Source organism: Parasteatoda tepidariorum, chromosome 6 (assembly GCF_982258835.1).
Source record: "Parasteatoda tepidariorum strain Cologne lab strain chromosome 6, Ptep-v5.0, whole genome shotgun sequence".
Lineage (NCBI taxonomy): Eukaryota > Metazoa > Arthropoda > Arachnida > Araneae > Theridiidae > Parasteatoda > Parasteatoda tepidariorum.
The window spans coordinates 49,531,552-49,603,640 of record NC_141760.1 but is presented as its reverse complement, the minus strand read 5'-3'; the positions used below and the strand labels follow the sequence as shown (position 1 = coordinate 49,603,640).

General features: G+C 28.1%; 2 protein-coding genes across 5 annotated transcripts; one reads left to right on the top strand and one right to left on the bottom strand.

The window, feature by feature from the left end:
- Positions 1-12,496: 12,496 nt before the first annotated feature.
- On the bottom strand, positions 12,497-56,740 carry nwk (FCH and double SH3 domains nervous wreck). 2 transcript variants are annotated; one of them, XM_087165828.1, is made up of 23 exons: positions 56,421-56,740; positions 52,119-52,216; positions 48,772-48,817; positions 47,067-47,152; positions 46,202-46,346; positions 43,868-44,004; positions 43,640-43,703; positions 42,196-42,324; positions 37,075-37,197; positions 36,128-36,223; positions 34,544-34,690; positions 34,134-34,226; positions 32,505-32,556; positions 30,749-30,876; positions 29,269-29,556; positions 27,477-27,560; positions 26,288-26,465; positions 23,617-23,697; positions 22,642-22,862; positions 21,479-21,608; positions 19,495-19,611; positions 18,236-18,300; positions 12,497-14,825 (listed from the first exon to the last, which is right to left on the bottom strand). In XM_087165828.1, exons 1-23 carry the CDS (start codon positions 56,439-56,441, stop codon positions 14,412-14,414), a joined length of 2,943 nt encoding a protein of 980 aa, XP_087021954.1. In that variant the 5' UTR covers positions 56,442-56,740; the 3' UTR covers positions 12,497-14,411. The 2 variants fall into 2 exon arrangements, with proteins under 2 accessions (XP_087021954.1, XP_087021955.1); XM_087165829.1 differs by lacking the exon at positions 19,495-19,611 and having other exon boundaries at positions 56,421-56,729.
- Positions 56,741-57,737: 997 nt separating this feature from the next.
- LOC107447682 (uncharacterized) lies at positions 57,738-71,026 on the top strand. Of its 3 annotated transcripts, XM_016062652.4 has the most exons (5): positions 57,754-57,895; positions 66,582-66,753; positions 67,518-67,910; positions 69,834-69,894; positions 70,703-70,844. In XM_016062652.4, exons 1-4 carry the CDS (start codon positions 57,893-57,895, stop codon positions 69,851-69,853), a joined length of 588 nt encoding a protein of 195 aa, XP_015918138.3. In that variant the 5' UTR covers positions 57,754-57,892; the 3' UTR covers positions 69,854-69,894; positions 70,703-70,844. The 3 variants fall into 3 exon arrangements, with proteins under 3 accessions (XP_015918141.3, XP_015918138.3, XP_087021953.1); XM_016062655.4 differs by lacking the exon at positions 69,834-69,894 and having other exon boundaries at positions 57,738-57,895; positions 70,703-71,026; XM_087165827.1 differs by having other exon boundaries at positions 57,778-57,895; positions 69,834-71,026.
- The last annotated feature ends 1,063 nt before the right edge of the window (positions 71,027-72,089 follow it).

Here is a 72,089-nt window from a genome sequence, read left to right as displayed (position 1 = left end):
AAATTTATATTATCTGATCAAAGAATGTAACTAATTTACAAATTCAGGAAAAGACAAAGTAAGTAATTAGCATTTAAAATAATAAATCAAAATAGAAAAGCGCTTAAAGCGGCTAAATCCAAATTTGTTTTGTTTTAATTTAATAAAGTCCGAAAAACAATTCTAGCAGAAAACAAAAATTATACAAATTTTAAGATATGTGTATTAGCAGGCCTGCTAATACTTTCTGTTGTCAGTGGTGAAACCAAAAACTGACAAGTGCCCCGTGGCCCCATAATGGAAAATCAAATAAGAAAAAGAAATTAGAAAAATTGAAATGTAAAAGCAAAGATAAATAAATGACAAATAATTAGCTGTTCTGTTAATTTCAAATTTTTATCGCAACAGTCAAATGGACACCGTGCAAATGGTTAACATAAAATGCCGAACATTAATATAATTAGTGAATTGAAACAAATCAAAATATCTGACCAGTTGAAACATTCTAGGCACAACTTTATAAGTTTCTTCCTATGACTAACTAATGATAAATAATTAATAATTAATAAACAGTAATGAATAGAAAATAATCAATAATGAATAAATACAATTGTATCTTTCAAATCTTTCATAAATAATAAAAGCTAGTATACAGAAAAAAAATAATAGATTGGTGCAAATTGAAAAATAAAACAGTATTTGCTGCTGATTAAATTGTAAAAAAATTTTGTAAGAGCCAAATTGTAAATTATTGTGATAGTTCACGTTAGCAAAATAAGATATAAAATGGGTGAAGGTAAAATGTAACATGAAATAACTTCTTTCTTAATTATTTTATTACTGTTACCGAATTATTATCTACTCGTTTAATTTATACTAGTTCAAATGAGGATACTACGAAAAATACTCATCAATAACGCTAATACTATTTCAATTGCTAAAAAATGCTAGTTTTTCCTTATTTATTTCATTTAGAATTCAATATTCGTATAAAAATTTTCCCTTCCAAAAAAATAATAATAAATAAATAATTAACTTTTATAGTTAATAAAGTTTTACCAATCACATTGAATCCTTACATTAAAGAAATTTTGGTGCATAGATTGACACAGTTATTTACTTTCTCATTGCTATAGTCCTATTCATTCACTTATTCATTTTATGTTTGTTTATTTACTGACAGCATATTTTCATGCTGTCATATAATAAATTAATGACTTCATTGCGAAAACAATTCGTTTAAAAAAATAGACACATTTTTAGTAATATATTCACATTAATTCCTTAAAACAATTGTTAATTTGTAAATTTTCTATAATTTTTTTCTGCACGGTAACTGCAGTTCTGTACTTAAAAATGCATTTAGTTAACCTCAGCATCAAAAATGGTGGCAACAATACACCAAAATGTTTTACGATGTACTGATAAATAATTTAGGCTTTAATATACAAGCTTAAATTACTTTTATATTTCATTCTTTTTTTCACAACTATTACTTGTAATACAGCAATGAATGCATTATAATAATTAATAAAAAAAATTAAAAAGTTAAAACCTAATTTAAAATTTAATTTTTAAACGATATTGGAATTCACAATAATTTTTTTAATAACAATTTAAAGACCCAGCAGTAGGAAATACTATTTCTTTAATTAAAACTAAGCATCCTATAAGATACATTATTACCTTATTTTGATATCCTAACATGACCCGAACAACAGCAAAAAAAGTAATTCACCAACAAATAAAAAAAAAGGAGGGAAAATAATTCGCAGTTTGATTACCCTAATTAATTGCGACAATATATTTTTCTTGAATGATTACTTTTAGATCACCTCCGGAAATTAGTTTCATTTTGAAGATATTTCTTGTTAATGAAATTAATTACTTTTGTTTAGCAAAGAAAGATGTCTCCCATGAAATTATTTGCAGAACGAAAAAAAAAAACTTATTAATTAATTTAATACCAAACTTTTCTTTAGCTATTTTAGTCTTTGTGAAAACGCCAATTTTTTATACCTCTTTTTAACATCAAAATACTAATTAATTTGAAGACAAAGTTATCTTAATAAACTCCACTTCTTTGTAATCATTAATAATCTACTTATTCTTCCATTATTTAAAAAGATAGGTACGCGTTATATTAACTAGTACTACTTTTCTGTTACTTACATAGAATACTAATGAATATATGAAAGCCTTATTGGAAAACAAAGACGAGATATTAAAATTTTATTTCTAGTAAGTTTCGAATCAAACTATTAATTTAGCAACTTTTATAAACAAATGCATATTAATTAAATTAAGGTGGTTTACTAGTATAGAGGTCCAATTTAAGCCTAATTTTTGTTCAATGAAATGAAAGGATAAGTTTAAACAATGATTTCTTGGTTTAATTTCATCATCTTTCAGATACAATTAAAAGTTTTACTTGCCATAAATTATTAAAAATTTACGTGTAAAAATGATGGGGAAGATGGCTATCAACCGTGCATTGATGGACGGTTGAACTCGATCTTCTTAGAGTATCCTCTGAAACGGGAGAGACCAAAAATTAACGATTATGTATGAGTGTAGCTATGGTTAGAACCAAAAAGAGAAAAGAAAGTACAAAATAAGCGTACTTAAAAAAATCGAAATTTGGGAAAATTTTCGATTTTTGTTGGTTTCAAGCATAGCCACGTCAACTCTCTACAAATTTCTAAAACATCAAAATCAATAGAATAATTTTTCTGCAACCCAAACGCTCTCAATACCTACATCTGATATCTCTATATGTGAGATATAATCTATCTCTATAAGCTAATAGTGATAAACTACGAAAATTAAAAGCAGATAAATAATATCTGTTAAGTTTCGAACCAATCCATTTGTTGTGGTTCTTTTTTTTTCATGTGCAAGTACCTACTTAATCAGCAGGCCGATAGAATAGTATGTTTTTGATTGCAATTGAGAATTTATGATTGCAACATTTATGTGCAAGTAGATATTCAATCAGCAGGCAGATAGAATAGTGTGTTTTTGATTGCAATTGAGAATTTATGATTGCAACATTTATGTGCAAGTACCTATTCTATCAGCAGGCAGATTGAATAGTATGTTTTTGATTGCAATTGAGAATTTATGATTGCAACATTTATGTGCAAGTAGATATTCAATCAACAGGAAGGTAGAATAATATGTTTTTGATTGCAATCGAGTATTTCATGCTTACTATTTAAAAAATAGAGTTTCAAACTAAAATAAATTCTACACGATTTATTAGTGAATTCAAATAATATTACCAAATGGAATTATGCCTAGAATTAAATTGTTTTGATCTATACAGTGAAAATACAACTTTAGATATAGCCAATTCACAGTAAGAAAACAATTGAAGACCAAATCAAGATACGATCCCATTAGGTAAAATTTGGGTTGCATGAAAACGCGCGTTGAAAATTTCATAGGGGGTGGAAAAGCTTCGTTCCAATAATGGTTCTTTAAAAGCTCAATTACACACACACATCGAAGTAATCTCTACATAGATCAATCGTTCTTCCGGTAGATTGATCAAAAACCAATAAACCTACTAACAATAAATCTAAACTACAAATTTAAGTAGTCCAAGACTAATTGAAATATCTGGTATTTTACAATATGCCAGGCTAATTCCAGAAGCCCGCTGTATTTTCTGACAGTAAATATTTTTAGACGCATTGCAATTTCGCCTTTATGCTTTTAGAAAATCTGCGAAGAAGTATTATTCAGACTGAATTTGCTTAGACTTATTACAATAAATGCTTAATGAGGCTATTTACAATAAGCCTTCACTACTCTGAACTCATTTCAATGTGTCTAAAATAATTCATGCCTATCTGTGCTATAAAGGATAAATGAATAAAAGATGTATGTAATACTTGAGTAGTTGTTAATGAAAATGACATATCGGTCCATGTATTATTCTAATTGTAACTTTGCCTTATTAACACCTGGTTTGGAGTAATTCACGCAAATATCAAGAAAGAGATATGAAGGATCTCAACCATTTCTCGACCTTTTTTTTCTTCATGTAAGTAAACAAAATGAAGATTGCTAATCCTTTAATTTACCATTGATTTTATGATATGTTTAAAAAACGGGTTTTAATGATTAAATACATAGTTATATATTTTTCGTATTAATTTCCACCTATTGCATAACGTCGTCACCAAATTATCCCAACTTACTTAAAATATTACTTTCATGTGGTCACCATTCAAAGTCAACAATAGATCCCGTTTCTTCCACCCAGAAATTCCAACTACTTTTAACTTGCCTATTATCATAATTCTGAATTTCCTTCTCATTTATTTCATTTGAGGACCAGATGAGTGTATTCCTATTTAACTTTTTGTGGTCATATTAAAATTATGCATACTAGATTGTTGTATGCATAAGATTATGCATGCAACTAATTTTAACTTGCCTAAAGTCATAATTCTGAATTTTCCTCTCATTTATTTCATTTGAGGACCAGATAAGTGTATTCCAATTTAACTTTTTGTGGTAATATTAAGATTATGCATACTAGACATATTGGTCAAAATTAATTTTTGTTGGAACACAATACGCGGGATAATGAAGGAAAAAAATATTCTTTATTAAGATGGAAAAACAAAACACAATTTTCTCTTTATTATTTTTAATTATCTATGCTTTCAAAGCCTATCGATTTAAGTGAACAGTAGTAATAAGATAAGTATGGTTCTTTACTTATCTTGTAATTGTTCACTTAAGTCGATAGGCTTCACTATAAGATAAGTATGGTTCTGTGCTTCTGTGATTGAGAGTAGACATACGACAACAAAGTCTAATGTTAAAAAAATAAAATTAATTTGAATAATAACAATGTTGTGGTTTGTCTGGAATAATTTTATTAATTTCAAAATTTTTATTAGGCAATAATAATTGAAAGATAATTAATTTTTCAAATAAAAATAAGACGAAAGTCGTTACAACAAACATTAAAGAAAATGTATGCACATTTTAATTTAATTTTTGAAACATATTAAATGTTTTGGAGATAAGGCAGAGAAAAGGTTGGGTAAGGTCAACATTCTCAAGACTTGCGCCTAAAACCATATCAACTTCATCCACTAAATTCTTCATTTAAGAATTAATGAACTTCTGTTCTAACCTTTGTTTTCAAATAGATGGACTTTAAAGTTAAATGTTTTCATTACGAGAATCTTGCACGTTTTTGATTATGAGAAAGGTATTTTCGACAAAGAATATCATGCCGGAAGAATTGCAAAATACGAGCACCTTTACGCTTACTACTAACTATTCTCAAGATCCGCAAATGAAATAAAATTCAGCAAACAGAACTGTAAAAGGGATTACCGGAATGAGTGCCAAAAGGACAACGTGATAAACTCCTCTTTATTCACGAATTGTAACAAACTTAAACAAAAGAAAGAAAAAAGAAGAACATTTTGACTCTTTACAGTCCGGCAACCTATGAAAGTACTTCACCTGCGCGTTCGAGAGGTCAAAAAGACAGATGAAAAAGATGAAGGCTCTTAGCAGACAAGTAACAACTCATCTCTTATTCCATCCTCGTATCAAGTGGCAGAAGTCACGAGCTCTACCGGCAGGTGGAGTAATTGGAATTCTTGCACGCAAAGCCACCCCTCCATTCTTCTAGTTTTCCTTACTTTAATTCACTGTTGACAAAAAGGATTAAAATCAGGAAGAATTATTCTCAGCACGTGTTAAAGGCTGTCAGTAACTAGTAATTCATTCCGTATCATAAAAGGAGATGAATTCCTCTTTCATCATTAATACCGAATTTATATATTAAAGCAATCATCGAACTAAATATTCGTCTGACTTATTATAAACTACTTTTGAATGTTAACATCGTTTCCTTTGAACTTCTAACACAACAATTACAGTTATATATAATAAGACATGTGTGAAATTATTATTTCTTTGACAGCAAGCTCCGAAAGAATGTAAGCAATATCAATGCATATAATGTAATTAAATGATAAAACGCTAGCATTCTGAAAAATGTCAAATGTTTTAGTGCAAAGTATGAAAAACGAGAATGATTATATATTTTACATACATATATCAATATCTAGGCATTCTATAAAAGGACTAATACCCTTTAGGTAAAGTATCTTTATTAAAAAAAGCCATGGTGAAGCTATTATTTAAAAGACGTCCATGCCTTAAAAATACAAATTTTATATTTTAAAAGAAATTGTTATTTTAAAACATTTACATGAGTATGACATTATCGGTAACACGTTTATTTCATTAAAAACCTTTTAACGAAATAAAACTCTGTTTCTCATCAAATTTGACAACATTTTATGAGTTTTACAAAATAATATTGAAAACTTAGATAATTTTCGTTTTACCTGTCGTTCTAATATGCTACAGCCTATAATAATACAATTAAAAGACAATTCCAACAGGTTACGAGTAAGATTTTACAATGAGCATACGAAAGCGGTTTCTTTTCTTCAATAAATAAAACTTCATTAATCATTTCCTTATTCCAGTGCCAAGTAATAAAAAAAATTTCGGGTTTTATCTTGGACTCTAAACTAACTTTTCGCACATTGTACGAAGAAATTGCAATTAGGAACTAAACATTCTAAAAATATGATCTACACAAATTCTTTAAGAGCAGACAATGCGCAACGAGGGAGCCTCCGAACTGTTTTGGTTTGATGTTTGCCTCATAAGTTAGGCGATCTCCGAAGCAAGGAAAAAGGACGTAATGAGCTTTGCTCTATGCATTTATGAGGAAGGGAAAACCTCTTTGCGCGATTCAGAACCGATTTTTGTTTACACTCTGAGCAAAGAACTGGGATTCAGAAAGAAAATATTTACGCTTTGGCTCTAAGCTCGATTAACAGTTAACTTTCTTACGTCAGAAAATAAAAATTTGGCTAATCATTTGTAAGAACAAAATTAGACTACGGTTCTATATTCTATTCGCAAGGAAACATATTTTAAGACTTCCAAATATTTAGGTCTGTATATCTAAATATTAGCCCTAAATATAAAGATACAGAAAGACTGAAGCACCTAAATATAAAGATACAGAAAGACTTAAAAGTTTCCTAAATATTGTAAATATGATAGTGTTAATACAGAAAAAATTTATCACACTCCTTTGTGACGCCAACCTTTGCACGGGAATAACAATTACGATACGTACCCCGTGTGCATAGCAAAATACCAAGTATTAAGGAGTAACTTTTGAACCCTATAATACACTTAAAAATATTTTTTTTTATTTTTAGAAAGCCACTATTCTGTACTTGTAACTTAAACCCCATCCCTACTGACTATATTCAGGCCATCACAGCGCTCCTTTCTGTTATTTTATCTGCGCAGTTCACGTTCGCTTCCCAACAAGGGAATACACAACCTGTTCCGTTAGCCCAACAAGGACACGTTAATAGAAAATATAAATTCTTTTTTCGCACGTCTCCACGCATTTCAGAACTAGGCAATCAAGATTTAAATACAGCTCATTATCAAAAACAAATAAAATTTAAAAAAAAAAGAAACTATCAGATGAAATTAAAGAAGCATTTAATAACACCAGAGTCGAATAAATCGGTTTACTGTACCTAGCTTTAACATTACGTATTAAGAATATCAAAACCGCAACATTAACAAGGCACGGAGAAACAAGGCTATAGAAAACAAATGCAGTTAACGGTTAAAAAAAAAATCTTACGTCACAGAAATACTCGTTTAAAAAAAATCTTAAAACAAATTAAGTCCATTACTTAAATCTTTGATTTAGTTTAAAAAGTAAACTAACTCGTTCAAAGAGATATTTAACAGATGTTTTGCATTACTAATAATTAATCTTAAAACTCATAAGTTTGGCTGAGTAAGGATACATAAAAAATATGTTTAATGGAAACAACATTTAAGATTTAGATAAAAAAAAAATTATGAATATAACTTCTTAAATCTTCATAAGCTTTAAAACTAATTTTTTTTTACTCTAGTAACTTAGAAATAATCAATACTGAAACTCCTTAAATGTGTTTTTTTCCCCCACTCTTTTTTATCAAAACTAACAAATGAGACGTGTATTAAATGAGCTGCAAAGCATGATTAGTCTCCTCATCCAATACATTGTTCCCATTTTTATCTATTTGAAAGATGATTGATTATATCACTTCAAAAAAAATCTTCTGAAAAATAATTAAGTTCTGCTTACTTGTTACACAATAAATCAGTTATCGTAACCAAATTTCTTGCTTTTCATTTATTGTTTTGTTAGTTTTTGAGCGTATTTTTTATTCATTCAACTAAATATTAATATGACGTGAACTGTAAAATTTATTTTATCTGAGTTTATAAGGCAAATATTAATTTTTACCAACCTTTGATCTCGATCTTTTTTTTAAAAAAAATTGGTCCACATCAAATTTAAAGGGGGGGAAAAAAATACAGTCGGACTTCTATTTAACGAACTTCCATTTTGCGAATTTCTCTATTCTGCGATTTTTTATAAAGGAACCAAGAACATTTTGGAAATTTCTTCGTAAAATAACTTCCAAATAGCGAAGTGAATTTTCTATTTAACGAACTTTTCTTTTTGAGATCCACTTTCCTTATTTCCCAAAATATTTCAGAACATTCCTAACGTTAAAGTTTTATAAGGGAAAGGACCTTGGAATCGATTTTCGCAGCCATTTATATTTTTGAGAAAGTAGTAAAATTCCTTTTAATTTTTATTTGCATTTCAAATGAAAACCTCAGACAAACGGATTTACCAGTAGCAATTAAACTTAAGAACGCATACGGTAATGTATGTTTAAAATTACTTTTATAATAAATGCAGCTATAATTTTATGCACAAATTTAGATTTTTTTTTAGTTGAATATGTAGCATGATAGTGTAACACTGGATAATGTTTTGCTCTATTCTTGCTTCCCATAGAGATTTCTTTTATTAGTTAAGATTTACACGATAAAGGTGTATCAATTGCTATTTTAATTATGTCTAGTGTTTACGAATTTAAAACCTGTTTTCTATTGGTTAAGTATTTCAAAACGTAATTTTCTCTTTAACGAATTTTCCATATAACGAACTTATTGGGATTTAGCGACTTCGTTAAATAGAGGCCCGACTGTATATATAGTGCAATTTTTAGAAATCATTATAGAAATTGCTTACGATCCTTGATATTTTTTTCAAACTCAAATTTGTCATCGGTTTATAGAATATGTAAATGGATTGTAACTGTATATTTTCTTTTAAAATATTTGCAGAAAAATTTACAAAAAACAATTTTTTTTTTCCAAGTTTGCAATTATTTTTAATTAATGTTGTTTTCAATTATTTGGATCAAATACTTGTATAAAAGCATCACAAACTTCAAAATAATTTTCACTTTACTACGATAAATTATTCAGTTCAATGAGAGCGTTTAACATACTTAGGACTGCTGTCCCATTTTTAGGACAGTTGAAAAGAAAAAAAAGGTGAAAAGAGTAAAAGATAAAAAAAAGGAGGAAAAAAGGAGAAAAAAAGGAAGAAAAAAAAAAAGAGTAGAAAGGTACGTACAATGACTATTCGGCAAAAGAAGATAATTATTGCAAAATTCATCCAATTTTTGAAAAACTAAATGTTGCACTGCAACAATTTGGAATATTTTTAGAAAATCTATCAGTCAGCCAAAAAATTTTGCACCATTTTGGCAGAAATGATTGGCATTTCGAAGGTCAGTAACCAAGGGCGCCGGCAGAATAATATAAAAGGGGGTTCAACCCTCTAAAAAACTACCCCCCCCCCCAAAAAAAAAAAACTTTTAATATTCTGTTATTACATTTTGTTTTGTTATTACATATACTTTCATCTGTCAATTTTTTTCAAGATACATTTCTTCATTGTTGACAAGATATTTAAAAAAAAAGTACGAATTTTTTGTACTTGCAAATTTTGTCACAAGAAACTGTATTGATGGCGCTGGCATAGCTACTGACTTCGAAACACAAATAACTACAAGCAGTAGTTTCGTATACTAGCGTGTTTGTGCACGCTTAACATTGGTATTTATTGTGTTGATGAAGTTTTACAGTTGTGAGAAGTCAATTTGTGTTATACACCTTTATTAAACTAAATAACTAATAGAAAATGTAATATTATTTATATTTTATTAAATGAAATTTAAAACTATAGCTTAGATATCTGCCAAGTTTGCGCATGCTCAGTGTGCATAAGAAAAGAATCAAAGATGATTCAGAATCCATTAACAAAATTATAAACAAATTTGGACAGCAAACAAGTCGATTACAATTCTTCTTTGATTAAACAATTTAATTGTTAAATATCAATAATTACTTAATTATTTGTTTTTAAATAAAAATATTTTAACAAAATTTGTTTTCTGTATTTCTTTGTTTAAAAAAAGCTAGGGGGCAAGTGCACCTTCTTGCACCCCGCTGCCGGTGCCCTTGTCAGTAACAATAAGTTACCTTGATGAGGCGATTTCAAGATACATTAGACAAATAGGTGTACAGCAGTAAAATTAAAAAAGACTTAGTCTTCTGAATTCTGAGCATTAGTTAATTAAGAATGTCGTCAAAAGGGATGGCAATTAAAATCTTGTAAAAGAAAGCCTATTACAATTTGCTATTGAGGACTATGTAAAGATTGTTTTTCAGTTTCCATTCATAAAAAATCTTTTTTGTAAGGTATGTCAACCTTTGTACCTTTTAGTAGTGTATTGGACGGTTGTCGTATTTATAGGAAAATTTGTTTCATTACTTGGTATTGATCATGTTTTAAAAATATTATGCTTTTCCTACAGTTTTTATGAAAGGTTTGATGGGTTAATCTGTTCTCAAGTAGTAAAAGCTTTCATCGGTGTTTAACTTTCATATGAAGCCGCACATCTCTGCAGGATATGTCAGAAAAATATGTCACTAAACTAGAAAAATGTGGGCATATACTTTTTACTCCCAGAGCTCTTCAATAATTGGTTTTGCAAGGCAATTTCAATAAGGTTTCTCATGATGGTTGTCAAATTTAAGACTGACAAAGAGTAAATACTTGGTTATTTATACTAGTTAAATGAAATGCAAGCTATGATGCTACAAACTCATTACATAAGTAAACTGATCAAGCAGTAAAATAAATTAATTCAGATAATTAAAGAAAATACCAAGAAAGATCACTAGGGCACCTCGGGTTTGTGGCACCCGTGTTTACCTGCAGAAGGTAAACCCCTTGAGGCAGTCGCAAATATTTCAATTGAATTTCGAAGTATTTCCCATTATACAACAGAATTATGCATGCTTAACTTAATTAAGGTAAAAAAAAAAATTTCATTGGGCAATTTTGGAAAATAAATATCATAAACTGTTTAATGGCATTTCCATTTTTTTCATCGAATTTAAGTAACATTTACTTAATTGTTACCTGATGTTAAAAACTAATTTTCTTCCAAATTGTGCAATGTTAGCAAATTATTGCTGCAATACAATCCGAATAGTATTTTGATCTATTTTATTGATAACTCGTACTAAGAAAATTACAGCGAATATACACTATTTAAACAAAACAAATTTTTAAAGTATTTTTTCACAGTCCTATGGTAATGCTGAAATCTTGCTTCCTTTAGCTATCATAAGTAAGAAAAGCTTTTGATTAAAATATTTTACTCAAAAAAAGATTTTTAAGTGCTCGGCACATACAGCTATACTAAAACTTTTGAACCAGGGCTGAACCTTTTGTTTCCAAACAATATTCTAACTAAAGGGTATAATGTAACAAGATTTCAACTCAAATTCTGCCCAATCAAAAACATCTTGAAACTTCTATTCGTAGAAGTTAAAATGGTAGACAAAACCAAATTCCCTTCAAGCCTTTCTGTTAGGTGAAATGTACCCACTTACTTATAATCAAGTTTTACTTTTCAAAGAGCAAGAATTCTAGACTATTTGACAAAAATTTTCAGAAAGACAAAAAAAATGAGAGAAAAAGAAAATTAATCATGAAAAGGAAAAATGATAAATATTTATCCCCATAATTTATAATCCTTTTCTATATGTTAAAAGATATTTAATACTCTTCCTTATTTGTTAAAATTTAATATAACTAAAAAAGTAGTCTGAACCTTATTGTATTTTAGTTTGTTAAAATTATTTTGTTTATTAAGAAGTCAGTACTAATTTTAAGTATTTTAATATGCATTTTTTATTAAACTTGTTAATACTAATAAACAAATAGTGATATAGATAAAAATAACAAGGCTGGCTATGTAAGTTAAACATTAAAAATCGGATAATATCAATTACATATAATCTTACAGTTGTAATCTTTATTTTAAGATGCTATGAATATTCAATGCACTAGACCTTATAAAATCAGAGATACTCTGAATAAACATATATATATTGTATAAAAAATTTGCATCTTTTTATATGCATTAGATAAGAAGTCTTTTGTAAAGGGATTAGTCTCATGTAAAAATATATGTAATGGTAAATAAGATAACTGAAATGAGATCAAATTCAGTTTTATTGCACTAAAGAATTTATATACATAAACCACAATGAACTACTTGTATACACATTATAAAATTAAAATCTACATCTGGAAGCAAATATCACAACATATTATGTCTGCCATGTTATATATATTTGCAGAAACACAAAAGATATTATTTTGTTTGCATCATTTCTTTTCCATATAGAAAGCATATTTAATTGCACCTTGCTATTTTTCTAACACACAGTTTGCAGTCGCAATAATTCTCATAACATCAAGTACCCCTATAACACAATGCTTTTGTGCAAACATTTTGGAATATACTTTCAACTATATAAGTTCTAATAATATTAACCTTGCAAGTGCAAGAAATGTTCTCGTTACCAATATTTTATTCTTGTAACTATAACATTACAATATAATTCTTAGTAATCATTAGGGAATTTGAAAAACAAATAACATTTTAGAAGAAAATTAAAAATATAAAAAAATTAAAAAAAGAGTCATTTTTGAAAAGAGGGAAAACTAGTTTTTCACTATATATATACTTTGAAAAAAATTCTGGTCCTCCTTTTCAGCAAAATATTTCAAATGGCACTAAGGCATTATACATTTTAAAATAAAATTCAATATTTATAAATACAATTAAATAGTAAAAAGTTCACACCACACATTTAAAAAAATGCAAGATCTTTTAAAAATGCTTGAAAATTTACACTAATTAGCCAATTTATAGGAGAAAGATCTGCAAAACTTTCAAGAAAGTTTTTACAACTCTCTTTAATATATTAATTATTCTCAATTCTCTAATAATTGCATATTAATTAAAATAACTATGAGATATTTCAAAGTCATGAATCAAAACAGTAAGTTGAAATTTTGATAGATTGAATTTTTTCACCAGTCCTACCATATTCACATTATCATGAATTTACTGTAATCTGAGATTAATCACAATTCGTTTATGTTTGGTTCTTTTTCATAAACAGTAAATTCTGATGGCATACAGGCTTAACAAATCTTACTAAATCTAACATATAGGCTTTTTCAGTTCACAAATTTGCAAAAATAAATACGCCTAACAGCAAAGGTTGTCTTGTCTCTAATAATTTGGCCTTTCAGAGCATGGTCACAAGTACATACTATTTTTTAATTTAAAAAAAAAAAAAACTAACAAATACTAAATTTATCCAGCAACTTATTCATATAAGAATGATTTATTAAGATATGTACTAATTAATATTAATTGCACTTAAACACAGTTTCACCCAGTATAAATGAGTTTTATAAAAATGTGAAGAAAAAAATGACGGCAATGAAACAGAGCAGCACGGAGGGGAAAAAGACTGATTTAGACTCAATAGAAATGTAAACTATTTGTATAATTATTAGTTAGTAAGAAAACTTTATATGTACACAAGTGGGGGAAAATATGGGTATTACACACAATTGCAAAACTGTAGTAGTATATATCATTAAAAAATTTTACAATTGAGGAAAAAAATTTTATATGACTCAAAAGATAAATATATTAATTTTAAAAAACTTGAGAATACAAAACAGTTTTATGAAAAGAGCAAAAGGATTGTTATTAAAAAGTGGCTTTAAATTTGGATAAAATGGTCATACTAATCAGATTTTTCAGAAACACATACATAATTAACATCTAATCTGCTTGAAAATGATACATTTTATTGAATGTATTTAATAACATCAAAGGACAATCTCAACAATATCTTAATTTAATCAAAATTTCTGAACAATATCGTAAACTTTAACAAATAATGGTAATGACAAATATTTGAAAACAAAACACCACTTTTGCTTGTACAGTAGCCATTCCTAGAACACATAAGTTTGCCACTTTCATTCCATTATACTATGAGTGTCCTTTATGATTACTGATACTAAATATTTTAAGTCAAAATTATCCAGTAGTTTCAGATGATTGGCCAGCATCGTCAAAAGCACTCTTGGCACTGTCAGAACCATTTATATCCATCTTAATCTGTTCTACATCTACACACGATTGGTCTTCTTTTTTAGCATCTTTTTGATTTTGCGCATCATTTGGCACAGGAGGATTTGAAAATACGTCATCATCCGGAAAAGTACACTCGAATTTATCGGGCACTTCTTCGGGGTTTTCTTTGGGGGTAGTTTCTTTTGCGTTTCCTTCTTCCTCTTTCTCTTTCAATTCCATATCCTCATCATCTGAAACGGGCGTGTCTCCTCCAGTGATGGCTGTAACAACTACTGTCGGACATTCGTCTGTGCCTTGTGATGGTGTTGATGTACCCTCTTCTGCTACTGCTTCTTTAGCTTCCTCTGCATTTTCCGGCTGTAAATATTTTTAAAAAAAGGTACGAATTAGTAATATGCTACCTACAAAATAATCGTGAGCTTTAACATAATGTAAGCAAAAGTCTGAGAAACCTTAATTTATTTATTTAATAACTCTGATACATTAACTAATGCTATTATATTTGAGCACAAATAATGGAATTAACATTGAAAACAATTATTTCAGGTTTATTTTAAACATAATTCTTTTAAATCTTTAAGTATATGTTTCAAAGAACTAAAAAGTAAAACTTTTGCAAGCAGCCTTCTCAAATTGTGAACTTTGGAGTGAATGTGATAATCTTTTTGTTGCTTAGAAATAAACAGATTTACATTTTTTAAACATATTTACCAATGGAGTATACTTTCAAATACTATTTAATAATATCATATGTATGATTTAGTTCATTATATGTCACTGTGGAACCAAAGTTGCTTCATATTTTCTGCACACTGTTGCTATTCTATTTAATAAACTCTTGACAAAACATGATAGTCAAGTCCATTTATACCATATTAGTATTACAAATGCAGCATTAAGTTTTTCATGGGACTCTGGTCAGCCAACGCTAGCAGATTAAGAGTGCCAAGCACTATCTAACTCTTCTTGTAGAATTATAAAGTACAGGCAAGCTGGAACTTTAATGGCTCAATTGCCGTTGTAGCTAACATATAATAAATAATTTAATAATACAACAATTAAAAATAAATGTCATTTTAAATAGAAAAAAAGTAAAATTCTTAAGAAATACAGGTCATCACTTTTTACCCCTATGGTCTTTCATTGGCAATAATAAGTCTGAGAAAGAAAATTTAAGAATCTCACAACCGATTGCATACATAAAATGCAGTATAAGAAAATACCAAAAAAACTATTACTTTACATAAGATTCATGTATCTGATGCAAATATAGAAGGAGTAACCCAAATTTATAATTAGAAAAGTGCTGTAACCGATTTGCTACAAGAACAGATTTGTACAAAAATTTGTAGGTCAGACAGAATATTCCTATTGAATAACAAGAGGGAAAGCAGATTTTCCAGGTGGGAAAGTAAACAGATTGCACCCAGAGTTAAGTGAAAACGATTATAGGGTAAAAAAAATAATAAATAGATAGACTTCGCTGCATTAAATTAAATTTGAGTAGTAAGTAAGAAAAAAATATTTTTGTAATTCAGTATGTGATCATTAATATTCATACTATCAAATTTTCAATAGCATATTTCTTTTTCTTTAAAAAACAGTTAGTATGTTTTGAAATTTATTCTGTTAGCGAATTCAATTTCCATGTATCTTCTTTTATTTTGAATATAAATGCCTGTTTCTAAAGTATTGTCAAGATGCACTGTTTACATTAAAATATAAATATTGTTAATTTTTTACATAAACAGCAAAAAACAGCAGATAAAGCAACAAAAAAAAATTCTTAGCAGAAATAACATTTTTTCCTGCCGGGCTACAAATATAATTGATTTATATCACTTTTATCTCATTAAAAATAATATAGTGATTTCTCAATGGAGATTTCTAGTAAAAGGTATAATGGACATAATTACACATGGTTTTATATTAGATATATAAATTAAACTAGAGACAGAGGAACAAGTTTGAACAAGATAATAAAAGGGAGATGAAAAAGAACAGATGTGAGAGGGCTTGGCAGGAAAAACACGGTGCAAACATTACATTAGAATAAATCTCCAAATATTGGGAAAATGAGATAGTAGAAAAATCAATAGCTATATTACTTGAATTTTTTAAAATATGATTTGATTAAAATACTAATTTGATTTCTAGGAGTAATTGCCAGAAATCAAGATCAGTAGATGATGAATAGTGTTAAATGACTTTAGCAGAAGAAAACTTAAACTTGTGGTTTGAATTACAGCTATGTAGGGTAATGGAAGATAGGTAAATGCCCTGATTTTGGACTTATCTTTTGTGTTCCTTATGTCAAAGCTTAAGGGAACGTTTATTTTGTCCAATGTATGCAAAATCACATTGACATGAAATTCAGTAAATACCCCAGCTATTAATATCAGCAATAGGGTCTTTAAGGTTGGGGAAATTTAGTTTACTCACAAGGGAGAAAAGACTTTAAACTCAAATTTATCAAATTTATTTGGAACTGATCTGGAAATCAGTCCTTGAATCACTAAGATTTAGAATACATCTTGTACTTTGCAGCAATTACAGCAGCTTTATTATCCCAGCAATAAGAATGTTTCTTTTGAAAAACAGCATTCAACATTATTATACTCTAAAAAAGGTTTCCCCAAAATTTAGCAAAAATGTGTCAAGATGGGTCCAAAACAAATATAATTTAATTTGAAAACCCAAGAACACATTATTAAGTATAGAGACATGGTCAAAATTGAAAAAGCATATACTCATTTTTGATTAATATAAGAGTAATTTCGAGTATTTGTCTGTAAAATAACATATCTTGACAAAATGACATATCATTAAACATTATTAGTTTATAACGATCAAATACTCGAAAAGAAAGTCTAATTAGAAAAAAATTTACTGCACTTCCCTTATTTCCTAACTTCAGATTGTAATCAACATTTGCCGCTATGTTTATTTACAAATAAAGATGGATTCTTAGAGTTGTTTCATTTTTTTAGAATATCACTATACTCAATAAATGGTGTTTTGAAATTCAACTATATTTGTTTCGGAGCTATTTTGCCACACTTTTGCTCCATTTCGATAAACCTTTTTTTTTTTTTTTAAAGTATAACAATATTAAGTCAGCATACTTTAAATTTTTAACAGCTTTCAAATGTAACTTTATTGTTGATAAGCTACAATACATTTCTCACACTTATCAACAGTTTATTACTTAATTTTTTTTTAAGAAAATATTTATATGCCTTGAAATGTGTTCAATGAATTGTTTCCATTCCTTAATTTAGGATTAGACAGAAGTGCTTCAAAATACACTGTCACAATGCATTGCTTAAACTAAAATGAAAGTTCAGATACTTTTCTACAGCATTATAATTATTGTAATAATAGAATTTTCTAACATTAGTGAAAAGAAATTTGAGAATGTAAGCTTAATAAATATAACTCAACTAAAAATTATGCTTATTAAACAAATATTTTATTTATATAAAGACAAAAAAAAACTACTTCTAATTTAGTTTGAAAGAAAACTAAACTGCTTATTCCCACTTAAAACAAATATAATTTACATACAGATATAAATTTTTTTGATATATATATATATATATATATATATATATATATATGATCAAATTTTTATTCCCAACAATAAAAAATAATAATTTCTGTTAGTCACAACATTTATATGAAACATCAGTAAGCCTAAATTATTCAAGCTTTGATATATATATATATTAACACAGAAACTGTGAGAATAATAAAAAGTAATATACCACAGTTTTTGCTGGAGTATCAGGACTGGAAACCAAAGGAACATATTTTCCATTTTCTTCAGAGGCTGAAATTCAAAGACAATCCTACATTTTTGGCATAATTATTTTGTACCTATTTTTAACATACAACTTATTATAACCCAAAAAAGAAACTATTTTTACTATAAATTGTTAGCTTGCATAAATTATTTTTTCGCATAGAAAAAAATGATGGAATTTAAAAGTAATTGTATAAGCTATATCTACAAGAAAAAATCCAGTAAAATGAAACAAGCATTTTTTAAGAATTAAACTGGCAAATTACAAAAGTAAATTAATTAATAAATAATTGTTTGTATAAATGAAAAACATTCAACTTTATTATTTGCATACATTAGTGAATTTATAAATCTACAAAAATACCAATTATATAATAATTATTTATTAAAAAAGTAAACGTGCATCAATTTAAATTCATGCTTTTTGTATCTAGAATAAATATTCACAAGAATTCAAACTTGGTCCAAAAGTAATTGGCCACTTACAAAGCATATTACACTACTTTCAATATTTTATATAAAAAATGTATATTTCTAATTTCAATTATTCTGCCCTTATATAGAAGAGTGTAAATTTTGCTATCACACAAACATCTAACTTTTAAAAAAAATATATATATAAAGGATAGAAAGTACTTGCCCAAATTCTGTATAAGTAATATATATTCTTTTAAATATTTTTCAACATAAATGGCCAACTATCTTCAAGTTTTTAAAACTTAAAAATATATAATGTATAACTTGCAAATTTTAGCGACTTTTTAATAAATTGACTTTAAAATAAAAAATATAAAAAATTTGCAATTAAGCAATGCAATGGACCTACAAAAGCTTGCATTTATGCTATAATTGAAATGAAAGGCTAGGGGCAATTAAAGTGATAAGCCACACTTTTTCTAAGGTGCAACCAGTACATCAAACTTTTCTTTTGCGTTGTTTCCAGAAGATACTTTACAAGTTAATTGAATTTCATCTAGATAACAGAACAAAACATCTTATAGCAAACATTAAAATCTTGGTGTTTTATATCAAACTCTCCCGAACAATTTGAAAATGTGTCTTAATATTATAATGCCATAAGCCTTTCAAATATAATCTACTAATGAAGGTGATGAAGTATTTTATTCTTGATAAAAAAGAGTTCTAAATTCTAGTTGAGAAGAGAAACCACAGGCACTATGTGAGCATGACTGAAAACTAAAATCTTTTCTGTAAGATTACCCATGGCAGTTTGTTCACTGGATTCACTGTCAGATGCTGAAAACTGATCCTGATACTGACTTTGTTGGTTTTTATTTAATTCTATATGAAAATCTCCATCCATGTTTAGCATAACAGCTAGAATCATGTAATTTAAATTACAACAAATGCATATTTGAAGGAAAAAAATTTAACTAAGTAAAATAAAAATAAGTTATTTTAAAATTAAATAAGCAGTTTAAAAGGCTATTTTTTTTTAACATAAATTGTCAACACTTGAAATGAAAAATTTTATTTCAAAAAAATTTTTAAAAAAGCTTTTAGGAAATTCAGCACAAAAATAAAATTCAGAAAAAAAGTATACAATTTTATTTGTTAATACAATTTATTTTATTAATATTTTTTCTTTATTAATTAAAGTACTGGATATAAAAAAAAAAAATTAACATTAGAAAGAAAGGAAATGAAATTTCTCCTTTCAAACATCTGAAAATTTGAATTGAAAAAGCCCAAACTGTAATAAATTACATAAAATTTCATTACTTAATGAGAGATTCCCATACATCTCTAACATATATTATTTGTTAGCTTATGAAAATCCATCAATAGTAATTACACAAAGATGAGAAGAAATTTAAATCTTTAAAATGTGATTTTTTTTAGCTACTAAAAAAATGATAAAGACAAAAAAAATCAGTATTACTTGATGTTTACCTTAACTAAAAAGAAAATAGAAGAAATAAGAAATCATATGCTTATTATTTTACATATTTAATACCATTTGTTCAAAAATTTATCAAACACACAATTTGAATGACAAAATGTAAAGATACTTATTTTACTTAGCACTTTGTTTAAATGGGGTAAATTATTTTCCTAATAAACTTAAGACATAAAAAGTATTATAAAATTGGACAGCTTTACTTACTTAGCAAAGCAAAACTATTTTTTAAAATATAAGAGCTGGGTACAACATGCCAATGTTTTTTAAAGAAACAAAATAATTTTATGCACCTAAATTTACTCAAATTTTAAATTTAACCTTGTTTTTATTGTAATTTCAAAATAGCAAAAACTAACAAACCACAATTGAAAAAGGAAATAATTATTTTTAGACATTTATTTTGGGCTAGAAATAATTGTGGCATAATGATATAAACAACATTTTCTAAAATAAAACGTTTAATAATTGCTTATTAAAATTTTAAAATATAGCAATTTTGGATTGTTAGATTTGGCATAGATAATAACACGTATAAAAAGCTAGATTAATAAATTTCATGTAATCAATTAATAACATTTATGATCATAGCTTGATAGATTCTTTCTATCACAGGCTAAACCTTAAAAAAAAAAATTAAAAAAATGAATACTGATTGGGTGATTGAAAGATATAAATTTTAACTTGAATATTTAATACTGATTCTATTTCTATTAATATTTTTTACTTTTTTTTATTACTTTGAAAATAAAATAAAAAAACTTAAATTAGAAATTTTAGGCTGTTAAATGTGGTATAAGTTGTAACATTTATAAAAACCTATTTAATACATATAAAAAAATTAATATTTATAATAAATTATGATGATTCAAATTTGATTTAAAAAAACACAAAACAATATATTGATTCAAAAATCATAGCTTAACAGTCTGTTTTAAAAGAAGATTACATAATATTTAAAAAAAAGCTTTAAATTTATTTTTAGTAATAAATAGGATAAAAACATTAGAAAATTTTTTTAAATTTATTTCTTAATATATGCATACAAACATTACTTTAAAAAAATGAATTTAATGATTCTATAAATTAAGAATTACACCACTGGATTATTGCAATCTATTACCTACAATAATTCTCAAAGAATATGCCCCGATCACAACTTTTGACATTTGCAAGTTACCAAGTTGAAAAGTGAGAAACTTAAGGTAGTATTTAGTTTTTTAAAAAATCATAAAAATTAAATATTGTTTTAAATAACACAAACTACATAAAAAAAATATTTACTTTGAGGTGCATTTCCATCTGCAGTTTCAATTTCTGGTGTAGGTTGAGTTAGAATAACCTGAGCTATTGGAATTACCAATTCTGCTTCAGGAGGAGCGAATGCAGGAGGTGGTGGAGCACTTGGAGGTGACTGAAATAAAAAAGTAAAAAATACAAATCACAAATTGATTATACTTACACAAAACATTTAAACACATTTCCATACAATCAGCAAAAAATTTTCACATTCTGCAGAACGTTAACTAAATTAAAATCTTTTTTTTCTGAACAAACTACTTTGGGTCAAGGCCGTCTGAGTAAGCTATCTTCAATGCACCCAATCAGAAGCTATGGCCAATGTCTTCAGAGCTGCTTCTACAAAATCCGTCCATCTTGTATAAGGTCTTTCTCGTTTTCTGGTTAAACTTGAAAAAAGTGATACTTTTAACAGAATTTGAATAACCACGACTAAAAATATATCCAAGTTATCAGACATTAAACTGAAATATTAAAATACAGTCTGAAATAAGCCACTTCGCTGATTAATTTCAAAAAATCACTTGTGCATGTGTTTTAATTAGTTAAAATGTGTCTTATAAACATAAGAATAACCTGCATTGTAACTTAGAAACTAGAAAAAGTCTACTATAAAAAATTGCAATAATATACAGACAAAAATATGCTGCAATTATGCATAAATTTTGAGCTTTGGAAAAGATTCAGAAAATAGAACAAATACTAAAAATCTATAATGTGCATGAATGATAGTAAATTACATTTAAAAAAACATCCACTTATAAATATCGCGTAAATTTTACAAATACCTACAAAATATATTTACGACCATAATTCAATAATACAAACTAGTTGATAAGCATCTAAATTCAAAGTGTAATTGGACTACCAATTTAAAAGAAGCTAACTGATCAAAATTTTTAGTTAACATATACAATCGACATATAAATTAGTTTTTAATTTAAAATCTGTCATTACATCAGTATTACAGTACCATCTTCTGGTGAATCTTTTCACTAAAAATATTATAGTACTTCATTAGTATTGTCTACTGTTGAAAAAAATATATAAAAATGTGTATTAATTCATAGCAATTGCAATGGTTAAACAGTCATTATGATTACAGAAATAAACATTTAATTTGAATACGCAAAATTTAATATAAATACCATAGGAGTCAAAGGTGTCAAGGGTTCTCCATTTTCTTTCAATTCTTCAACGACTAAAGAAGGAAAAAGACCTATTTCACCATCCAGCTCTCCTTCCCACCAACCATCATCCACATCTGAGACAACTTTTCGAATAATTCTAATAATTTGTCCTTCAAAGAAGCTTATTTCCTCATCACAGGTAGCTTCATAATCATAGATTGCTTGACAAACAGCTACACCTAGAATGATTCTTTAATTAAGAGTGTAATAAATAACATCAATGACTAGATCCAAAAAGCAGATGGTGAAGTCAATACATTTCTATGTATTTTTATGAGAGCGTTTTACCTTTATTTCCACAAGTAAAAATAAATTTTAAAAAACAATTAAATGTAATTAAATATTTAAAAAGTGCGAAATTTTATATTACAGCACAACAAATTTTGACAAACCTTTCTCAGAAACTACTTAATTGATTTTCAAAAACAAAAAAAAGGGGGGAGGCTTTTTTTTTTCTTTTTTTGTCTGACTATACAGAACAAAAAAAAAGTTTGAATGTCTGTACAACAGATTCAAAGTTGGTAATTTCTTCATGTTGTTAATTATTCCAATTTTCTTTAAGTAACTTTAAAATAACAAATAAAAAATACATTTATAAAATTTAAACATAATTTCTTCAGATGTAAAACACAAATTGTCTAAGATATCTCAGAATAAATAAGCAAATTAACCATAAATTATGCATTTTCACATTCTCTTAGAGTCTGTATTTATTTTTTCTCATGGTTTTCACATAAATATTTATAACAAGAGGTTTTCTAAGAATTTAAACAAAATTTTAAAAATGAAGAATGCACAAAAATTAGTTCAGTTTTAAGCTTTTGGAGCAAGAGCAAAAAAATACTAAACAGAAGTAACACTTTATTTAAATCAAATATTAAAAGAGAAAATAAAATAATTCATAAAAATGAAAAAAATTAATAAAATACTAACGCTCAGCAGAAGGCAAATCCAAAGGTCTTTGTATCTCTTGTGAAGTAAGCTCGCTAACTTCTTTTTCAGTATTCACATCATCTGCAAAACGTAACTTATTTTATATACTCAAAGAATAGAGAACACTACAGTAATTGTTTAATGAAAGGCATATTTCATCGACAAATTTTAGGATTACATTATAAATTATGGCATACAAATTTATTTTTAAATTATTCTATATTTTTTTTAACTAAACTTAAAATACTTAATGAAGTCAATTATGTAGAACAAAATGCTGAAACAGATGAACTTGTAAAATTTTCTTTTTGAGATAGTCGAATACTTTATAGAATTTTTATTTGATTTGCGACAAAAATTTAATCCTAAATAGCATGATATTTCATTGCAAGCAAACATTTTTTAACAAAATAGCAGCACACCACATAAAAAATTTTCTAACTAAGGCAAGAATTTTAGCTTAATTTCAAACTTGAATTAACCCAATTATCTATTAAATATCAATAAAATAGATCATATATTTACTATACTTTCAAATATTTTATCGGAAAAACAATGTTTTATTAAATAGGCCATGAAACTTATGTTTTCATAGAAAATTTTTAAGTTATGCATTTTAAAAGCAAGAAAATCTTACTAAGTAAAAGTTTAATGTACATTTTATAATAGGGAATTAATTCATTATGAGAGATATAAAGCAACATTTTGCAGAAGAACTAGATAATTTAAAAGAACTCAAATATAGTTTAAATTATCGAGTCAAATCAGTCGAACAGCCATCATATATTTTACTAGTAATTAAAAACTACAGTTAAATATAGAGATCGATACTAGATTTTTTTCAGACAATTATTACCATTAAACCGCAAGTATGGTTATATATAAGATTAAAAAAAATTCAACAAGAAATTTTTATTAAAAAAGGTTTTTGTACGAATGAATATTCTAATTTAAAGAAAATTAAGAAAATATAAATAAATTTAACTACTTAGCATATATATATATATATATACGCACAGTAGGTAACCGATTATCCGAAACAATCGGGACCATCGCTATTCCGGATAACTGATTTTTCCGGTTTTCTGAATCGTTACAAAAAGTCGTTTTTTTATTGTCAAACTGAACTAAAAAAAAATATTTATAAATAATCTTAAAAAGAAGAAAAAACGATAAAGTATTACACATATTACACTAATGATTGTTTCTAAAATGATGGTCAGGTAAACATCTTTTAAAAAAGAAAGAAAAATCCTAAAATCTTATGAGGAAAAAAAAATTTATTTTTTTTAAATGTCGGGAAAATTTATCGGATTTTGTTCCGGTTTTCTGATTTCCGGATAAGAGGTTCTGTACTACATTACATATATATACTGCATAAATTTTACTCATTAACTCAAAAACTTATCAGCTTCTTGTTATACTATAAATTTTTAGGTTTCTCTTTTTTTTAATTATGACAAAATTTGTAGCTGAATTTTCTAAGGTTTTGATTTGATAAAAAGCATTATTCACTGACATTCTCGGTTTTTTCAAGTTTCTACGACCCTATAGCAACCAAAGGGTTAAATGTTTAATTAATGATGAAAAAATTCCTTTCTGGAATATAAGCTACATTATTCGATATCATTTTGTAAAATTTTTGGGTAAATCAAGAAGAAAAAAAGAAAAAGAAAAAGGGAGGGGTCATATATTTTTAATGTAAATGTCCTCTTGGAAAAAATGTGAATTAAAAAATTTGCAAAATCTTTTTTTATACCTATGCCTGTCTCTGATCTTTAAAAGGTTGATGATCTCAATGTAGTGAAAAATTAAGAACAGGGTACAGGAAAAATTTTAAAAAAATTTTCTACTGGGGCAGTAGCTAGTCGTAGCATTCTTAACAGCGGCCACTTTTTAAAGTATTAAAAATTTCAAATGATTAGTACAAATTTTTGATATTAAAACTGTAAGGCATTTTTTAGGTTATTCTCAAAGTATAATAATTATTAGAAGGTCATTACTAAAATAAAGAAAAAATTTCGAGAAACAAATGTAAAATAAAGTAATTTTCAGAATATTTTAAATTATTCATAATAATTCTGCATTTATTAAAATAAAACTATGCAAATCGGGTGCATTTTTAACAAAAAAATTTCAATCAAGTTGAGACTGGCTAACAATTTTTTTATTGTCATTTATTATATTTAGTTGCCCTGTAGCGACTATTAATGTGCTATAACAGAGGGGCATATATTGAGGTACTCTCAAGTCATCAGCACGCCATAATCACAAGGCAAGTATTTGCAACTACCAGTCCCATTCAATACCGATGACTCTCCAAATAGTAATGACCTTTGGCAAGTCTAAAGCAGGCAACGCCAATGACTCTAGGCAAGAAACAAGACATTTTTGTTGACTCATTCAAATAGCAGTGTATATACTTTGAAAAATCATATTTCATCAATACTTATGCCACTGTAAAAGAATGATGTATCTGTCTAAGTTACATGAGTTTTGGCTTTAAAGCAATGTCATTTGTCAACAATTTTTTTTTTTTTTTAAATTCTGATATTTGAAAATTTTACAATGACATTTACTTTTAAAATTTAAAATGTAAGCTAATCATGTAAGGCTAATATAAAAGTGATAATACTGAATTTTAATATTGATTATATAAATGCTGCTGTACTTGAAATAGGTTGACCTTCAACATCTATGCCAGCTTCTTTATCTTCATTTCGCATTGTATAATCAACAGAAGAAAATGAAGTCAATGGAGGACGAGAGGTAGTCTCAGTACTCTGGGATTCTACAACTTCAACATAATTTTGAGGTATATAACCTTCCTCCCCACGATAGTTCCGAGCCTTTAAAAAAGTAACAGAGTTTAGTCTTAAAATAACAGTAATTAAAATCTAAAACATTTTTTTTTTCAATGTGGCAAGGAAAGTGATATATTTTCATGATAAGTTTTACAAAATTACAGCAAATACATACGCCAGAGCTATTTTATACTTTAATAAAATAAAATGTTATACTTTACTTTTACAAATTATTTTTAAATAAATAGCAATGAAGAAAAAAACCTTTTGATTTGAAAAATCTTTTCAAGTATTAATAATGTGAATATAATAGTAACCTTGGCTTTTTTATACAATTATAAAAGCAGTAAAAGAAGAACAATAAATAAAATAACTAATTTTATTGCAGTTCCTCCACTATATAACCATAAAAAAGATATAATAATAACCATGCTTTATTTTTTTGTTGAAATAAAAATGAAATATTATCACAATGCAAAAAAAAAAGAGAATTTTTCAGTTATTCTAATACTTTAAATCAAAGCTGTAGACTTAGAAATTTAATAGCAGCTCTTAAAGGATAAATTCACATTGATTAAAACATGTTTATTTATAAAAAATAACTTAATTATTAGGTTGCTCTGCTCATTACACACCAAATCCCACAATTGCTATATTTTTTTTTTCATTTTTATTTCTTGATGATAAATAAAATGTCACATCTATTCTAAATAAAAAAAAAACTTTAATTGAAAATCCTAAAATATTTTATTGCAAAAACACAAGTTTAATTTCACTGATTGTTCTAGATTCTAGGCACAGAAAATTCAAAGTTCATTATTTTACATAATTACCACTGCAACTTTTTTTTAAATTTGTATTAAATTTTTGGTTATTTTAAAAACTTTTAAAATGTTCTTCACCCAAGAAAATATTTAGTAACAATGCAAAAAGCAGATTCTTAATAATGGCATATATGGTTTTAAATATTTTTAAAATCTTAACTATTTAGCTATGCAAATTATTGGTGAGAGGTATTAAATACTTAATTAAAAAAAAAATTTGAATTTAACTTACCATAACCCATCCATCGCCATCTCCATCATTAATTAATTCTAACTCTTCTTGTTCAACAAAACTAAGTTCATCAGAATTCGTTGCCTGCAAACAGAAATGCACAAATTGTGTTAGTATTCAAAACAAACTAATGTTTCAAATTAATTGTATACGAAGCAATTATCTGAGAAAAAAGCCCATTTTTAATTTCAATAACTAATGTTAAAACTTTGAGAAGGTATGTGAAGATTCAATACAAATATCACAGAAATTTCTTTAATGAGGTTTTTTTTAATTGTGGCTATGGTAGAATTTCAAAGAGATCTCCTTAGACACATACTAAAGAAAAGAAGAAAAAAAACTAGAAATAAAAATTATTCCATTTGTACATATTTAATAGTTATCAAAATAAATCTACGTAAGAATAAAATATTTAGTTTGAAAACAGAATAAAGACAATTTCAACATTAGGGGAATCTAAACTAAACTCAGTGGTGCGACAGCCTATAGAGGGTCAAGGCCTACTGTGCCCATCTCAGTTTTCTTGACCTTGGGCTCTGGGGTGCAGGGGCAGATGTTACGGTTAGGTGGTCAGCCAAATGCGAAACCCCCAGTGTTTAGTTCTCAAGCATGCTTGGTACTCATTTATCGACCCACTGAAGGGATGAAAGGCTGACTCAGCCTTGCCCAGCCAGAGGATCAAACACAGGACCTGTGGCACTGGAGCGTGACGTGCTACCACTAAGCCATCGAGCTTCATTAGGGGAATCATCTCTGTTTAAGTAGGAGTAACCTTTTTCCTTATACTGTTACTTCCTTCTACTTCCCTTATACTGTTTTGTAAGCAGTATTTGAAGAATTCGAGAAAGAAAGATGTTTTATTTAATCCTACCTATGATAAAATTTAATTTAGGAAATTTATTTCAAAATAAAATTTAGTATTAGATCAAATTAATGATATTAAGTTTTGTCCCTCAAAAAAATTAATCTGAGAACAAAATTAAAATTTTTTAACTTAGTTCCAAGACGAAGAAAATTTAGAGAACAAAAAATTAATATTAAATTCAATGTTTTTTAAATTAATATCTTTTGTATTAATGAAGTAAAAAAATATAAAGTTTCCTCTTTCTCATTTTATTTTGGGCATGGCTGATCGATTAGGAAAATCTTGTTTTTCACAATAACTCAAAATTGTTATTGTAAATTACAGCATTTATCAACTAATTTCTTTTAATCATTGCATTTGTACAGAGGAAATAGTCTGATGAACTAAAATATTTACTATTCAATTTTTCAAAACTTTGCAAGTGAAATTTCAAACTTATTTTAAATATATTTTCCACTTTATTGTTTAGTGTGTTGTGTTACAAATTATGATTCCAATTAAGGAAGACTTTTAATAAACGAGTAAAATTTCTGAAGGATGACACAAAAGCATCAAAAGTAAAATGCAAATAAATTTTAAAAACTTATTTTAAATATAATGTCTACTTTATTTTTTAATGTGCTGTGTAACTGATTATTAGTTAGTACAGAAAGACTTTATAAGTAATACTTTTGAAGGAGAAAACAAAACCAATAAAAGTAGAATGCAAATTTATTTTGAAAACTTTAATTTTAAATAAAACCTTTCTTTACTTTTTTCTCAAGCTTTGTAACCAATTGTTAGTTTAACAGAATAAGACTTTTAATGATTAATTAAATAATATTTTGAAGGAGGACACAAAACTTAAGTAATGTATTATCTGAACAAAGTAAATTTTATATAAAAAAAAACAAATTTTCAATAGATAAAAATAAGCAAACAATTTACCTCATACGAAAACAATGCAACACATCTTTGACCAGGAGCTGGAGCAGAAACCTCTCCATTCACAAGACTCTCCTTTGCTGAAAGTGGTTCTGGTTCAGGCTCTTCAATCTCTTCAGTTTCTGCTGCAGCATCCCAAGCCTCTTGCACGGCTGCTACAACATCAACAGCGGAAGTTAGATCAGGCATGTAAGGTGCTTCGATTTCTGCCTCCATAGAAGCATTTGCAGGCTCTGCTGTGTCACTGTCATAGAAAGCAGCATCATTCACTTCAACACTGCCATCAAAACCCTATGAAAACAACATTGCTTTAAATCAATATTTTAGAGGTAACTAATTAAAGAAAAAAGTTTTACAAAGTCAAAAAAATATATATATAGAATTGTGACAGAATAATTGCATTAATATAAACATTTTAATACACTTTTCATAATTTCACTAAAAATAATGTTTCAGTAGGTCTCACATTTTTAGTGGCACAAGCTAACTGCATGATAAACATGCAATTATTTGACAAAAATATCTTAAACTGCTATGAACAAATATTAATACATATTTATTTATTATTTTTACATGATATATCTGACTAAAAATTTTTGATACATGGCTGTATTTTGTCATAAAAAGAGTTATTTTAATTATCACAAAATGTTTTTTTCCAGTTCAATACATAAAAACCACTTAAAATGCATTATTAAAATAGTAAAAGTAAGTTATTAAGTTTGAGATTGAGTCCAGAAATTTGCATTTTTCCTATAGAAAGACCATTAATGTAGAAAACACAGTCACATGACTTGCATTTCCTTTTAAAGACTTGCAATCGTTTTTTTTTAACAAACTATACAACTTTAGAAACTGTTCAAATATCTTAAATATTGAAATGCTCAAAGGCTGGGATACCCTGGTTGGTAGGGCGCTGGGCCCATGTCGTGGGTTTGAATCCCGCCAGCCAAAGTGGTGACTGATGCATGTTAAATCTGCTGACTCGCGAAGACCTCCATGTTACCATAACAAAGCAATATCTCTGAGGGTACTGGATTGGAGGTGGATTGTCTCTGATTCAGGTCAAAATTACAATATGTTGATGAATGAATGGATGTATGAATGGGCCCGCCCTATAAACGGATGTACGTATGGGTGCGACAGAAGTCTAAATCTTGGCCATAGATGGCACTAGTGGAAAACAAGAACAATCGCACCTCTCTGCCTAAACAGGCATATGTCAACAACATTGAAATGATCTTAGCAATATTTATTCAAACATGCAAATTTTTGTCATGTTTTACATGAATTTTTTTACACTGTCAGTACAACAGATACACCAAAATGTCACGCAAAATAAAAAGCTCTGTATTCAAAAGATTGATCAATAGTAAATGCTTTATTCATTATGATGCATTGTTTTATTATTTGTTTATTAGATACTTAGAACTTACTTAAGCACAATATTAACATAAAAAAGACTTTAATCACATAATCTTACTTCTGATTGATAACTTTGGCGGCTACTTCGTGAAGTAACTGTACCCGATCGACTAAAGATCTCTGCAGGAGCTTCTGTGACACTCACTGAATCACTTTCAGAACTTCTTACCCATTCTTCCATATTAACTAAATAAAATATATAAACATAATTGTAATAAAGTACAATTGTAAGCAAGAACTAACAGTTAATATAAATTTAATTAATTCAAAATCTTATTTCAAGAAAACAGAGTTTTAAAATGTTCTTAAAAATGAAACAAGACTATTTTTTCACAGCTGATAAAAAAAAAACTGTCTTTTAGTTGTAGTAGTTAATGTTTTGAAATAAATCATGATAATGAATAAAACTTTACGACTAATAAAAATTCATCATTTGCACATTAGTTTCCATACTTAATTATCATTCTGTTGCCACTTTTCTTAATTTCAAAATCGCTTTCTAATTAATCACGCCTTAATTCACTAATCCTTAATCCTTGCTTTGGTCAATGACAAAAGTACTATTTAAAAACAGTACTATATAAAAGAAATTTCAAATATATTACAAAAAAAATTTAAATCATGTTTAACAGATGCTAACAACAAATAAAATTTTGCTTTGAGGTAAACACCATTTTATTTCGGTTCACTTTGTCTGATACCTTATAAATATTAAATGAATCTTAGCGTTATTATTTTCAATAATGAAATAATATATATTACTGATATTGATTTTAAGTAACAAATTAAAAATCATAAATCATTTGTAAAACATTCCTTTAAATATTTAACACTCAAAAAGTGGAAATGTTAACAATGAAAACTACTTTTAAAAAAACATTAAAAAAAAATTAAGCTAGAAATTTTTTACTTCTCTTCAACTATAAAATATCTAAATTACATCAAGACCAAATTGCAAATTAATTAATTAACAAAAAGTAATAGTCATACAGCTCAAATAAACTGTGGGCAAAATGAGACAAAGAAATTACATCTAATAAATAAATTAAGAAAATTCAGCACATCTGCCTTTTAGCTGTTTGAAACACTGCATAAATTTTGTTATTTTAGAGATAGTAATATTTTTTAGCGAAACTGATTCATTAAATTTAATAAATAACTGATTGTATAAATAAAATTCATATTAGTTTCAAAGTCACTAGTAAATTAAGTTTATGGAAATTAAATGAAGTTATAAAAAACAGAAATAAAATTAAATAAAATAGTAATAATAAAAAGTTTCATTTCAGCTATTAAACAATCTGTTAATAAATACAGGGTATCTGCTACAATTTAGATTTTAAAATCCATGACTTTTCATAAATAATTCAAAGAATTTTTCGTGACTTACCGAAAATACTATTTTCTCCACAAAATTTTAAAGAACAGGATAAAAAGATTTATTATTTTATTAGAATATGATTATAAGTGGGGATTTTGTAACAAATTCAGATGTTTGGAACATCAGAGCACTGTGAAATTGGGAAGGAAATGTTAATCTAATTTGTAAATGGAAGTAACAATTGTAGAATAGAAATCTAATTTGTAAATTTCATTTTAAAAATTAGATTTTCGGCAACTTAAATCCATGCCATTCCATTTTTTTTTTTTTTTTTTTTTGAAAAAATAGTTGAAATTATGACATTTCATGACAAATTTTGTGCAATGTTGAAATCCATGACTTTCCATGATTTTGCATGACTTTCCAAATGCGAAGATACCCTGTAAATATGTTCATATTAGTTCAACATTTTAAATAACCTTAAAATACATACCACCAGCTTCTTTCATAGCTTCTAGACGAGCTTCCGCTTTTTTCTTGCTAGTCTAAAAAATATCTTGGTATATAATATCAACTAAAATTTATATTAATACAAATGCTATTAAAATTATAATATTTATATAGCTAATAAATATATTAAAGAATAAAATTACTAAGAATTATTATTTAAACTAAATTTAAAGATGAAGTATTTAAAATATTGTATAAGACAATCCCATTTCTGTAAAATCTTCTAAGCATGGATAATGTGGGAAAATTTGAAAGAAAAGTTCAGTTTTATGTTCAACTACCAATTGAATTACACGTGAAAAAGGCTAAAGTTAAGAAAAAAAATGGAACTCATGTTCAAATAGGTTATTTAGGCTAGATTATTAAAAGAAAACTTCTTACAACATATATAACAGAAATTTGTTTATATTTATTGTTCAGAGTGATATACAGCTATTTCAAACCTGGAGGGGAGGCAGGGTACTTTATAAAAATTGAGAATTACACAACTGCCTGTACCCAAAAGTGCCAACATACACCACAAGCCGCATTTCCCCATCAAGAACTTCCGCTTCAAAAGTTTTTAAAGTAAAGCTTTTATTTATCGAAAGTAATTTAATGTTACATTTATATTTTCTAAAAATTGTTGCAAATTGTATTCATAGGGGCTCAGAAACAAATTGTTGTTGTTTTATCATAATTTAAGAATTTTGTGATCTACTAGGTGAGCTTGTTAAGTTAGCCACCAAATCTTTTTATTCCAATAAAGAAAAGAACAGTTTAAAATTGCACAAATAGCCAACACCTTTGGTTGAGTGCAATGACATTTCTGGCCATAGAATGCTGTTAAGTTTTAAATTCTTATTACATGTTCTACATTCCTTCCAAGTTTGTAAACAATATACTAAATCACCATAGTCTCTAACAAACAGTAATAACTAAAATTAAACTTATAAGTATGAAAACAAAATTTAATAGTACCAACCACTAAACAAATTATTAATAAAAAGTTCTTTTCCCTTAGTACTAAAGAAAATTAAGATTTCACTGATAGTAAATAACATTTGAAAAAAAAGAGCTTGAATTATCTCAAAATACTGAAAACAAAGTTATAAAAAGCTCATTATACTCATAATTTTTAAATGAAAGAAAAAAGGCTAAAAAAATTAACATATCCGATGTTTAACTGACAAAACTTATAACTTGATAAAAAATAAAGCCCGTTAATCATTTCCCAATAAACGACTTTTAAAGAAAGGATCAATAAATTATATTAATCTTTATCAAACCATAAACTTAATATCTTATTAGTAGACATTCACACATTTTATAAAGTGAATGAAAAAAAATATAAAAAAAAGAGGCTATTATTTATTTATCAATATTTTCTTTTAAATCTTGTGCACATAGTTTGTAAAAATTATTACAAAAAACATGATTTTCAAGTAAGATTTTAGAAATCTTACAACTGTGTCAAAAACAATATTTTGTGTCAGAAACTTTCAAGTATGTAAATAAATTGGAAAATAAACAAAATAGAACAATTCTTAAAAAGAAAAAAACTTTTCAATATTTGGTGATTCGATATTCCAACTAGCATTAGTCAACTATATGATAAATCACATGGTCTTACTTGAGATTTTCGTATGATTTGACGTAATTCATCAATCCTTGCTTCCAGTTCTGCTTGTGGTCCAATCTGATCACTTTGCAAGGTATAAGGAGGCTGGAAAAACAAAATATGAAATTATGCAACACAAATTACACAAATATTAAAAAAATCAATCATTTATAAAATTTCCTTAAAACTTTATAAAAAACATACATACAGATTTAAAAAATATTTAAATATAAGAATATTTAAAAATATTCTATATTTAAATATCGTCTATAAGAATATTTAAATATAAATTAAGAAAAAATATTCTGGTAAATTAGCAGCATGAGTATAGATAAGAACTTTGCACTAAATAAATGAAAAAATTCCATGAGCAGTAGACTAACAAAGTACTACCAAAGCTTGCTAGACAAAAGAGAACTTACCTTGTCACCCGCTTGGGCAAGAAGTTTTCTCAATTCTTCTTTGCTGTCTTTTATAACTCTAACTTCTTTTGTAACACAACTAATCCATCTTCGTGCCTCTTTACTAAGGCATAGAGCTGCATTATGTTCTATGGATAGTTTATTGATCTAAAAATACATATGCATGCATGCATCAAAAACAAATGAATCAACTCTTAGCTAATTCAAAGATTGAATTACATTACAAAAATGTTTGTTTGAAATTTAAATTTCTGTTATTAGTTTTTAAGAAGAAAAATGAAAAATAGAAATATAAAAAGTCAGCATTAAAATTCTTTTTATTCAGCAATATAATTAACAGGCACATGCAAATACAGTTAAAACTAATTTAAATTTCAAAACCTTCGAGTACACCTTCAAAGAAATTTTGTTAAATCTAGAAAATACCAAATTTATCTAAATGTTGAAAGGCTTTTTTTTTATTCCTTATCTTAATACATAAAAGTTAAATTCCAAAAGAAAATTAATAACGTTTTTTGAAATAAAGTGATCAAATATATAATTAAAAGATGCTTCTTAGGCCCGGAGCAATCACCTTTTCCTTAGCACCATGTTTTGAAGACCTTGATATGTTAAGTATCAGCCCCTAACTTTTGAATGGATTTATATTAGAAGACATTGAAGGGTAATCGAGATAGCTCTCAGTAAATTGTTTATGAGAACATTCTATAAGCAATGCTATTTGTTTAAATTTATTCCTATGCTTTCTTAATTGGCATTAACATTATTCAACATTATATATTTATTCAGCATTCATACGTTTAAAATTCTTCTGGTGTCTGTTTGTGGCCTTATTAGTGTAGCTCAAACTAATAAGTGCTAACTTGTGTTATGTTCTTAAATAGTGATTAATGTTAAGAATAACACTTGTGAATAATAAGAGTGTTAAACACATTAAAATTACTATATATATTTGCAGAATATTTCTTTGATCAATGCAGAAAAAAAATGGTTGTTCCTTTAACTTTTAACCAAACGAATTTCAGAAATAGTCCCTATCAAAAGTTTTATTTTAGTATTGCTGCCCTCTTAAAAAAGAGAACATGTTGATTATTATAATCCAATTTTACATATAAATATATTTTTAGTAGCTTGTCTCTAGCTTTTTCAGCCAGTGATAACTGTATTTAAAATCTGAGATAAAACATAAAATTTAAAATATTAACTTTAGTTAAAATAAGGTTGTCTGCATCAAAAGAATAAATATCACACAAAAGCCAGGAAATAAAAAATTATGTCAATTAGAAACATCGAAAAAAAAAACATTTTTAAATCTTACATAATTAAAATATAAAACCATTAATTATGTAATGAAAATTTATGAAGCAAAAAATGTCATGTTTCATACACTATATCTTTTAACTTTTTCCTATACTGCTAAAATGAACACTATACTCTCTCATTCACTCTAAGCTTAATTTTATACACTCTCATACACACTAGTTTAAAAAAATGATTTTCCTAAAGGCTACAAAATTATACATTTTAACTATACAAGATGGCATACATATTTATATAATTTTTTACAAAAACTATAGTACTTACTTTATCATTATCACAAGGTTCAAAATCATATAAAATTTTCTGGGATAAAACAGAATTATCATGGAAAAAACTCTCCATTGTATACTGTTTAGATGCCTAAAAAGTAGAAATGCCAGTAAAAACTATAATACCTTTTCAATCTTAAATAAAGAAATAAAGCAATTGAATATTTAGCATTACCACAAAGCATGAAATAAAATATTTCTTAAATTATGCATTAGATACATTTGTTTAGGTAAAAATGAATAAAATGTAAGAATTCACAGTTAAAACAAACCAATAAGAAAAAAGTCACCCACTCTTCAAGACACAAATAGGTACATATGACACCTAAAAGCTTAAATGTAGTGCTTTATATGAAATATAATACACATACCTATACCATAATATTCCCTAATTCTATAATAAATGGTAGTAGATATTAGAGATATCTTTTAATTTTTATTACCAATTGCAAGAATAATAAAAATATTAAAAAAGAAAAACATTTAATAAAATAACATTTAAATATAATAAATAATTATTTATGGTAGTCAGTTTTTATCAATTATTTGCCATCACTCTTAGTAATATCATGAACAAAAAAATTTTTTTATTGTATTTGAGTTGAATCATACAAAATAAAACATTCATATACAGCAAATATGTTAATGTAGAAATCGTAGTTTTGTAAGATAATTTTACCAATGGAAACAAATTTTCTAACTAATAAATGTTATAATTAATCTTTAATAGCATCACCTTATAATTTTAGATTCAATTATTCATACCATTTTCTTTTTTAGATTTTATGTAAGTTTGCAATAAACAGTCTAAAGGAAGATTGATTAACATTTGCTGCTAATAAAAATAAATATGAGAAAGACAAATATTTCTTTTAAATATGTAAAAAAGATCTATTTTTAAAAATTCCACACGTAATAATAAAATGACAGTAATGTAATTACCTTATTAGCTTGTTCTTGAACTATGCTAAATGAAGATTGGCAAGCTGCACATGTTAACAATTCTGTGCGAGCAATCAGCAGAATATATTCTTTAACTTTATCATAAATATCACAATCAGCATACTAAAAGTATAAAAAGTTACTTTCTATATTAAACTAACTAAAAATTGAAGTAACAAGAAATATAATAAAATAATTTATAAACAACCCTTTTCATTCAATTTTCAAGTATCAATATAAAATCGAGATTAAAGTTTATGTCTAGTAATAAAAGTAATAAAATATTTTTACATTTGTGTTTGTACTAATTGAGTAAATAAGATGCAAATGTTGATACGGAGAGCAGGTTCCAAAAATGTAAGAAAACAGAAGAGCGCCAAAACATTGATAAAAGCGTGACTAAGTGTGCACTTGGCGAGGATTCCTTTTACATTGGGGGTTACCCTTTCTTTAGGAGTCAGTTGAACTGCAGCCTTAGTGATCGAAAATGATGGGAAAGCAATTGGGATCATTCTAAGCAAGTTTTTTTTTTTCCCTAGTCACTTCCTTTCAGATAAATACTTTTTATCTGAAGTTTCAAAATTCTATGAACTTGGTAAAAATTAATCACATAAAAATTTAAATACTCTGAAATATAATTTCATGAAAGTAATTTACTAAATATTTATGAAAATTTCGGCTTAAAAAAAAAGAGAAAAAAAAGAAAGAAAAAAAAACACTTCTAAGCAGGCTTTTGTCATCTGAGTTGATCATGAAGGTTAAGGCTCCACAGTTTTGAGACCAATCGTATGACCAGGCCAATTTTGTCAATGTTTGACTGCTCACTGCCGATTAAACTTAGACAAGCTGTAGGCATTAATCTGAAACTGTGTGAGCGACTATCTACCACCAAAGACACTTACAATTTATAACTACTTTTTTTTAAAAAAAATCTTACCAATTGCAGATGTTTTTCTATTTCTATAATCAGTAGAATACTATTTTTAATTCCTTTTTATTAATACATTTTTCAATTAATGAAACTATAAGAAACTTTGCACCATTTTGTAAAAGAGAGAATATTTTCACTACATTAATTCATGCATTTTTCTATTAATAAAGTATTATCAAACAGCAAACCAGTGTGTTCTCAAATGAAGGCTTTTTTTTTTCTTTATTCTATTATTGTATTCTTCTATTATATACTGCACTATGTGACAATATTTGTTTCAAAAAGTTCCCTTACAAAAATTTACAGTGTTTTTGATGTTTACATGAGGTTATTTTGATGTTTTAAGGCTGATTTGAAGTTAGCAACAAAAACAACCGTAAGGAATATACCTCACAAGGTGCATAATGAAGGTGTGTGAAGTTGTTTTCTTTTCCCTTAAGATTGTTTTGAGGTTGATTGAAATTAACTTTGTAGCAACCTGTTGAGGGTGGTTGTTTGAAGAAGAAAAGATTGTTTTTTACTTTAAATTGTTTTGATGTTAAGTTAAAAGCACTTCATATCAACCTTCTGAGGGAGATTGTTTTGAAGGTGTACAGGTTATTTTTTTCCACCTCAAGTTGTTTTGAGGTTGATTTAAATCTTCTTTGAAGCAGCTAGCTGAAGGTGGTTGTTTTGAAGATGTACAGGTTATTTTTTTTTTTACACTTCAAGCAAATGAAGTGCATTTGAGGTGTGAATAATTTCACCAGATTTCAACTAAAGGTATTGATGTGTACTAAGTTTTTCTTTCAAACTTAAGGTTGTTTTGAGGTTGATTCAAATCTACTTCACAGCAACCCCCCATATTTGGCTGTTTTGAAATTATTAAGGATAATTTTTGCTGCACTTCAAGCAATGAAGTACAGAAGCGTCACTCACATCAGCCCTTGTAAGGATAATTTTTTTCTTTCAAATCATAACGTGGTAAGCCGTTCTGATTTGTATGAATTTTAAGGTGTGAATCCACATCCTAATTATTTTTATCTATATTCACATCCATTGGTATTTTTAAATTTACAGTTTTGGGAAAAGTGAGATTGTATAAACCCAGGATAAACCATGAAGTATCAAATGCTTAAAAAAATAATTTTAAAATATCAAAATGTAAACAAATTTATGCAGGATAACTTCTCAACTGCATAATCCTTAGAAATACTCCCATAATTTGTTTGCATTTTGAAATTTTGAAAAAGAAATTCAGCATTTTAAACTTCATGGTTACTACATGGCTAAACTAGGTTTCCTAGAACTAATTTTTTTTTTTTTTTACTTTAAATTACTAATGTAGTTGAAAGAGAATTTGAAACCGCCTGGCTTTGCAAAGTGTAAAAACTTAACTAGCTTTTCTTCATATGCCCTGGTAAGGAACAGTGGAGAAGTGTCGTTTGCATCAACCCATGCAAGGAAATTTTTAATTTATGAATAATGGGGGATGCAAAAAAATATTGCACTCGAATTTGGAGGTTCAAACAAAAACTTGATTGATGAGTGTTTTCACGGTTAAATATATCTCTGAATTCGCAGAACATCTCCAAAATTCGCGAGTTTTTTGCATCTTGTGTGATACTAAGTCATAAAGTAGTAAACTCTTATTGATTAGTATGACTTGCTACATGTCAGTCTAGATACTAGATATTTTTCTAATTTGAGCCCATAAATATTTATATGGATTTATTAAGCGTGCATTAAATTTTGTTGAAATTAGTGGGCTATGCAATATGTTAAAATTTAACTAGTATTGCCCCACATAATTTGATTATTTCAACGTGCATGATTACGCTGAAATCGAATGTCATTCTTAGTGGCTTAAAAATCATGTATGAAAGTTTTACAACAGAAAAGGATATCTAAAAGGCTAAAAAGCAATTAACAATATATGTCGCCCATTTACTTCATATCAATTATCATTCAAGGAAACCCATTAACATAGGTAGTGCTAATTTTATAATAAAAACACAACACGCAGTACTTTTTCAAAAATAAATTTTAAACTTTCAGAATAAATATAAGCCATTTTAACCATGTCGAAAAGGTCATTTGCAGTCATTTCCAGCGATGTGATAAAGAGTGAATGCCTGATCGGATTACACATCGTGTCTAGGTGTCTTATTAGAAACCCACTAAACGTCACCGACAGCTCTAGTACAGTTTTAACAATCAAACATTTAATATCTTAAATTATGTAACTTTTAAAAAATAAATTTCAAAGTCTTCTTATATCGCATTGTCTGCTGCCCTTCCCAAATCACACTGTAGCCCATCAACCTCTTCTTGAAGAATGAAAAAAAAACTCTAACCTTTATTAAAAATGCTTGCTTAATTGTTGAATTAAATTAATTTTCTAGATCCTTGTCGCATACAACGTTAAGTTTGATTTCTATGATTTTAAACGGTTTGTTTAGTCAATAACTTTTATAAAATCTTCACATTTTCCTGCCGTGATTAGATCTGCAGGTACATTAAAAATGAATAAATAAAATAAGAGAAAGAAAGAAAAAATGACTAGTATAATGATTAACTCTTTGCCTTTCTTGATATGATCATTTTGAGTTATGTCATAACTACATGTTACTGCACATCACAATTATTATGTTTTTGAGTATACATGGAAAAAGAGGATGTACTTGAAATGTTACCCCCTCACCACCAAATATATTTTAATATTAATAGTCTGGACCTTATCCCACCTTAGAGCAGATCTCAAAACTTTTTTGTAATCACATTAAAACTTAAGATTTATATTGGCGATTTAAGACTTATATTATATGGACTTCATAATTTAATGTTTCATATATTTTTAGGAAATTAAAAAAAAAAAAATTCTATTCAAGTCTTTCATTTTTATTTTTAATACAAGTTCTTGTAAGAGTATATTAATGTTTGAAAAGTTAATGTTTTAATCATTGGGGGTCACAATTTAAATTATAAAATATTGTGTCAATATCTTTAGATTTCTAACTACTTAATTATTTTATTTGAATTAACATGCTTCACAAATTAAGTTAATTTGTACAAATTTCCTATCTACTTTTACATTGTCATTTATAGGTTCGATTAAGCAAGATCAAAATGGAAAGTTGAACTACCAACATAATGGAACTGGACAAATTCATGAAATTCTAACATATGTTTCATGCCTAAACATAATTTATTTTTTTTTTAAAAATATAGTGCATTTCTTTTGAGACAATAAATGATAGCTTCCAGTTCAAATATGACATGCAGGGTTAAAAAATAATCACCTTAGGTTATAAAAAGAAAGCACTTCAATAGCTGTGAGGTTGTGATTTCCACTCACTACAACCTTGGTCAAAACATATGAAAGAGATAATAAACAACTTTTTTGAAATATTTAACACCTTGGGTATTCTATGTGGTGTTTAATTTTATATTAGATAAATGCTGTTAATTATCTATTTAACATGTTTGACAAGGTTGTTATAGGTGCCCACTGTAACCTCATTTCTACCTGAGGTGTTTTATTCACACACTTTTCAGATATTGTTAATTATTAACTTTAAGTATTTTATTTTATACTTCATAGAAGATGTTAATTATCTACCTAAAGAGAGTAGCAAGGTTCTAATAGATGCATGACATAGCCTCATTTCTACCTGAGGTGCTTTAATTATCTTTACACCTATTGTAAGTTATTATTTATCACCTTTAGGTCGGAAAATTATATCCTAAGGTGTTATATTATTAACTTAAAGTAGAAAATTAACAATTTCAAATAAGTATAAAAATAAAACACCTCAGGTAGATATGAAGTAAAACTATGTCTAATTTCAACCTGAGCAAATATAACTCACTTAAACATCAAAAGCACTTTTAAAAAAACCTCATTTCTATCTCAAAAACATAATTTTTTTGTAAAGGATGTTTTGTGTAATGGTTTTATTTATTTTTCCATTCAAAGTTTTTCATACAGCAGGGCAGTGATTCTATAAGTGGGCATTTTTTTTCTCATCCAGTTACTTTACACGTTTTCACTATTAATGAAATTCTATGAAATTGTTTGGCATTGTTTCTTTGAGAACCCATTTTTTTAATCACTAATATTTTTGTTTAATGCAACAGATAAAAAAAAAATCGAATTACACAAAATATAATCATTTATTATGAAAAAACGAAAAAATCAAGAACAATACCTGTACTAAATCAGGAAGATCATTTTCATAATATTTAGTCTGATGAGCATTAGCTGCAATTAAGGCTAAAACATAATCATTACGAGCTTTAGTAGCTTGAATGTCACATGCCTCACGACGAAATGAAAACTGAAAAATATTAAATGATTAATATATTAGAAAATATAACAATATTAAACATTTTCATAATGTCTATCACTATATAATGAAGTACATTTCTAATTTTTATAATTTCATTCTTAAGCTAGAACAGCTAAGGAAATATATATAAATATAAAATTTGTGCCAAATTTTTTTAAAAAGAAAACTGCCATTTTGAAACAGATGTTAAAATTTTTAAAATTTTAAATTTTTATTCATGCAGGAGATACAAAGCTTAAAATAAGCATAAATTGTAGTTAGATTTTTTTTTTTATTAAAGTTACATAATTCAATTAATTGGGTCTATTAAATTCATACCAGAAATCAAAGGGCTAAATTCTCATAAATAAATTTTAAATAGCTTGTTCAAAAACAGTTATACATTTTAAGTATTAAAAAATAGTCTACTTTTTAAACAATATAGCGTTGAAGACTACACTTGGCATCAAGTAAATGATTTAAATTTTAAGTGTAAAAAGTTTCTAAGAATGCAAACAAAAAAACATGATGTGAAAGAAAAAATTCATCATTTAACCTAAACAAAAAAAAAAGGTGATATATATATATTTATACTTAAACTGAGCTAATGATACAGAAAATACAAATTGAAACGCAGGTATTCACCATCATTATAAAACTAAAATCTAAAATGTATAAATATTTGACAAAATCCTATATATTTACTCTTACGCAAGTGAAACAAAATTTGATTGAACTAAAAACCAGTTTCTTAAGACAACTGAATTGATTTTTCTTCAATAAATTAAATTAATCATTTAAAAATTAAGCTTGATTGGATCATTTTTGATCAATCACAGCTCAGACACACTTGTCTTTAAAGGTGGAGAGAATTTATGAGAAGAAAGGGAGATTAATTTATAATAAAGTAAATCGAAAACTCATCTGGAATGAACGTAGAAACAAAACAAAAAATTTAGCATTAACTTTAATTTTAACAAAACAGTTTTGAAATTAAAAATTTTAAGAGTTCAAATAAAACTTAAATAATAGATTACAGAAAACACAGACAATCAGACAGACAGAAAAAATTTTCAAGTAATAATTTCTCTCCTAAATCACCACTAATATTATTTGATAATTTTTTTTATTAGGTGAAGAAAGCAAATATTATATGCAACCAAATTAAAATGTGTTATCCTTCACCTTAGGTTTTACTTAAACATATGTGTTGAACTCTAAAAAAAATTGCTTTGAACTTCAAGTGTTTCAAAAAGTTCGAAACACAGAAAAGAATATCAATTGCATAAGGGTGTTTTTACATACAATACAGCAAATTTCATACCTTTGCACTATTTTTTTGTAAGGATGATATAGACTGAAATATTCGTCCTTTTTTTCTTCTAAGTCTGATCCATGGCAAGACATAGGTATAAAAAACTTACGAATAAATAATGAATATTAAATAATTTAAACTAATGTTGACAAATTATTTCTCTCATAAACATATATCTCATTAACATTTCTCTTACATTTATGTCATTCAAACATGCAAATATTCATAAAAGCTTACTTTTCATCAGCATCATGAGCTTTTTCTCTTGCATCGTGTGCCATGTGTTCTTCTTCAAAATAAAGCTTTTTAGTTTTATCTATTTCAACTATGCAAGTTTGAATCTCCTCATGCATTTTACGCAAGTTTTCAAAACACTAGAAAAATATAAGTATATTTTACACTTGATGAAATTTCGTAAAATTTTTAAATGCCAGACAATAATTTTTGACCAAATTTTGATTGTGTCTCTAAATAACCATCAATATAAAGAAAATATTAAAACACAAGATCTCAAAAATAATAATCTAAATAATTAAAACAGATAAATAGTTTTATGAAGGAGATATTTTCAGTTAAAAGTAATTGTAATGAATAATTTAAATTAATTTGATCTCCAATGTTTTATGTAAAATTATACTCATAGGAAATTCAATTCAAAAATTATACTTGTGATCTTTCAAATGACAAATTCATTCCCTCTTTTAAATTTGCATGCAACAAAAATAATTATACATTACATTTAAGGAAAATTAACTGGTAGCAAAAGACAAATTTTTAATGTTTTAACAAAATATTTTATAAACAAGATAAAAATTAAGTGCTATAACAAGAGAAATTAAGAAAATTAAGTCACTGGTCTGAAGGGTCAGTAAATAAAAGATATTACTAGTCCATACACATTTTCACTGTTCCATTTATCCTATTAGGTTGTTATTTTTTTTAAGAAATTTAAATGAAAATTTAGAATTCAGAGAATGCATAATGCAATGATTCTGATGAAATAAAAGTTATTTAGTGATAGAAACACATACTCAAATGTGAAATTAGAAATCAAACAAACTAAAACCAATTGCATCAAAAATTCTACACTGCTGGTCCAGAGGACCAGCAATCAACATACAAGGTTTTGATTTATATTATTATACCATATATCATAACTATTTAATGAAGTGTCCTGTGAAATTTTAATAGTCACAGACGATTAACACTCTTTAAATTGTTTTACTGATATGAAGTATTTCAGTTTACATTATCATATCATAACATTGGATTATTATATCATTACTATTTTATAATGATCCCTGTGAAATTCTAAAAGCCTCAGACCAATAGATCACAGTAAGTCATGAGCCATGCTTAAAATAATATTTTATGAGTTTTAATGAAATAAGTCCAACACTGCTTTTTTTATGAATACAAAATCAATATACAAATACTATTCGGAGAACCACGGTGGTTTTGGGGATAAAGCGCTCACCTCCCAATGAGGGGACCTAGGTTTGAATCCCAGTGATGACTAGTTGATATGAATTCTGCTCTTGGCTCGCACCTGTCACAATACTAACTAAAAATATTCTTAGAGGTGGACAGATCATGGGTTAGAATCCCCTTATCGTCGGACTAACTGTAGGTGGTTTTAGTGGTTTCTTCTCAATGTAATGCAAATTAGTTCCATCAAAAAGTCATCCACAAAGCATAAATGGTACAAAGGCTAGTTTGTACCAATAATTGATCCAGAAGCTCCCTTGTCTTCTGGGTTGGGTTCAAAATTACAAGGTTATGGAGTTCATTCAAATTTGTTAACTTAGAATTGGGTCAGTTGTTCAACACTGGTTATAAATAACATCTAAAATACTATTTGGAATATAAAAAATAAATTCAAAGCATTTTAAAAGAATTTCTCTGAATGACTACAGCCACTACAACGATACGATAAAGTAAAAAAATTGGAAAGTTATATGCAATGCCCTGCTATCAAACAACATTTGAAAATAAATACTTAGAAAAAGTTAGTATAAGACGGAAGTTAAAAATAAAATTTATTATTTAAATAATTTAAAAATTAAATCTTTTAGTATTGAAATTAAAATAATAAGCCAACCCATAATTAAAGTATAATGAATTGTAAAACGCATAAATGGTACTTAAGATACAAAAATGAATTTCAGAACAGTGTTACATCGTATTCAAGTTTCAGTTTTGGAAGAGGTTTAATATTTTTTAAAGGAATATATTTATTATAATTTAGAGACTTAATTTTTTTCCTTATCACAACCTTCTAACACTATGGAAGTAAAATCTTTTTTAACATACTAATTCATTAAAACAAAATAAGATTATCTGTAATATTAATAAACTATACCATTTTCAGGTTTGTGTAAAATTCTTTTTACAAACAAACTGAAAACAATAATCGACAAAGATACTGCTACTTATAAAAGTTTGATTTTAAACATAATTTTACAGAAAGATAAGGGGGAAACGAAACAAAGTTTAAAAACAAAAATTGTAAATAATAAGTCACAAAACTATAATTTATATTTTAAAAATTATAAAAAGAAAATATTATACCTTTTTAGCTACTTGTAGTTTATACAGCCTTAATGATTTAGCACCTTCAGAAACCTGTTGTTGATATACTTCAGCTGCAGCTAACCTAGCTTTTGCAATTTTCTCAGTTTCATCAAGCATTGATTTCCAAACACCATAAACAGTGCTAAATAAACACACAATATAATCAGATGAGCATATTAAAATTCAATGGTTATAAATATGTCAGTGCTGAGAATTCAGCAACTTCTCATGCGTATGTAAAATGTTTGAAAAATAATTTCTGATTAATATTTTTTTTAGCTAATATAAATTACAATAGTTGTCACAGTTAACTTGTTTTTAGAATGAAACTTCAATTTAAATAATAAAGGCTTCTTAGTGGTTCAAACTAAAATCAGGATATTTTTTGGCACAATACATACATGAAGACTATTTTTAACTACTATTGTAAAGTAATTTTAAGAAGGGAAACAAAGGACTAAAAAATAACTCCAATAACTAACAATTGCCTACTCTGCATTGAAAATTTCATCTTGTGCAACTTCATTTGTGGATTAAAAAATAAATCGATAAATCAAAAAAAAAAAATTTAACATCAAAATTATCTTTAAGAAATAGTTGGAAAAGAAGTGTACACTAATTTATACTTTCCTTCTTATCACCTTTCAAAATATTTAGAGACAATAAATTTGAAAGCAAAAAGTAAATTAACAAATTTATTTCCTTTATTTGGACAATAAGCAATAGTGTAAAAAATTTTACATTGCCTAGCAATATTTTTACACCAATAAGTTTAAAAAAATATATTTGCTAATGAGTATTATTCCGACTTTAAAAGTGGGTAATACTTTTTAATTAATTTTAAAGCAATTGTATAACTTACTTGCTAGTATCACCATCCTCTGACTTTCCATCTGGTACAGTTGGTCCTTTCTTTTGCAAATGAGATGTTGCAAGTTTTAGCAGAGCCTATGAAACAATTTAAAATAATCATATCCAATCACGTGTAGCAATTAATGACAGAATTAATTAGAAATGATGAAGAAAAAATTTTTATTTAGTTATAGAAAAACGTAAAAATATTACAGCATATTCAATAAGTACAATAGTTTCATCAGAAATATATATGTATACATTGATGATTACTTTTTAAATTTCAAAATTAAAAAGTAATTAAATTAATATTTGTTTTTGTATTACAAACTACAAATTTTGTGAAAAGGTATAAAGTAAGAACAGATATAAAATCTGATTTATTTATTACTGTGATTATTTACCATGATATGTTAATTTCTACCATCTATTTTTCTAATTTCATAATAGAACTTATTTAACATAAATTAAGAAATTTCAAAAATACTATAATTTAAAATGTTACTACAAATTTTTTTAAATACTTATTAAGAATATTTTCGATTAATTAATAGAATAAATAATCACCAATATGAATTTAATTATTATAAAACATTTTCAAAATTGAAGACATTATTAAAAATTATTATTAAAATACAACAAAAAGCAGAAGTGTAAAAGCTATCGCAAGGACAAAATAAATATAGGTAGTAAAAAGAAGTGCACTTCTGTGATAACTTTTTATCAGAAACATTCAAAAAATTAAAAAATTTATGTGTTGACTTATAGTTAAGAATGTGCTATGAAAAAAAGGCCTTCTAAAATACTACAACAAATTTTAAAAGTAAGACCCTATTTTCAAAGTGATCTAACTTTCTTAAAAGGTACATAATTATTATAAAGTTTTACCTAGCATATAGTTATCCTTAAACAGTGAAGCCAATAAGTTATCTAAAATTTACTTAATCGAAAAACTGTACACTAAATGTTTTCTCAACATGAAAACAGACAAAACAAACATAATTATTTTTTCAAAAATCAAACTTTTTGAATGGTTACCAATTTCATCAACAATATTTTTCTTCATTCTGTTGCCTTTTCCACTTTCTTAATGAATTCAGATTTATTATAAATACTTATTAACTTTTTAGAGCTAGTTCTAAATCACTTTATGTCAAAATAACAACTCTATACATTATTTATCAAAGAACTTGCTAACAGCTATGAAAGAACAAAAACCTTCAACAAAAATACAACTGTTCAGATTCAAATATTTCTTAAAGCAAGCAATATAAGTGAACTTCTTCAAAAATTTTGCAGTTTAACAGTATTTTGGCATTAAATAACAAGTAGGAAAGTACTTTTTTAATATGAGAGAACAACAAAGACTTACACAAACTTAGCTTGAAGTCAATAAATAAATCAGAAAATAAGAACACAAACAAAAAAAAATATCAACAATATCAATGAAAAGTTGTTTTTGTAAAAATGTGCTGTTAATAAAGTTATCTGAAAAGATTTTGGTTAATGACATTCTAAAAAATATTTAAAAGATAGTTGAAAGTTACAATATAGATTGGAATACAAAAATAAAGGTCAGAAAAGAAAGTTTTGCAGAAATTTTCTTAATGGTCAATTATAAAAACCAATTCAATGTCTTACTTTAAAGAATATACCAGAAAATAGTCTTTATAAGAAATTTACAACTCTTTATTTTAATAGTAAAAATTCATTACCTGAGCATAATCTTTTTCAATAACAGCACGCATTTTAGAAAAATTTCTGAAAATAATTAGAAACGAAATTAATAATTTCAACAAAAGTACATATATACTTACTATACACAATAACTTAAAATTAGACAGATAATGATAGTTAATATAGATTTAGATAATTACCATCTCTTTTTTTTAATTCGAAGAAAAATAAATAAATAAACATTTTAGATTTTACTTAACACTATGTAAAACAGCAAGTTTGTTTTTAAGATGAGCACAAAATTACTGTGTAATCTCAAGAGCAAAGCATACAAGTGAGTATTATAATAGATAAATTAAAACGTGTAAACAAATTATTGGTATTAGTGGTTATTCCAGACTTTTTGAGAAAAATCCATATGTATGTAAGAAATCTACTTAGAATTTTGTTAATTTTTGAGATTAAAGTTCTAATCTGACTTTTTGTAAAATTGTAAAGAATTCTGCTTATATAATATTTTATATAATAATTATAATTCTAAAATTCTACTTTTCTGAATTTTTGGTGATAAGTTCCTATTTTTGTTTGGAAAAAATGCAAAAGAAGTCTTAACTTCAAATTTCATGGAATTTTGAATGGAAAATTTTGAATTACAGATGTCATTAACTCCATGTACATAAAGAAAAGTTTTGTGAGGAGTCGGTTCTCATGATGCTTTTGAGCAGGGTCTGTAATTACAATAAATAATTTTGTGAATAATCTATTTTTTCAATAAATTATTTCGTGAAAAAAAGTTTTTAACAATTAAAAATTTGATAAAGGCTTAACGGGAAAAATTTCTTCTTAAATGGCCCCTGAATATAGATATATCAGGAAAAAAAATAATTCTTATATATAAGCTATTAGAAATTAAATATATGCATCCTGTATTTGACTAAAATGTACAGTTGAACCTGTTTATCTCGAACCTGCTTATCTCGAAAACCTGTATTTCTCGAAATTTCTTAGTTTCCCAAAATTAATGATTTAATTTTAATGTATTTTTCCAAGTTTATTACGAAAAAATTTCTTTCAAAACCTGTGTTTCTCGAAGTTTGAAGGAGAATGTACATCATCGTAACCGATGCCTGGACAGCAGGACTTGTTCAAACAAGCTACATTAGAAGAACCGAAAAATTCCCTAGCCCCATGGGAAGTAAGAATGAGCAGATTGGGGGGTCGTTTCTTGGAATTTCCGGTTACTATCGTCACACTCTCCAATTGAGTGTATTCGGACAATGAAAAGTTGATTGATGAGGGGGGCGTCACCACTAGGCATCAGTTTCCACACATGGATAAGAACAACACAAAGAGAAATTCATTTTATCAGTAGAATTTTTTTAGGAGGTCGTTGGTTTGAGCGATTTAGTCTTTTTTAAAACATTGTTCAATTGAATTTTCATTAAGTATGGCAGGGGCTAAACGTAAATTGAATGTTCTCTCCATTGAAGAAAAAATGAAAATTTTAACATTCTTGGACGGAAATCCATTAATGAAAAAAAATGAAGTTGCGGTGAAGTTCGGTTTACCAGCAAGCACTCTTTCTACAATTATAAGAATCGAGAAGCTGTGGAGCAAAAATTTCATAGCAGCAACAAGAATGCGAAAAAAAGCCGAAAATGCACTTTTCCGGACGTGGATGAATGTGTTTTAAAATGGTTTACACAATGCAGGAGCAGCGGTATTCCTATCAGTGGACAAATAATGCAACAAAAAGCTGAGGATTTTGCTAAAGAGCTTGGCCATGAAGATAATTTTAAAGGCAGTAACGGATGGCTAGAAAGTTTTAAAAATAGGCACGGTATTATTTTTCGAAAACTTTGTGGTGAAAGTGCCTCTGTTCCGGAAAGTGTATGCGAAGACTGGATTAAAAAACATTCCTGATTTAGTGAAAGGCTATGAGCCAAAAAAATATTTTCAATGCTGACGAGACAGGACTGTTTTATCAATGTTTGCCAGACAAAACTGCTATGTTTACAGATGAAGCATGCAGGGGAGGAAAACAAAGTAAAGCTCGTTTGACATTGCTCTTAGCTGCAAAAGAAACAGGAACAGAGAAACTTCCTCCTCTCATGATCGGAAGCTCAGAAAAGCCTAGATGCTTTTCTAAAGTAAAATCCTTCCCTTTTCCATACAAAGCAAATAAAAAATCTTGGATGACGAGTGAAATCTTTGGAAATTGGTTAAAGTCCTTAGACAAATCCATGCGATTAAAAAAAAGAAAAATTATTCTTTTTATAGACAACTGTAGCGCGCATAACAATCTGCCTGAACTGAAAAATGTTTGTGTTAAGTATTTTCCCGCAAACACCACCTCAAAGCTTCAACCTATGGATCAGGGAGTAATCAGAAGTTTTAAAGTTAACTACAGAAAACAGTTGATCCGCAAACTCGTAGATGCTATTGATGAAGGAAGTACCCTTCCCAAGATAAATGTACTGGATTCTATCAGAATGACAGACCACGCATGGAGAAATGTAACACAGAAGACCATTCAAAATGGTTTTAAAAAAGCTGGGTTTAAGAATGAGCGTGAAGAAGAGATGGGGATTATTGAAGAAGAGACTGAAATTTCCGAAAAGGAAGCTGAGGAAACTTATATCCCTGATGAAGAAATGATCGAAATAAATTCACAAGATTGGAATGCAATAAAATCTGGATTAAAAGTGAACATTTCCTTTGAAGAAATTTTGCAAGTGGATGACTCCTTGGCCACATGTGGAACTTTGACAGATTCGGAAATTGTCGATAATGTCAGATGCATTTCCGAAGACGAAAATGAAGTAGACGAAGAGCATATAGAAGCACCGAAAGTGACAGTAAAGGAAGCTGAAAAAGCTGTGGAACGTTTAACAAACTTTCTTGAATGTCAAGAAAACGTTGGACACGAGGGGTTCGCTGCTCTCTCCAACATTCGAAAAATTATCGAATCAAAGAAAATCCGACGTCAGAAATCATTAAAAGACTACCTATGAGGTGCGTATGACTGTTAAAAACTTTTATTAGATGTAATTAATATGTAATCATAATTAAATTCTTTACAACATAAATGATTTAAAGTTTCTTTTAATTAAACATTGCTGCTCGAATTTCATTTTTTAAACTTACCTGTATATCTCGAAACCTCTCTATCTCAAATTTTTTTCCCTTTCCTGCGAGATTCGAGATAGGCAGGTTCGACTGTATTTTATATTTTATCTTTCTATTCGATAGCAACTTGAAGAAAACATAATTTTAAAATAAAAAATAAAGTAGAGAGAAGAAAGCTTTATGACACAATATCTAAACAAAAATCTTTCGTAATAAAAATATAGCTTGTCACTATAGTTAAAAATTAAAAAAATACCTTATATCATCTAAGAAATCTGAATCTTGCTGATGCTTCACTTGCAACTTTAGCAATTGCTCACTGTGAACATTTTTTAACTGGGTGGTGACTTTACCCTGAAAGTAAAAATTATTAATAAAAAAGTTCTTAACCAAACAAAAAGTTATTAATATATAACGGGAAAAAAATACACTCGAGCTCGGAAAAACTCAATAATTTTTACATTATAAGACTTCCTGATATGGGTTTGTAGCTATTTTAATTTAGCGAGATCAACATTTCAACATCACAAAGGCAACAGCAAAAAGCATTCATTATTATTGTAACATAATAGTCTATTTCATTAACCATTATCTATCTTTCTTATTTCTAACAAAAGATATAATCTTTTATCGAAAATAAAAGATATAATCTTTTACATTTGATATATATTGATATATTTTGCTTTGGCTATATTGATACAATGTTAGAAAGCACTCTTTTTTGCGGATATAATCGTGTGGGCTGATAAAAAGATTATATCTTTCATTTTCCGGATTTTTTTTAAAAAAATTGTCCTTTTTTTTTTGGATTTTTTTCCGGTTCTTTTTTATTTTTATTATTATTTTTCTTTTTTTCCCCTTTTTTCATTGCTCTGTAATTTTTCCCTTGTTTTATCTACATTTTGAACTTATTTTATGAGTTCTATTTACTTGCAGTTTATGCGCAATAAATAAAACTTATGGTTTTTCTTAATTTTCTTCGTGTTTTTTGTATTTATTTATTTTGCTATATATATATATATATATATATATATATATATATATATATATATATATATATATATATATTAACTCATGTTTGTGAAAATTGCAACACCATGAAGGAATCGTCATAATTGAATGAAATTTACTATACAGTTGAGTGGTAGTGGTACAAATAAATGATTAAAATTTCAAAGCAAACAAACTATAACAAGAGATCGAAATCAGTATTTTGTGTAGCCACCACGCACCGCAATAAAAGCTGCTACACGACGTGGCATGGAGTCAAGCAAATTTTAAATGTCTGCCTGAGGGAGAGCATTCCATATAGTTTGCATGCGTACCCAAAGTTCGTCTGTAGAAGTAACAGGACGAGGATCACCAGGGCGAGGATCACGAGCGAGGCACTGACCAACGAAATGACACACATGTTCAATCGGTGACATATCTGAGGAATACGCAGGCCAAGGAAAAAGTGGTACCTGCCGCAATGCAAGGAAGGATTGATCAGTCCTAGCAATATGAGGGCGGGCATTGTCTTGTTGAAATACAGCGCCTGGCAAGGCTTGAAGGAAGGGAACAGCTTGGGGCAGTAAAACTTCACTGATGTACCGGTTGTTGTTCAGATTACCCACAATTTGTAGCAATTTAGATTGTCCATAATATGCTATGGCACCCCAGACCATAACTCTGGGTGTTCGCCCACCGTGGCTTTCGATAATGCACTCCCAGGGGTCTGTCTAGGTTTTTCTGACAGGTACCTATTTTGTGAAAATTTAGACGTAATTTGTGAAAAATTAAAAATTATATTAAGAAATCAACACAAAAATATGGATTTATCGTTTCTTAAGGGATACAAAAATGAAATTTTAAGAAAAAGTATTTTGTGAAACTACCGTTTTTCCAAAATTGAATTTGTGAAACTACCGTTTTTCCTAAAGTTGAATTTGTGAAGGTACCGCTAAACGGTAGTAAATTCGGCCTGGACAGACCCCTGACTCCGGAGGGTGGCATTTACCGGCATAGCATCTGACGTGAATGTGGCCTTCATGGTACCACAAATTAAAGCGGTATTCGTCAGAAAACACGACACGCTGCCAATCAGCACGCCAGTCCCTATGCTAATTGGCCCATTGTAGCCGCAGGCGGCTGTGGTTTAGCGTGATGGTCCTGTATCAGGGGTCTGTCTAGGTTTTTCTGAAAGGTACCTATTTTGTGAAAATTTAGACATAATTTGTGAAAAATTAAAAATTATATTACAAAATCAATACAAAAACATGGTAAAAATATAGATTTATCGCTTCTTAAGGGATACAAAAATAAAATTTTAAGAAAAAGTATTTTGTGAAACTACCGTTTTTCCTAAAGTTGAATTTGTGAAACTACCGTTTCACCTAAAATTGAATTTGTGAAGGTACCGCTAAACGGTAGTAAATTCGGCCTGGACAGACCCCTGTGTATAAAGGAACCCTTGTACGCAGTCCACGCTGCAGTTGACGTCTACGAATTGATGAAGCACACAATGAAACACCTGTAGCTATTGACCACTGTGCTGCCAGTTGTCTAGAGGGAGTCGTACGGTCTGTCAGCACCATGCGGACCAGGTGTCTATCATTGCAAGTGGACATGACATTTCGGGGTCCACTCCCGGAATTCTCAGTTGTCTCACACTCATCCGTCCACTGCTTCCAAACACGCATCACTGTGCTGCTGTTACGCTGCACACGAGCGGCTACTGCACGATAAGACAATCCAGCTTCACCAAGGCCGATGATTCTCCCCCTTTCAAACTCCGTAAATTGTAGAAATCTTGCTCTCTTTTGTTGAAGAGGCATAAGTAACGTCTGAGCTAACGTTTTCCACTAGCAGATAACCACCGATAACCATACACGCCTCGCTACAGACGTCTATTTATTTGGATCCATTCGCCGTTTAGAGGGCGTTGCTCGGCATACGCATGTGCTACGGGTCTGAAATTCTAATCATTTGCATATTATGCTCTAGTTTGCATTTCCTGAAAATTTCAGCTCACTCGCGTAAGTCCTTCGTGGTGTTGCAATTTTCACAAACTTGAGCTTTATAAATATATATATATATATATATATATATATATATATATATATATATATATATATATATATATATATATATATATTATAAAAAAATTTGTAACAACCTTTTTTTTTTAAATAAGCTTACACTTACAACATTTACAAATGCCAGATTTGAAAACTTTAAAATTATATAATTTAATTCAAAAAAGATCTAACAGTTCTAATTATTTCTGTTAAAACAACTCATGTTAACATTTACACCTTTTCCTATTTTTATTAGCTTTCATACGCTTAAAAATTTTATGAAAATTATGATTTTACTTTAATGAAATAATTAAGGATGCTGCAACATATTCTGTTATGTCCATAAGACCATAAGAAGTTTAAACTTTGTTTTAAAAAAATGTTTCACTTTTAAAATTTTCTATGTTTATGGGTTTATGTTATATGTTTTCTATGCTATGTTTCCAGGGATCACTCCAAGTTATACCCTCAAAATGAGTCACTTCTTTATTTTTATTCTTTTGGTTTCTAGAGGGATGCTGCAGAGAAGTTACTATTGCTTAATGATTATTTTACCCCAGAAAATTTAAACCAATAATAGGTAACAAAAATATCCATTCTTTAATTTAAAAAAAAAAGAGATAATTTAATTTCTCTTATAATTAACATGTTTTAATTCAAATCCAAGTATTTTTTATATAACCCTTTTCTGAAATATCTGTTCATGCCACTGATTTTGAACATTTTAACAGAATTTGTTTACCATTAACAAAATAATAAATAAGATAATAATTTATGGGTAACAAGCATCAGTTAATTATTATTTAAGTTACAATAATGGCAACAGTACAATATAATTAAATAATATTAACAATACATCTTTTTTCAATAAAACAAATATTATCAGACATAAATTATATTTCATATATGTGGAATATTCATAGAAACATGAATTTAAGTTCATAGTCAAACCAAGAATAATTATACGTAATTACCTGTTAATATATTTTACAGATATATTACTGTGAGGAAAAGTGAATTCCTTTTTAAAAAAATATTTCATACAATATTCTATTTACAATAACAGATTTTATTTACAATAACATATTCACAATATCATCCGCAGTTAATTTAAATCTTGAATAGGGCACAACATAAAAAGTATTCAACATAAATTTGATATAATGTAGAAAAAAATGGTTTTAAAATTTAGCAAGTCTGAGCAATAGTAATATTTTTTAGAAATGAAGTCTATCAACAGATAAAAATTCAAATATAGGAAACGAACTATAATAAATTTGCTTCTGGCACTTGGTTTAGGTAAAAAGCTATAGGATTACAAACATTCAGTTTATTAAGTAGCGGGCACAGAAATATGAAGTAAAACAAAAACAAAAAAATTTCATAAATAACTATAATTTATTTTAACAATCTACAAAACGATTTTAATAATCTTTATTTAAGTTCGACTACAGCCCAAATGTTATTTAATTAATATCTATAAAAATTTTATTTCAAACCTTTCTCGGTGGAGGCTGCATCTTCCTAAATTTAATAAATACGTTAGTATATTTGAAAATAAGAAAAAGAATAATTCACACTAATAATAAATTCCTCTCATTCTCATATTGTAAAACTACTAGGTGAGACTTCAGAAAATAGAACTCTCTCAACTAAAATTTCATGTTCGTAAAAGGACTAAACTCGAAAACGTATCCAAACTTTCGAGTTTTTATCGGTGCAATTGAGAATTGAAAACCACATATAAATTTAAATCGTTTTGTTCGTAAACTACCCACAGTACAGTCTTCCTGAAAGCATTAAACTCAAAAGATTTTCTATCGCCCTCTCCACTTGATGCCAACTTGAACATGAAACTTTTATGTAGAAAAAAGAAACATTTTGATTTGAAGTTGGCATAAGCATGTCAGTCATCTGAGATGCGTTGTTAGAAATAAGTTATCCTTCGCTTAAAGTATTGTTATGTTTGTATTTACAAAAAGATTAAGCCGAAGAGTACATTAAATGAGCCATTTACTCTGCTGTTGTTGCTGTTGTTGTTAATTTACGTCACACTGGAGCTGCACAATGGGCTATTGGCGACGGTCTAGGAAACATCCCGGAGGATGATCCGAAGACATGCCATCACAATTTTGATCCTCTGTGGAGGGGATGGCATCCCCGCTTCGGTAGCCTATTATCCTAGACGTCCGTGTGAATCTCCTGGATCGGTACCCCCAGAGATATGGATCTGTCATGGAAACATGGAGGACTTTGAGACTCGACAGATTTAACGTGCATCAGTCACCATTTGCGCGATCAGTTTGTCCAAAATTTAGTTTCTAAACATTCACACGCACGTCTAGGAACTAAATTTTAGACAAACTGATCACGCAAATGGTGACTGATACACGTTAAATCTGTCGAGTCTCAAAGTCCTCCATGTTCCCATAACAAATCAATACCTCTGGGAGTATTGATTTGTTCCAGGAGTTTCCTTGTCTTCTGGATTGGTTCAAAATTACAAGGCTACGGCGTTGAGCATTTGTAGTCGTTAACCCAAAAATTGGGTCGACTGTTCAACGGCGGTCATAAAATAAAATAAAAACTGATCGCGCGAGTATGAATTGAATTTACGTACGATCACATACCATGAGAGAACGCTCCCTAAGTAATTAGTGAAGAATAATTTCCCAGCTTTTAGCGACTTGCTGCTTTTTGATTTTGTAGATATTAGCCTAAGATTAGAAGGAAATGAAAGTCTGTTTCATGTGGTGGCAATAAATGAAAGGTTACTATTTTTATTTCTTGTGGCGACATTATTTGCTGTTTTCGTCGCCAGTCAGTGCCTTATACCCGCCTTGTGCGTAAGTCCCATTCTAGCGCAGCAATTCATTGCAACATGCACTTGTTTCGCCATTGATATATGTACATTGTTTTAAAATAATTAATATTTATTTTTCGGAAATTTGAAGAATCCATTAAAAACTTTATGGTAAGTTTGCTTATTTATTATCTTTGAATTTTAAAAATATTCTATTATTTGTTGTCGTATTTGTTTATTGGCGATTGAAATGGGCTGCAAGTGTCGTAGGGCAGAACTCTCTTCCTATGGCAAAACTTTACATGCTTTCCCCATTAGCCTGCGGAGAGTCAAAGAGAAAGGAAGTACGTTAGTTTCTGTCTTGATTTTCATATAGATTAAAATATTTTACGTTGCAAGACTGTATGGAACTGAAAACTACATTAAACATAGTTCTAAAGAAAAACATCACAGAAATTTTAAAAAATATTTTTATTAAATTAAAAGGGAAAATATCGTAGTACATTCCTATACAACTGAAAAGAGGAGGAGAGGGAAGGGAGAAGGGCCGAAAGCATGAAACCGGTCTCTCCCTAGATGGCGTATTCGAGCGTTGCGATCGCCAATTTTATAATGCGTTAAATCTTATAATTTTAAATATTATAATCGCTTGATTAATTATGTAGTTAAGTGTTGTTGTTTTTTTTTTCTTTACCCGTGCAAGTGTTTAATAAATAACGTATACCTAATATAAAGAAACCACAATTATATTTAGTTCCGGAAGCATTCGATTCACGCTATTAAATCTGTTATGTAGGATTTTCTTATTTACCAATCTTATTTATTTATTTATAGTTTTGGATTTCAAATATTCTTTTCGCTATTATTCATTTGTTTATTTTATTATGTGTTACCTTTTTATTGTTAAATATCGTAATCGCTTGATTGTTAATATACTTAAGTATTTTTTCCATAATTTTGTAAGTGTTCAGTAAATAATGTACTTTTACGAATAGAAGTCGCATTTGTATTCAATTCCGATTCCGTAGGCATTTCATTCACGATTATTTATTAGGCTTCATTAGATCCTTTTCCTTGCCAGGTGATAACAAAATCAAGTGCTTTCTTTGTTAATTTTATATATTAATCGCATATTAATTATATATTAATTAGTATGAACATTTTAATTTGTGAAATTATCAGGTATTTTGGACTATTTTTGTTTAATAATATGGAGATATTTTAGTGTCGTGACAACCAGAGGCGTATCTATGGAAGGAAGCGCCTATGGCAAATCTCGCACTGGCGCCCTTCCTAAAATATTTATAATCTCTTTTTTTATGCGATGCGAAATAAAAGCGTTGTTTGAAGTATTTAAGCCTTTTGGCAATGTTGCAAAAAGAGCCGCGGTGGCTCAGGGGATAGAGCATTCACCTTCCAACGAGGTGAGCCGGGTTCGATTCCCAGCGATGACTGCTCGACACGATTTCCGTATCCGGCTTGCACCTACCACGGTGCTGACGTAAAATATCCTCTTTGACGGATCATTGGTTACCCTTGCCGTCAGACTAACCGCGGGAGGCTTTCGTGATCCTCCTCTCCATGTAACGCAAATGCGGATTAGTTCAATCAAAAAAGTGGTCTGCGAAAGCAAATTTCTCCAAAATGCTCGATACAGGCGTTCTCTTGTCTTCTGAATCGGGTTCAAAATTACAAGGCTACGAAGTTGGACATCAGCAGTCGCAAACTCAAACAATTGGATCGGCTGTTCAACAACGTTTATAAAATTTTCCAAAAAGATTGCAACGCAATTTTTTTTTTAATAGATAAATAAATAAATAAAAATTAACTACAACAATAAAATTATCTCTTTTTAATTATAATGCATTCAAGTGTGTTCGAAATCAGCATTAGTTAGAAATAAAAAAAAAGTCTGCTTTATCATTTTTAAAGAAGATTCTCTTGCGTTTCTTCAACTGTCAATAACAATTCTAACAATTTGTTTAATTAAGCAACAAATACAATTAGGTAACAAAAATACGCACGCACAACAAAAGTCTCTGAATTAAAGAAGAACTACAACATAACCAGATGATTACCCATTATTTTCAAAATTTAAACTGAATAAAATTAATTGTTTTTAGAAATAATCATGCTTTGCTAATACCAAAACAATAAAATCATCGAGATATAACAAATTCATTAAAGATCACAGTGTAAATAATTACGATTTGTTATGACAATTACAAATAAAATAGCTACAATCAAATTTTATAACTTCGTTAGCTTTTTATTTACAAAAAACCGATGGTCTTAATATAATGGCCGAATAACTCCACCCCCACATAACCGATAATAAGAAAAAATATACATATAGTAATTAATACAGAACTCTAGACAAAATAGCGACAATAATACATTCTTTAATGAGAAATAAATTAGAGGAAGTTGACGTCTTAGTTTAAGAATATCTAGAAATAATTGATTTTTTAACAGTGAAAAAAAAAGGCAAAAAGTTAAGAAATAGACCAAAAAAAAAATCAAATTATGAAAAATTTTCTTCGCATCAGAATGGAACAAATTAGAGAAAAAGCAGAAAAAATTAAACAGATTTGAATCACAAGTTTGTAGACGTTCGGTGCGCAAAAAAATAAATAAATAAACGGACTACCCTGATAACTTTTGATATAATAATCAGATCTTCACGTTCTTCTCATGTCAATGGTTCAAAGAGGTGACTTAAAATATGCTAATTAATAAGTGCAGGGACAATATTTCAAGTTACGAAATCAGACACTAAAGCGTACTTTCTCAGAATAAACATGCCATTTTTTTGACTGATTTGGATTTCTGTACCCCTAAGTATTGGGGGTAGTCACAATATGAGAAGTAACTCGAGAGCTTTTCAATCGAATTTTAAGAAAATTTTCCCATAAAATACACTATAAAGGTCCTTTGTTAAAAAATATCTTTTCGTAAATATTTATTATTTTATATATAATAGTCGTAAAAAAATTCAATTGTTAGATGTACATTTTTTACATTGTTTTAAAAAATACTACATTTTAGCGAAATTGATCAAATAGTCAAATTTATAGTCAAAATAGAAATCAAATTTTAAATATCCGACTTTTTTTCAATTCTATTTCTCAGGAATCCTAACTCCATATTCAAACAACATGAATTTAGACCAACCTGTATAACAGGGGAAAAAACTTTTTTTAAAAAAAAAATCAAAATTAATTAGCTTTAAAATTTGCTTTTTAGGAAGAAGAGAAATATAAGTGATTGGAATATTTGAGGAAAAGAGGGCTTTTTTTGTATCTTTATGAAAATACATTATAAGAATGCGTATACTTCATTATTTAACAAGGTCTAATTTTTCAATATTTAAAATGCTTATTGTTTTTTTTATATTCTTAAAATAAGGATAATTATTTAATGAAAAATAATTATTGTGATTGTTACTTTATTGATTTTTTTTCAAGTAATATAATATGTAGTGATATAAACATAATGTAAGTGATATGTATTGTAAAAGACTTATAAAATTTAAAAAAAAAGTAATTATTTAATCTAATTTTTCTTTTCTTTTTTTTTTGAAAAGGGAAGAAAATTGTAATCTGAAATAAAATAAAAGATATAGGGGAAAGAAAGATGACAAAATTTTGCACCCGAGATGCTATGGAAGCGTGTTCCATAACTCGAAGAAAGGTTGATAAATATTAAATAAATGTAATTTAAAAGTACAAAACAAACATGTCTTTATGAATTAAAAAAAATCAATTTGTAAGTAAAAGGATTATTGAAACTTACACTTAAAGCATTGTTCCTTAATATAACCCTTCAAAGAAAAGAAGGAAAAAAAACAAGTGGTTAAACTCAAAATCTATCTATTTATGAATAGAAAGAGAAACATTTATCGGTTGTTGGAAACTATTTGCTGAACGTAATGAATGTTACGTAATAAACACAAAATTATTTACTTATCGCAATTATTTTTCAGGAAAATTAAGAAAATATATTCCCACTAACATTAGAAATTTTAACATTCGTTGCTTTTTTTATTACATATTATTTATAATTATAATGCATTAACGAGTATTTAATTATACAATATATAATTATTAATACAAAAAATCTATGTGCATATTAAATGTACTGTCATAAAACAGTAACAATAAAAACTAAAAAATATTATAAATTCTAATTTATAGCATTAAAAGGAGCAAATGTCCCACTCTATCTACACATACAGAGATGCTAACTTGCAACTTAATGGGGAACTTCTTTCTAGTGGTAGCAAAATTTATGTTTTGATGTTTTATTCTTGGTTTATGTAAATCTGATTTAAAATTATATTTTCCGCCACTACGTATGTATAATTCGAAATTTTCCATGAAATACAATTTTACTCCAGTTACCTTGTGGTAAGAATTTCAAATTTTACCAATATCGTCTAAAATTTTGCAAGGTTTAGTTTTTAACTCTCTACCACTTAATAAAATATTTCGGAGAAATTTTACATCCCTGCATATAGACATCATTTCTAGAAAATATAACGAACGCATATAACGGTATTAATAATTTAAGTATAATGCATTAATTTAAATATTTAGGAAATGATTACTTACAATCAAAGAAAATCCTTGTAGTACACGTTGTTTTCTTAAATCTATGAACCAACTATAAAAGTCCAGAAGCTGCATCAAAATAGATTATAAAAATCTAAAGACTTTAAATATTTGATTTTCTTGGCTTAAATCTTGAAACATTAACTAAAACGAGCAGAATTTTTTGTATGAGCACCTAACTACTTATAACGCCTGCCCTTTATTTTTCAAAATAGTGGAAAGTATTCATTATTAAATCGTTCCATTGGTTTAAATTATTTGTAGAGCGAGTCATCAGAGGAACCTCCTATTTTTAGTATTTCACACTTTAGTGGCGGTGATTCCCACCATGGGTGGTAAAAATCTCCTGTTGAGGAAGAATTTACTCTAATTTATAGAAGGGGCTCTACTTGAAATCTATTCAGCAAATTCCGAAAACGTTTTTCAAAGAGATTTTAACCCCTGATAAAATTTAAGATTTACAAGCATTTCACTACAGAATAATTAGTCTAAGCAAGACTGGGACACCCCATGGTTTTCACATCTCTCTGTCCTCTGGTCATCACCATCTGGCCATCTGGTTTTTCTGCCTGAAGGGGTTCCATTCATTTCCTCCCCCGAAAATCGTTCTTTTAACTGGAGGTCTTAGATAAGGGGAGAAAAATTTCTTTACGTTTGTCACCAACTTTTGAACTTCCAAAGTTTCTTTCGTTCGCCTTTCATTTTTTTAGTCTGTTGTACTACTAATTTTTTCATATAGATAAATATTTTAAATTTAACGATTCAGCTTATATTATTATAATTTATATTTAACGTATAGCATTTTCAATTATACATAAATAATATCAAATAATCTAAGTAGAAAAGCATTTTTTCCAAATAAATTATTTTAAATTTAATTGGCTGTCTAAGTAAACTATTTTAGATAAACGAAATCAATAAATATTATTTTTAGGATTTGTTTTCTGTTTTTATCATCTTATTATAAAAAAGGACACGATTTTAAACAAATACGCTATGTATTGCCGAGGAAAAAGGCATTGACTTATATCTATATATTTGCTACTCAAGAGCTATAACATCATACATAGTACTACAATACACATTCAATACAATTCTACAATATACATTCTTAATGCTAGTACATATTCCATACTTTTGTAATCTAAATTATGTTATTAAGTTAATTATTTTACTTTTATATGTAACCATGATTTTTTGTGGCTATTTTAGTGTTTTTTTTTTTTTCCTTTGTGCAATATTATAGTTTGACTCTGAGTTACAGTTTCAATAAAGTCTTATAATGTCTTGCTTGTTTATAATATTGGGAACTTCAATATTTATAACTCTTACTCGTGAATAACCCTTCTGAATGAACATTATTAAACTGTTTATTTTATCATCGTTTATACCTGGAAAAAAAAAACTTTTTTTTTCGTTTTCCTCAAAAAATTTCACGTTAAGTTTGTGCTTTATTTTTCGTTTTTAGTAGAAAAAATGAAATTAATAATGCACTAAAAAAATAAAATAAATAAAATTCCCTGTAATTTTCTATAATAAATAATGAGCTTACATTTTGTCTTTTCATTTTATCAGCGATAACTTAAATTCTTTCTATTACAGCTTTGACGTATCGTGAAGCAATAAGAAGCTACATTTTAGAAAAAAATAAGTTTAAATTCCTTTTAATTTAAATATGGGAGCCGCGATGGCTCAGGGGATAGAGCGTTCGCCTTGCAATGAGGCGAACCGAGTTCGAATCCCAGTTGATACGAATTCCGCACCCGGCTTGCACCGACCACAGTGCTGACGTGAAATATCATGGAAATATCCTCAGTTGTAGACGGATCATGGGTTAGAGTTCCCTTCCCGTCGGGCTAACCGTGGGAGATTCTCGTGGTCTTCCTCTCCATGTAACGCAAATGCGGGTTAGCTCCACGAAGGCAAATTTCTCCCATTTCTCGATATAGGAGTTCCCTTGTCTTCTGGATTGGGTTCAAAATTACAAGGCTACGGAATTAGGTCGGCTGTTCAACGAGGTTATAAAATTAAATATGGGGCTAAAAGTCTTTTCGTCAAAGGATTTTGATCGACATTAAATGTTAAATATTTAGGAAATTCTCTGAAATTAAAAATATTTTTATTGGAAAGTATCAAAAAGTTAGTAAAGAGAGTTATAATTATAATTATTAAAAACTCTGCATTATTCTTTAAATTACGATATTATAATTAAAATTTGGTTTTTGCCGAAATCATCGTAAATATAATAGTAGGAAAGAAAAAGCTACTTTTAATTACTGATTTATTTTAGTATTTATCTTGAATGTATCCATGAATATAAAGTTTTTTTTTATTTATTTCGAATCCTCTGTTGCTCAACTTGAAAGTATAATGAAAGAAAAAGTGTCTAGTGAATGAATGCAGAAACGTGTATGAATTGTTATTACACAGACGTCAAGTTGTTTAAAAAGAGGGGGTATGTGGAATGTTTTTTTTTTCTTATTTCCCCCATTTTTTTTTTAATGTTGAATCCAATATAACAACTTAGATTTCCCGCGCTTTTCGAGTTAGGTAAAAGCGCTAGAAACCTTGGCCCTCCTATTATCCCTAACTGAGGTGGTCTATGAGTTTTCAAACGAAGTTATTAAAAAAATGAAAAACAGTGGGAGGTTAAAATTGTTTAACGCTCGTCACCTACTTTGTTTTTATTATTAGCGGTTCCCTTTCATATTTCACTCCCCCAGTTATAAAAAGAGTTCCTCGAAAGACCTCGATGTCTTCTTTTCGAGCCCTCGAGGAAAGGTTAAATGTTGGATGCTTTTTTTAATTCTGCCATAACTTGAGAAAAAAAATTAGTAAAATTTTTAATTAAAAAAATAATCGTTGATGTTGATTGATTTTGCGCCTTTTTGAAATAATGCGCCCATGGCATTCGCCATACTTGCCATACCCTAGATACGCCACTGGTGACAACTACAATCCCCGAGGCTCCAAGTGGATTTTAAACTTGCAATATTTTTGAAAAAGAATCATGTTCAGGTATAAAAGAATACGTAAAAGTTGCCAGGACTTGACAATATTTCTGCAACATATCATAGTACATAAATCTTCTGTGTTGTATCTTCGGATATCATAATTTGTTACATATTGTTGTAGCAAAAAGTGTTTAGGTAGCAGGCATGCATTTGTTTGCAAGAAACGAGCGAAATTTTCAACGATTAATACACGTGGTCAGAAATACAATTCTTGCAGAAAACGAAGAATACTTTAAGATATGTGTGTTAGCAAGGCAGCAGTTCATCACGGGACACACTTCCAGGGGATACCTAAATAGGCCTATGCGGTGAAATTTAGGGTTTTTTTTATTCCTGGAGAATATAGATAGCAGCACTTTTTTAAGAATTTTTACTCATTGAATGTTTTTTGTTTTATTTTTCAAAATTTTCAAAAGGGATCAGCACTTGATTTTTTAATTTTTTTAATAATTAATTGATTTTTTTAATGATTTGGCAATTTATATCTCATTTTTATTTATTTTTCTTAAGTGTGGGAGTTTTATTATTAAGTCTTACTCTGAGTATTTTTAAATTGTGTTTGTTTGTCATTAATTTTTCTAATTGCTTTATCATATTTGTTTATCCATAATGGTTCCCAGGGCACAGTCAGTTTTTGTTATTACCACTGACGACAGAAAGGCTCTTGTGTGTTGCCAGGCAGCGTGTTCCCTGATGAAGTGCTTTCTTGCTAACACACATATCTTAAAATATTCTTCGCTTTTTGCTAGAATTGTATTTCTGACTTTCTGAATTAAAATAAGACAAATTTGGTTTTAGCGTTTTTCCATTTTGATTTATTATTTTAAATGTTATTTACTTATTTTGTCTTTTACTGAATTTGTGGGAATTAATTTCATTCTTTGATTAGATAAAAAAAAACACGTGGTATAATTTATAACTCAGAATTGTATAATACATGTAATATTGTATGCATAATCCAATGATTTAAAAGAGCAATTTTAAGCTGTACCACCTTAAAATTGCGCTTCTTTAATTCATTAAAATCAAAGATATGTTTTTAAAATCAACTACAATTAAATTAAGTTTGGTAAAATTAAATGTTTAAAAACATTTAAGTAATTTCCATGTATGAAGAAGAAATACAAGGAAATGAAAAGAATTTAATTAGTTAACATACTCTATGATCTTAGTATTTGTTTTATTAAAGCATGTTATGAGTATTCCTTCTAATATAAAATTTTCATTTAGATGAAGGCTCTAGTAATCGGTGATTCAATGATAAAATATTTGAAACCCCATCTCCCTGATGTAATATTGGGTCACAATGTGCAACTTGAAAGCTTTCCTGGATTTCAAATTAAAGGTTTAATGGAGAAAATCAAGGAATTCAGTGAATTTGGTGTTATTGTACTACATATTGGTAAGTACCTTGTCTAATATCACATAAATTTGTTATGATTCCTCTTAAACTTGCAATGATTTCTGCTTTATGTCTCATTATAAAAGTTAGTTCCTATTTAAAATATGAAAGTTGAACCTCTTTATTATTTATTTTTTATCTATTTGTTGATAAAAAAATTCCAATTACCTTTCAAAGGAACTGAGTGGTTGTGCTAAAAAAAGAGGTTTTTCTATGAATAAAAAATATATAATTTTTCAGTTGTTATATCTTAAATAAATTATGAGAGGTTCCTGAAAATTTATGTTTTTTTCTGTTACGCTTTTCAAATTGAAATAGAATAGCTGAATTTGTAAAGAAATGAATATGCTTCCCTAAAAATCTTTTCAATATTTATATTTCTTTTTAGCTTTTATTTCAACGGAAACCGTTTTTCTCCTTATTTGTTTAATTCTCAGCTTCTTGCATATACACCAAAAAATTCAAGAATGTGCATTCAACTGCCAAACACAAATTTTGATTTGTAATTGTTAATGAATCAAAAAAATTTCATTCCTCTTATTTCATGTTTTAAAAATAAGGTATACTTTAATTTGTTAAAACACTCAAAATTGTCTTTAGATATTTTTTTATAATGCTGGAGTTCTTTACTGCTATATTTATAAAGATCTATTATTAAGAGTTTCATAGTCTAATAAAGATTTGAAACCGCTGTAGTAGAAGCAGTTTTTCATTATCGTTTTAAGTATTTTGTCTATATATAAGGCTAATAAGTTTAATTTCAGGTTCTAATGATTGCTTTGTGGATGCTAAGACCAATATTACAGAGTATGAAAAATTGCTCCAGGAAATTTTGTTAAAAAATCCTGGTTGTGAAATTTTCATCACAAGGATTTTGACTAGATTACCTAGTCAGTACCTCGATGTGAAACAGAGACTTTCAGAGTGCATTAGACTAAGGCAGTGGAACAAGAATGTTAAGGCATTGAATGAAATGCTGGACATTCTTTCAACAAATAGCCCTAATCTACACTTTTGTTCCTCTCCAAAAATAAATTGGAATAGGTATTTAGCATTGGATGGAGTACACTTCAGTAGGTTTGGAAATGATGCTTTTGGACAATACTTAACGTTTATCCTTTCTGACTACTTTGCCTGGGTTACGAAATCCAAAACAGGTATGATGATTTTAGTTAAAATTTGTTTTCTGAAATATGTGTTGTGCTTTTCTGAGTATTTTTAATATTTAAGCAAAACTGTTTGTGTGTTAATCATTTGTTATTAATCATTGTCATAGAGGCCTGTTAACACAGTCCAAGTTCTTGAATCCGAGAAATTGGAGGAATTTCTCTGTCCAAGAAATTGGATGATTTGTCGACACTATCCAAGTTCCTGAATGCCGCTGATTGGTCCGAAAGAAAACTTGCGCAAACGCATTGTTCATATTCAGCATTATAAAATAATACTTACACAAGTTTAAAATTACTAAATAAATTCAAATAAAACTATAATAGCACAAATAAACAGCATCAGATTATTTTATTTGGACTAAAATATATGAAAACAGACAGCAAAATGACATAATCTGATGCCTGCTCGTTGACGTCACAATTGGTTAAGGGAGAAAAAACTTGGTTGGAAAGTACAACACGCTCTACTATCGTTCAAGAATTTTGACCAAGTACTTGGATGATCGCATACACAATCCAAGCTCAAAGCAAAACAAGTTTCAATATCAAACAATCTTCGTCCACGAACTTGGATCGTCTAAACAGGCCTTAAGTCTGGTGTGTTAATCATTTGAGATTGTTGGGTATAGTTCATATCAAATAAATTTTTCATGTTAAGTATAAATTTTTCCCTTTCTTTCACGAATTTTTGTTAAGTGACTAACAATTTAAATAGTGGTTTGGCAAATTACTTTCTATTATTAGTATACATTTATTCTTAAAATTTCACATTCTGCATGTCATTGAATGTTTTAGATCATTCAAAAGAACGTTTTTTATTTTGCTAGAATCTTTAGTTTACAAATGTCACATTTTCTTTGAACTCGAAATTATAAGACTACAAAGACTGTTTTGGTGATTGTGCTATATCTGAAAAAATCAATGGTGATTAGTTTGCTTTCTTTTTGCATTGTTAGCCTTGATTTGCCTGTCATTGTTGAGATCACAAACAAGTTTTGTTCAGATCTTTGTGTTGTGGTTTGTCTAGTTTTGTATCTGAAGCTACATTCAGAGCCGTTTTTAAGGATGGGCCCGAACCCGGGGCTCCTAGTTCCGATGGGGCCCCTGAAAAGTCAAAATTCTCATTAACATTTTTTAAAAAAAAATTATCTTAACAAATCTGCTTAAAAAAAGGTTAGCAAATGAATGTTTGAGCTGAAATATTAAAAGAAAAAATTGGTTCACCTATGAATCTCATCGATCATGTCATGTTGCAGATGATGGAATCATATGTTTTTGTAGAACAAGAACAGAAAAGGTAATAAGAACAGAAAGAACTGCATGCGCTTATACAGTTTTAGGAAAGAGGAGTTATTAATGCCAGTCAACAACAATGGAACAATGCTATATGTTTATTATTCCTTGAAATTTGTTACTATGCTCCTTACAATTTTATGTTGCTTAGTCCGTTTTCTGTATTCCGAATAAGAACAACATTGACACTTAGTTTGGTTATGTGCTCACGTGAGTGTGAGAATCAAAGGGTATCAGTTTTATTTCGACTTCAACTTAAAAGTTCTATTTGTGAGTATAAATTTATGAAGCATATTTATTTACTATTGTTGAAACTTATTTACTATTGTTGAACTATTGATGAACTAAAGTGGCATAAAATATGATTGTCAAACTACTAAAATACGCTTCCTCGTAGAGAGTAGTATAGAATTTTTTTTTCTTAAATTGGTGTCTATTTTTAATGGTTTTTTTTTATTCCTTTATTTCTTTATTCCTTTTTTAGTTTGGTAAAAGCTATTATGTCAGGCAAAAGCTTAAAAGTGTTTTTAGAATTGAGTTAATCTCAAATCTCTTATTTGTCAAAATTATTATTTTGCTCTGTTAAATTTAGTTTTAATATTGTAATTATAATTTCAGGGTGCAGAGGGAATGTTTAATAGCGGCAAAGTCTCCGGTCAACTTGCTTGTTGCGTCTGAAGTAAGGAAAGATTAATAACTATGGGCAAAAGATATTAATATAGTGGGCTGCTCCACCTGCTCGCTGACGCTCGCCAACCCCCGAAAATTGCTACGCAATCTTACATGGTTTGCTTCGCAAACCAAGCTCTCTTCGCTCACTACTAACTTAGGTACATTGCAAATGCACAAAATTCTAAGAATTCAAAACAATCATTCAAATCCATATAAAAACTTTTTTTTTTTTTTAAATTACATCTTTTTAGTAAATACTAAGACATTAAAATAAATTTGAATTCAAATGAATGACATGTAATTCGTTAAACCTGTTAGAAATGTGCTATAGTATAATTCGTGATATAAATCAAAAATCGTGAAATAAATTCGTAATATATAAATTCATGAAAAAAAGCTCTTTCGGCAAAATACTAAAATCGAGATCTATCGACAAAGACTACTCACTTCTGCCTAGCTTAATAGTATGAGATTGCCGCAGCTGATGCTCTCTGGTTATTTCAGTTTCCGTTTTTAAAAGAGTTATATGTTGAGCCACCTCAGCTAGATTTGGCATGTGACATTTTTATCGGTAATCATTGGTCGATTTTCTAGCGTTGCCATTCGGGGAGTTGTAATGAGGCTTTTATTTTGTCGCTGTGTAAGAGAAATAGTAACCTAAACAAAACAGAGCAAACGTTGCCACCGGCGGAAAAGAAATGCAGCCAAAATTTAGGAGCCACGTAAGAGAATTATATATATTAGATGTTGATGAAATTTGAACTCTGGTTGTTCGAAGGTGCATTTTTATATAATATGTAGTTATTTCTTTTTAGATTCGCTGAGGTGAGCCTCAGGATCCAAATTTACAAACATTTATTTAGCCTAGTGATGAAAGCTGTGGCAGTCTGTCATAATTAGACATCTTGTCTGTCCCAAGTGATGAAAGTTGGTTCGATCAGCTATAAATTCAAGTCCATTTAATTTTTGACAGAGACATGTAATAAGCTTCTGTGATGCCTTTTGAAGGGAAAAAGTAGTGTTAGAATGTATTTGTATGTCATCTTTGAGTGTATATAATAAAATTGTTGTGTTTGGTTTTTATTCAACAATTACTGTGTTTATATACGTGTTTTTTTAATAAATTTTCAATTCTCACATTGCAGAGTTAATGTATTTTTTAATAATAAATCATATAAGCAGCACCCACTATTTTTTGCGAGTTGTATAATTTTTACAAAAAAAAGTGGTTTTTTTCAAAGAAATAAGTTTAGTTAAGATTCCATCTCATCAAAGTTTTATGCGTCATTTCACAAAGTGCTAATTGTAAAAACTATTATCATCAATAAATTATGTAGTTGGAATTTGAAACATCAAATTGATACTTAACTTCATAGAGTTTTATATAACGTTTCAAAAAGATGCCACATTTCCATTACGGTTTTACTTTCACTACGTGCGAAAAACTTCAGTCGTAATGACACCGACTTGCAGAACGTTGTTATATTTATGAAAAATTATTTAAATCCATGCTGAAAAATTATAACTAGCACTAATGTCCAACTTCATACGTCAATAGTGAGATAAACCACTTGACTAAAGTAAACCTGAACGAGGTAAAGTAAACCTGAACCTAAAGTGAACCTTGCTTCCTTCTAATTTTAGGCTAATATCTACATCACTATCTCTTTTTTGGAGATTTTCCTCTTGGCTACAGTTGGTTGCAATTATGAGCGTCACAACCGGGGGGTCTGAAATATCCGGACCTGTATAAATAATAATATATGTTTCTTACATAAAAAATTTACAATATAAAAATATTTTTAATATAAAAATATTTATTACGTAAGTAAAGTAAAAATATTTATAAAAAGAAAATACATTCCGAGGAAGAAAAAAAAAACGAATTGCCTTTAAAAATGACAAAATAAGCGTTTACAAAAAATATATATCTATATACATAATTGTTACTGCCACTTTAAAATTTCTCTCAAATGAACATTAAACGAAATCAGATTCATCAAAATATAAGGGGCAACCGCAATGTGAAAAAAATAATTTAGTCCGGAAAGCAGACGGGAGTTTGGACCTCTTAATATTAATTTTATTTTTTGAGTATTTTACCATATCTTGAAGTCAATCAAAAATTCTGTACTTACAATTATCAAGTTCCTTTATGCAAAGAAAAGTCCACATACAAAATAATTTTTAATAATTATTTGT

Coding starts and splice junctions, on each gene's coding strand:
- nwk (XM_087165828.1), bottom strand. CDS start 56,441: ATGCAGCCTCCACCGAGAAAG. Junction 52,217..56,420: donor TGCAGCCTCCACCGAGAAAG/GTTTGAAATAAA, acceptor TTTTACTTTCAG/GGTAAAGTCACCACCCAGTT. Junction 32,557..34,133: donor AAATCATACGAAAATCTCAA/GTAAGACCATGT, acceptor GATATTTTTTAG/ACTAGCAAGAAAAAAGCGGA.
- LOC107447682 (XM_087165827.1), top strand. Junction 66,754..67,517: donor TGTTATTGTACTACATATTG/GTAAGTACCTTG, acceptor GTTTAATTTCAG/GTTCTAATGATTGCTTTGTG. Junction 67,911..69,833: donor GGTTACGAAATCCAAAACAG/GTATGATGATTT, acceptor TTATAATTTCAG/GGTGCAGAGGGAATGTTTAA.